The following is a 55,398-nucleotide window of genomic DNA, read 5'->3' as shown; positions in this document are numbered from 1 at the left end:
TTCTGTTGTCTCTTTTTGACAGAGAAACCAAGAGGTGACTGATCTTGAAGAAAACTTTGTACCCCTGATATCTCCTGTGTACACACTTCATGTGAAGGTGGCTGGGTGCAAGTGGATGACTAGGCAGTGTGTCTGGGAGTTTTCCATGCATATCTCCACAATCTAAACTTCAGCATTATGAAAGAAGCCTCATCTACAAAAGCTATGTGGCAACATGGCTCACAAGAGAATAAAAGGAGATGGCCCTCTTAGTCTGTAGAGAGCATGTTGTAGAGAGCAAAGTCTTCAATGAACTTACTTGCCAGACGTTTTATCTTTTATCTGGCTGCTGGCTCTCCTCAACACTGCAGGGTTTGTAGCATAGCTGTCATGGTCTGCTGCTGTGATAGATGGCAGCAGTGGATCTTTGTGCCTCTGTGCTTAGATAACCACTTGAGAACGTGGATAGGAAGGAGGTTGTGCCTGCCCTGTATATGTGTGCAGCAGGAGTCCTGACCTTGCTGTGACTGGCTGGATGAGCAGGACCAGGAAGGAGAAACTTGAAATGAAAGCTGCTGCAACTAGAGCTGAGGGATCCTGCACAATGTATAGGGGAAGGGTTTGAAGGACATTGATGGTGTGGTCCCTGCAGTTTCTGCTTCTGAATGAAGTCCTAATTGTAGTGTCCGTAGTTTTTAAGGCCTTGCCTTCAGTGCTCACAGTGATGGTAGGTGTAAAGGAAGTGCTGAATGTGTATGCAGGAGCAATTGTGGTCTCTGTGTGCACGTGCTGGGCATTTTATGAACTTCAGATTAAATAAAAACGGGTTGGCCAGTTCTCTTTTCCTGGATATGTATTTATTGTTTAAAAGTTAAGCCTGTGAACTCTCCTTCTACAAAGTGGGTAGAAATTGGTGGATTGCAATCAATATTGAAACCTTTGCAGTTAAGAAACACCTTGTGGATAGAAATCCAGCAGCTAACCTATTTTTAGAAACTGGGAGAATTCAGACATGCTAACTGGTGTTGAAACAGCTAAAGAATGTGTTTCCTCAGAACAGGCAGCCCTGGTTCTCATTTGCTTCTTGCTGGACTCTTCTGTCAGATGTGATATGTGCTGGTGGTTCTCTGGTTGTTTGTCTGTCTTAATATGTAGAGGTATTGCATTTCTCCCCTCCATTATTCTGCCAAGGAAATGCTAATAAATCCTCTTTTGCAGGACTTTTTTGGCTGCCTGTGGCACCCAAACTACTGCCCTGGTATGTGTATTCTTGTGTTCTGGATTTAGTACCAGTGTCACACATGAGGAATGGTGGCTGAGGGAAATCAAGTTACATGCTTAGATTCATAGAATGTTCTGAGTTGGAAGAGACCCACAATGGTCATCAAAGTCCAGCTCCTGGCCCTGCACAGGACAGCCTCAGTCAGATAAGCAGCCTATTGAAGTACTGAAGCCCCAAACATTTTCTGTTTGTCAGCCATGTGATCATTTTGTGGTATTTTGGCTTGATGGAGGGAAAAACTGGTGCCATGCAGGAAGCCTGTGGGCTGTCTTCTGGAGAAAGCTTTCAAAGGTAGCTGACCATTCTTATATATTCTGAAAAACAGCTTTTTAGCAGAAATATTTGTTGAACAAAACAAAACACCAGAGTAAATGGGTTTTCTTGCAGAAGTGGTATCTTAGTAGGTTTAAAAAAAAAATAATTCCATGCTGAGAGAAATAGTCATTGACTATGGCGTCAGTTCCTGAGAAAGCTACCTCCCAAAAGCCAAGTTATGGGCTGGCTGCTTGCTATCAATTCTCTGCTTCAGTAAACTGCTATCATATTTTCTGTCTTCCTCTAAGTCTTCTGAAGTGATGCTATATCCAGAGCAAATAGTTACATGACTCCTGGGCCATCCAGCATGGATCTGAGTGTGTTTGAAGGGCTGGGACTGGTGAAGGCCTTTGGCTGGAACATGTCACTGAGACCTTGTAATTCTTACCAAGGGATGATGTCAAATGGGGTTATACATCTGTAAGGGTGATGTCTGATGGGGGTGCAAATCTACAGAGGCACTTGACTTTAATGCCATTTGCTGAGTATCTTTTCTTTGAGTTGTGCAGAACAGCTCTGACTTTCCATCTGACACCGACAATTTAATCATTGTCCAAAAGAGACATGCTCTGTGCATCTCACTAGAGGTGAATTGATGGTAGTTGTTTTTCTATTTAAAATAGCCTCTGCACACAGCTGTGCACCTAGGAAGCTGGAGAATCACTTTGAGGAGTACCTGTAACATTTTGTCTTTGCAAGAATGATTAATCATAAATGAAACTGAAGCTGGGCTTTACTTCTCCACATTGTTTGGGTACCTGCTAATAACTCCCATAATTGCTGATGTTTCTCAGGGTTAAAAATGGGTATGGAACCTATCAGAAGCTGTAAAAGGAAAGGGACTCTACCTTACTGGAAGGTAAGATCTGAATCTCTCCAACTCTGCAGCAGCTCTGATCCATCTCAATTTACTGGCCTCAGCCCAAGAAGCAGTTTGTTCTTTTCTGCATAACACAGTATTGTCAGGCTGCCCAGAACTTGAAGGTATAACTTTTCACTTAAAAAAAAAAAAATAAATTTGCAAGCCTCCTCAGCAGCTGAAGTTAGCCAGTATGTGTCTCCTTAAACTGAAATGGAGCATCTTTGAGCTGGAGGGTGGCCTGTGGTGAAGGCACATTTTTGGGCATTTCCTTTGTAGGGCTAAGGATTGGACTTGATGCTCCTTGTAGGTCCCTTTCGACTCAGGATATTCTGTTGAGAAGTGTTACTTCTGTATAGCTTGCTCTGCTGTCTGCTTTTGCTTTTTAGCAAAATTTTATTGTCTTGATGTGTAGGAAAAATAAAGACAATATATTAGCACAATAATTGCCATACCAGTGCAGCCTGTTGCTCCAAAGAAAGGTTTTCTGATTTAAGGCCCAGTGCTGTCTCTCAAGGATGTACAGCTGTGTTTCCCCTTCATTAGATTAGTGCACACATAAAGAAAATGTTAAAAGAGCCCCTATTACTACAAATCACTGTGTCCAGACACCAGCAGTTATTAAATTCACCTTTCTGCTATCTACTGCCCTAGAGTTGCTGGCCTGTCACATGACAAAAGGAAGTTGCTCTTTCCTTCTCCTGTTGACTTTAGGGAACTTGCTGTAACTTCTCAGTCCCTTGCTTGTCTTAGAGGCATCCAGAGGGAAAAAAAAAAAATCTCACTTTCTGATACTCAAAGCTAGAAACTTCTTTACTCTCTTAGTCTGTATGAGGTAAAAATACGAAAGATTTTCACCCTTGTTTTTCATTCTATCTCTTCATGGCAGGTCACTGCTGTCAGATCTTTGCGGTTTTGTGCGGTACAGTGGCAGGGGCACTGGATCATCTTTACATGGGAGCTCTGTGGCTTTTCATTCCACATTTATAGAGTGAGGCCAGAGGGCCCAGAATAATTTTTACCCTTTGTGCAACAAAATATGAGGAAAAATTTTCCCTCTCCTGGTTATGAGTAATATTTCCTTCTTGGTGCTATGTATGGAATGGCATCTATAGCATTAATGCTTCTCTTCTGCAATGCAGTGTTGTGTTCAAAAGTTAGAGCTTCGGTGAGATGGAGGCATTATCTGCTGCTCTCTTCTCCTTAATGTCACTCTGAGATGGGACATGCCCTGTCTGGGACCAAAAGGTTGGTGAAAGCCAGGGTGAGAGAAAGTAACAAATCATGGAGTTTGCTGACTCATCTATTGATCAACTGTGACTTTTATCAGGGACCTGCATCTCTGATTTCTCTAATACTGAATGCAGCCTGTGAACCTGCATCTCCTCTCTTTAAGATGCTCTGCAAGTGCCTCTGGCTGTATAAAGCTTAGTGAGCCCATGTCCCGTGGTGTCACCTAGCCTGTTGCACATCCCAGATTTCTGATCAGGAAAGGATTGCATGCCTGCACTCTGTCTCTTCTGAACAACTGCATTGGGAAGGGCTGACATCCAACAATTACAGCATCAAAATCTATTCACATATGATGGCAAGGGTTAAATCAGGAGCAGACACCTCAGCATCTATGGCATACATGCCATACAGCATGTACATGTCTGTTTTGGTTATAGGATATCCCAAAACCTCAGATGGGATCCTTCTCTAAATTCTAATCCTGGAGGGGAGGCAGGATGCAGTAAAGAACAGTATCATGTTAAACTGCTTCCCCACGGGCATTACAAAAGACAGGTTCTTTTGGAGAACTGTGTGTATCTGTGCAGGGGAGAAAAGGTTTCAAGAGAGGAACAAGGACATAGGGAACCAGATGAAAAAGCTTGCTGCGGGAGTACTGAGCAGGAGATGAACATGGACCTGAGCTGTGTCATACTCCTATGTGTCTGTGTTGGGGCCAAGAAGGAGCTGGTACCTAAGAGGCAGGGCAGAGGCTGTTCTTGCCACCTCTCCAAGATACAGCAAAGGATGAAGGCAGGCAGAATTTTCTGCTTTAACTTTGATCAGCAATGGCCCTTTAAGGCAGAGCAAGGCGTGCAGTATGGACACTGCCCAGTCCAAAGCCAGCAGACACGTGAACTCTCCCCAGGTGGGCAGTGCCAGGCTGGCACAGCGAGGCCTCCTCACCCTTCCTGAAGACAGAGGGAGTCTGATTGAACTTGCTGGCTCCCACTCACTCTGCCCCAATTTTCCTCAGGACAAATGAGAAGAACCTGTCTCCAAGCGCAAGATTTTGGGAATATGTGTCAGAGATGCCTGTAAAACATCCGTCTTGCCCTAATTTCTGCATGGAGTGCTGCAATGTCGAGTGAAATAACCTTCCAAGCTGGCTCTGGTGCAGAGGTATTTTGGCTTATGTTATTGCTGAGAGCTTTCTTTCTGATGAGCTCTTTCTGCCTCTCTGTGTTTCTGATGTCTGACTCTCTTCGCTCTTCTTTTTCCCTTGGGCTGGGATGTGTGCTGCTGGCAATGCATCAGGAAGTAATACGCAATGAGAAAACTCTCATCATCTGTGCATCAGGGAGAGAATTACTGACTGAGTGCTGAGCAGTCAAGTTATTGATTCAAACCAAAGCCCAGTCTCTCTGTCTGCTGGGCTGGTTATATCCTGCTGGTTCATTGCATTTAATCGGATTCCCTGAGCTGCCACGCAGAGGGGGCGAGTTAGAACCAGATCCATCTATAATGTTCGCTTCAAAATCCAGTTCTGTGTCCCCTTCTCCGTCCATGGAACAGGCAGATTCGGATGCTCTGGACATCAGCACCAAAGTGCAGCTGTACGGTGTGCTCTGGAAGAGACCCTTTGGGAGGCAGTCAGCCAAATGGTCCAGGAGGTAAGCCACAGTTGCTGGGGGATGCTCTGGTGAAACACAAAGCCTAAGGGTTCTGGGATAAGTTAAGACCTGGGTGCTTGACTCTTCAAGTGCAGCCAGCCAGGCAGAGGCAAGGGGTAAAACTTGGGGTGTAGCTTCCTTGATGTTCTGAGTCTGCTTTACACACGTGGCACCCCATTGTGCTCTCTTCTTTCTGTCCAGACCTAGTGCTATGTGCACTATTCCAGGGTGGGAATAGAGACTAGCTGCCTCCCCTGGGTAATTATGATAGTTTCACGAAAGGGGAAGAGTCAGCTCATGTATTTTGCCCCTAAACTGCCTGACCTTTTTGTTTTAGCACTCAAAGCTCTTTGGGTGCTAGCTGGCAGGGCTGAGCTGACTGTGTGTGGGTCTGTATGTGTGTGTGTGTGGTCTGCAGGGCTGTGTGGGCCAGCTCCAGTACTGCTCTGCTGCCTGACAGTGACAGCGTGCTTGCAACAGCACACGCAGACTCTTCCCTGGGGAGAAGGTGGCTCTGAATTCTCTCCCATCTGGTGTTAGGGAGCTGTAAGCTGCTGTGTGTTATCTATCAGCAGCCAGGAAGTTTGGAGCTGGAAAGCATTTGCTATAACCTTTAACCAAGGACAGGAGTATGTTCTATAATACTGAAGTGGTAGGTCGGTTTTAAGTTTATAGAGTTGGTGCAGTTTCTTTAAGCAAATCACTAAATCTCTGGCACTTGCCTTTTGTGGGTAAGTACCTTTGCTGCAGTCTGCAGTGTAGGTACAAACAATCTATTTCTAAAGCCAGCTTTCCCAGCTTTGCTCTCTGTAGTAACCGTACTGCTGCCCTGTCTGTGAAGATGGCATAGCCTGAAAAAACACACTGCTTAGGAAGCAGTTTTGTGTTTGTAGCAGTCTTTGACCTGTGTGTTGGTTTTATTCCCTCCTATGCCAAGAACAATCTGTTTTCACCCAGAAAAGAATTTGTGCTGATGCTCCCTACTCAGCTCCCAAATATTGATAAATAAATGAATTATGTCTGGAAACGAATGTGATTGTGTTACAGTAAAGAAGTGGACAGAATAACAGAGGGGAAGGTAATTTGCCATGGAGGAGGCATTCTTAAAAGGCTCTCCCTAATAAAAATTTCTTGCAGGCAAATGGCCCATCTCTGCTCTCTCTGTCATTATTTATTTAGTGCTGCTCTATTCCTAGAAGTCACCCCCATCTTTGGCAAGTGGTAAATATTTTAGTGATAGCAGCTGGGAACAGAAGGGGAGCTGACTGTGGGGCAGGGATGATATAGAAGATTAGTTGCAAGCACAGCAGCTGAGGGTCCTGGGGGACCAGACACAGGTCAGTCAGAGCTGAACATGAAATCTGAAGGGTTTGTAAGGAAGTGAGTTCTGGGGTAAAAAGACTTGAATAACAGGAACAGTGTGTTGTTGATTTGTTTGTTTTATCATGGGAGAGACTTTCTTTAAAATATAATAACCTTGCATGTTATTATAACGAATCATTATGGGGAGATAAGGAGCAATTCATTCATTTCCCCCTCTTTTCCCCCCTGCCCAGCAGCACATAGCTGGTCAAGTACATTTTTTTATGAAAAGGAGAAGAGATGTTTCCCACTCCAGTTAAATTAAGAAAAAAAAATTGACTATTGGTTGATGTCATTGAGGATCTGGTCTCTGATAAATGTGGGTTTTGTCTTGAAATCTTGGACAACACTACTAGTCCCACTCCCAAGGAAAGTCTTTTCAAGATATGGGAGATAAAACAGTGTTTCAGGGGAGGATTGATCTCATGAGGCCATCAGCCATGAGGATGGGTCTGTGTGGGACATACATGATATTTACTGGCTTGATCCCATTCATTTGGCTGTAGCAGCAATTTTCTGGAGAAACTGAGAAGCAACAGCTTAAGAGAAGAATGGAATCTGACTAGATAGCAGACCAAGGAAAAAGTGTCCGAGCATGGTGTCCAGTACTTTGGTGATGGAAGTCCCAGGTTTTGGAATTTTACAGCAGTAGAAGTTATTCAGGGAGGGATAGCAGAGCATTGTTTTAGTCAGGGCTAGATCTGATGGCACCTGGGGAGACAGCTAAACTTGACCCGAGGCAGCTGCCTGGAGCATTTTCACTCCTTTCTTTAGCCCATGCAATGTTCTGCTCTGAAGCCCAAATATTTGTGTGCTGCCTCAGGTACTGTCTGAGAGTGGGCTGGATGCTTCTGGCACTGGACCAGTGTAGCTGTGTTTATCTGCTAGGGCTGACATCTGAGCATGCTGCCTTTCAGAAACTGATTTTTGAAGTGCCATTAGCAGCATCCTAATGCCTATCACTTAAAGAAAGGGAGTTCTATTCCTAATGTCAATTTTCTTTCCCTGTAAAGTAATATCCTTCCAACAGAGAAACAACTGTTTGCTGAGCTTACTGGTGCTTTTGACCAGTCTAAGCTTGGGTCACTGCTGGAGTGGTTTTGGAAAAATCATATTCTCAGTCCCTGACTAATGGTCGTCCTCTTCAGAACAGCTGCACCCCATTCTTCCTTCCAATGCATAACAAGTAATTTAGTCTCTCCTACTACAAAAGTTTTACTGCTAATGGCACCAGCCTGCCACAGAGGCTGGAGTGAAATGCATAATCTGTGTACCCACCCTGGATACAGCATGAATAGGGTGCTGTAGCTTTCCAGGAAGGAAGTGGCATGTCCTTCTTTACTATGAATAATCCCAGTCCCATATAGAAATGTCAGGCTCTAAACTGTCACCATCCATGGCTGAGACTTTGGGGTTCAATGGGACAGTGCCAGGAAGGGGCTTCTGCTTGTTGGACAATTGAGCATCAGAAAAGCAAGGTGAAGCACAAGAAATTAAAAATGGGAGAGAACAAAGCTCAAAATATGCCTTTATCTCTCTACAGATCCATCAGAGATGACAGGCTGGAAGGAGGGAAGCACAGCACAGTTTAGAGAGACTTTTTTGTCTTTTCTTGAACCAGTCCTGTCTGTGGCATTGCGAAGCAGGCACGTAACCTTGTTTTCCACAGTGGCTACTAACAGCCACTGAGTGTGGTCACAGGACAGATGGAAAAGGCAATTGTTTAGGACAGCTTTCTGCCCAGAAACCCCCTGGGAACCCCCAGCTGCAGAGCAGCGTGCGTGTGCAGCACAGGGCAGCAGGAGAGGGGCTGCGAGAGCGCTTCCCTGTCGCCCTTGGAATCTCCCTGTTGTCACTGGCAGGAAGCATCCACCGCTTCCCACTCCCTTCGGGGAAGAGTGAGGGGCAGGGACTGCGGGTTCTGATCGTTGTGCTGATACAGATCATTTGCCCATCGGTTCCCCGAGCTGTCCCCAGGGATAGAGTACTGGGCTGATCCAGTAAATGGGGTTTGCTGCCTGTGCTCCTGGCCCAGAGAAACACCATCGGAATAAAGGACCAGGGAGACTGCTGCAGTTTTATAGTGTAACTACTTCATCTGGGCCAGTGTCATGTCAAAAACTTGTACAAAGATTAGCTAATTAATTTCATTTGCCCTCTGTGATACAAAGAGAGCACCTATTCCACAGAGATCAGGTATCTCAATTTGTCCAGTGTAGAGCTGTTGTTTCTGCTTTACATCCAAATCACTCAAATTGTTACCATTTCTCTACTATTCCAGTTTAATTACACTGTGGTTTCAGTGGTTCCTGAGTGCAGGATCCAGCAGCAGGGATGGGTGACCAGAGCAGCTGACCACATGAATGGCTCTTGTGTTACCTCTGCCAGCCTGTCTCACCTCTCATAATTTTGCTGCTGTTCTCCAAAGTTTTGAACTCTGCTCTGTTTTTAAATTGCTTCTTTTTTGGGTTCTTGTTTGTATTCAAAATCTTCCCCTGCCTTTACAGCACTCCCTTTTCTCTTGCTGCCACATCTGTGCCTAATTCAGACACATGTTCAGTGTCTCCAATCCCCCAGTCACAGTCCTAGACACACCTAGCTGGGTGTCTCTCCCCATTCTCCCTTGGCCATCCCTTTCTGCTCTTCCTCACACTGGCTCCTGCTTTAGTCTCCAACCTGCTCTTGAGTCTTGTAACTCTCTCCTCTATTCTTTTACTTCATCCCTCTTTTCACCATGCTGCATCAATTGTCCCTGGATTGTTATATGGAGACTTTGTCCTGAAGGTCATTTAAAGTGACAGTCTTGGTTGCTCAGGCGTTGCTTTCCAGGTAAGGATAGATGAGGGAATATGATCTGAGCATAAATACATTATGTGCACAAGCTATCCAGATTTTCAGTGTTTTTCCTTAATTACTTGCAGTGGGATTTTGTTATTATTTTTTTTTTAACTCTTATTTTGTATATTTTCACCCCAAATCCCCATATTTTCTCTCCACATCTGTGAGGTCAGGGATCTAAAAGTTCATTTATCTGTGAGAGACACATCAATTTTCAGAGATTTGTGCTATGTTTTGTTCTTATTTTTGCTTTGATTTTGGTTTCCATTGGAGCATAATCTACAACATGAGGATTATCAGCACTGGGCAATAAAAAATACGTAACAAACTAGCCCCTGGCTTTAACTGGAGGTTAACATTTAGACTGAAAAATCACACAGAATTAAAGATCAGTATCTTTACCTGTCTGGCAAATGTTCTTTGAGGTTACTCAGACTGAAAAGAGTGCTGGAAGTGATGAGTAGACTTTCCCTGCTTCATGTGGTGTGTTGACTTTTGGCATCTCTAGATCCATACTTGTGCCCACAGTATCTGGTTCCCCCGACTCACTGGACTGAGCACAGGCCAATGGGCAGGCAGGTTTGTTCTTTTAAGATGTTATTTCTGCATTTAATGTGCAGGTAAGGCAACATTTCTCTCTAAAAAATGAAGTCCTTCTTGAACTAAACATAGAATTGGAGACAACAGAAAGGCGCAGCTACTCTGAGGAAAACTTTCTTACAGAGTTTGGTTTCTGTTTCCATGGCATTTGGCAATTTCATCTGTCTTGCCAGAGCCACAGCAGAAGAGCAAGAGACAGAAGCTGATGGAAGCAATAAAGTTTTCACCCAAATAAAATAATAACAGTTCTTATTATTAATTATATATTATTTTATTATGACTATGATAATTCTCTGCCAGCTTCAGCATTTTTCTTTAGCTTTTGGAACTAAACTGGTACCAGATTGCTGTGCTCATCTGTACTGAAAGCAGGACTTGGCTGCATCTGACAACCCACCCCCTTCAGGAGAGGACAGGGAGGGGATGGGCACTTGAAGACATTAGAATTGTCCTTGTGGATCAGCCCCCTCTGCCTGTAACTTGTTACTTAAGGTGGCTTCAAGGAAAGGTGCAGGAATGCCTAGGCTGCACAAGTGGGCAGCACTGCCTGTAGAAGTCTCCTCTTGCTCCCTCCCAGAAACGGGAGGGTTTCTTGAGAATGTTCTTGATATTCACAGAAATGCCTTATCCTTTCCAGTTTCCTCATGATCTCTTGTCCTCAGGACCACACGAAAGTGATTTACAAAGCTGTATTTTGTGACATGTAAAGAGGCATTTTAAAATATTTTTCACCTTCTTGCCTTTCACTTTCTTCCCAAATCCCTCTTTCTCATGTCAGAAAATATGTATAGAACAGAACAATACATTTTATTTGACATTTACTTTTTTGAGACCTCCCTACTACACTTGTCCCCATTTTTTTTTTCAGCTGCTTTTCATAATTTTTGAGTGCTGCAGAGATTCAGACCAAATTGAAACTAAATCAGGTATCTCTGCACTGTACCACTGACTGCAGATCATGTGCAACCTCAATTTTTGAAGAGAGGAGGGACTCTCCCAGGGGCATTTCAAAAATCCAAATAGGTTAAAGGTGGCACTCCTTTAATCATAATTTTGAGGACACACTCCATTAAGTTAGAGGCTTGGTTTAGAGAAGCTGTGATATCTTGTGACTACTACACAATGATCACCAGGGCATAACCTAAGGCTAAGTGAGCAGAACAAGGCATATTTTAATGTTACACATATGAGAAAAGAAATACTCAATTTCCTTTGTAGTTGGGAAGGTCAGTGATAGGAGAGTTTGCCAGGTGCTCTGCTTAAAAATATCTCTCAAGTTTATTTCTGCTTCTGAGTGCTTTGGTGGCCAATTTTTCCCTCAAGAGTCACTTGGGGATGGTAGGCTGTGATTCTCTGCTAGAGTGGAAGCACTTCCCTTCTGGCTTACTGTGAAATGGGAGGGAAGAGGGTGGCAGGCAGCATATTGCAAAATAAGCATTTAGTTGGTCTTAGCCCATGCAAGAGACCCTTGAATAAAAGAGCAGCTCTCTGTCAATAGGTTGACTTCAACACACGAGCCAGAGAGGGCACACACAGAGATGCCAAAAGTGTGTGCTCCTGTCCTGGGCAGTGTGCTGTCCCAGTGCCCTGTGAGCACCTGTGCTGTGGTGTGCCCTCTGCTCTGGTGTGTGCCTGCTGGGCTGAACAAACACCAATAATTTGGCACTTGCTGTTAAGCACCAGCTCTTGGCTGTGGGCAGAAGGGAGACACCTCACCTTAGTCTTAGGAGTAGTAAACTCTCCTGCTCGGAAAGCAGCTTTAGTTAGGTGGAGATTTTCTTGTGCTGTGAACCACAACCTCCATTTCACCAGAATGTGTTTCCCTTCTCTGTCTGAAAGGTTCTTCATCATTAAGGAAAGCTTCCTGCTGTACTATGCTGAGAGTGAGAAGAAGAGTTTTGAAAGCAATAAATACTTCAATATCCATCCCAAGGTGAGCAGTGTTTGCACAAGAAGGGAGTTATTCTGTTTTTAGCATTCCTTCCCCCTTTCTCCATGGGCCCAGCATGTGATGAAGAGGTAAATCCCAGACATCTCACAGGTCCAGGGAAGCCTCAGAAGAGAGAGAATCATGTTAGTACCTTTTCAGGATATTTAATGATTCAACAGGCATACGACTTCTATTTTTTTTTCACCTGATAGTAGACGTACTCCCTTGTTTTCATCATGTAGTCAACTAATTCTGTGGCTATAAAAATACTGTTGGCAAAGCCAGTGGTGGGGCTAAGAGCTCCATTTTCCCCTTGTTCCTAACCTGTACTTGCACTTGTCAGCAGCTGGGTAGCCCACCTGCCCTCAGCACTGAGTGGCCTCTGGAGCTCTGCTGCTCGGAGCTCCACAGGGGGACTCTGTGCTCTGAGCCTGCTTTTGTCCCCTGTACTTTCTGGGGGCTGATGTAGCACATGAGCTTCCAAAGGTGCTGATTTCACCCATCCTGGTTAGGGCTTGCCAGCTGCCTGTGTGCCCCACACAGCACAGGTGGGGTTTTGGCTGCTGCCAGTGGCTGTAATGAATGCACAGCCTCTCTTGTGATCCCACACTAAATCTGCAATGTTGGGAGATCACTTGCTTCTTGATGAGAAACAGTTTCTTCTTCCATGTTCTAGCTAACAGCTTTTCCTCCGTGCTGAGGGCAGGACTGCCATCTTTACCCCCTTCCAGATACTGGCTGAGGGTTTTCTGGTGGTAATGAGAGTCCCTCTACTTTTCAGGAGCTGTGTGTATTGCCTCTCCTAGGGTAGCCAAGGCAGGGCAGTGGCCAACAAAGTGACTGAGGGTGAAAGTTCAGTTCCTGGTTGGTTGATAGTTATACTTGTTTTCTCTGACTGATCAGAGTGCTCTGGTTTCTCTCCAGGGTGTTATACCCCTGGGAGGCTGCATTGTGGAGCCCAAGGAAGAGGCCAACATGCCTTACGCCATAAAGATCTCTCATGAAGACTTCCATGTAAGTACATTTCTTTTCTTCTGAACAGCTCCAAACACCACAGAACAGCTTAATGCTGATGAGCAGAGCTGGACTGGCAGTCTTTTCCCTCCCCTCCAAGGTATGCCTATCCTCCCTGGACAGACCATCCTGAGAGTAAGGGTGACTTACCATCCCAAGTCCCCTCAAGGCTCTGCTGCTGCTTTGACAACCAACAAGGAAACTTGCACTTTCTGACACCAGGGTTTACGATACTAGCAGACCAGTAGACAGATTCTCAGGAGCCCTAGAGCTCATGTTGTCCTATCAGTATTATTCCTGCTGTGACTGCTGTGTGCACACTTCCCAACATGTGGTTTGGCCTAGGTTGTACTTTCTCCTGTGTGATGCTTCTTGTGGAGGTGGAAGACTGTGGTGGGCTCTCCTCCCACCACAGCTACATCCAGTTCATGCCATGAGTGCACAGAGGTGCATAAGGCACCAGCCTCTCTAATCTGGGTTTTTTTCCCCTCCCCTCCCCTCTTCCAGGGTAACATTGTTCTAGCAGCCGAATCAGAGTTTGAGCAGGCTCAGTGGCTGGAGATGCTACAGGAGTCTGGAAAAGTGTAAGCTTCTTTCTATTCCTTATTTGCTTTGATCTGCTCTGTAGATGTGTAAAGGATAAAGAGGAAGAAGGCTGACTAGCAGGGCTATGGTGAGTCAGACAAGCTCCTCGAGAACTTCTGAGAACCCCTGAGAGCTTCATTTGCCTCCTGGACCCATCCTTTCTCTGAAGGGGAATGCTCCAAAACTGCAAAGCTGTCCACCTTGTTGTGCGGTGTGTGTGCGGTGTGTGTGCAGCATGGCTCTCTGCTCACCACCCCAGGCTGTCATCTGCCAAGTGCTGATACACTGATCCATCTGCCACCCCTCTCTCGTGCCTCAGAGAAGTGGCACCTGGGTCTGAAGGGGACCCCTCCTGATGCATTTTGTGTGGGAAGCAAGGTTTGCAGTCCTGACAGAAGTGGGCGTCAGACAACCTCTCCATATGAATTTGGGGTAAAGTAAGAGCAGAACAAGCAAGACATGAAGCTAGTGGGCAGCTGCTCCTGTGGCTCTATGTCCTGCTATGAGCAGGGGCCTCACCAGCACAGTACTGATCAATAACAGTAGTTGTAATGCAGTTGTGTCTCTGTGCATTCCTGTGGGGTGTGTGTTCCTTCTGCCCGCATCTGCGGGTGCTCAGGCCATGCAGCAGCAGGATTCGGCCTCTCAAAACAGTTTAATTGTGAAATGTGGAGGCCTAAATCCCAGGAGAGGCAGTGTTAACAAAGCATTTCCAGCCCACCTGCAGGGGTGAGAGGGTTTGGTTGCTGTATGCATTCAGTACTGGTTGACACTCTGCTGAGAATGCTGGACAGAGATTTGCAGTTTATTCGACTCCAGCTCTGCAGTTCCCCAGCACCAGGAGCCTGACAGTGCAATGAGCAGCTGTCCTGCAAAACCAGAGCAGGCTCCTTCTAAATCTCAGCAGATGCAGGAAGAGATAACACTTAAACAGGGATTTGACTTTCCCAAATGAGATACAGAGACTTCCTGGGTCTGTAGGGCAGAGCCTACCATTCAGTTATAAGGCTTAAAGCAATGAGCATTTTGCTCTGCCCTTCCTGGCTGCATTACAACATGTGTGGTCTCTTGTCACTGTAGGGAAAAAAGCTGTTTAACTTGTAATATCAGTGTGTGCATGTATGTGTACATGCTAAGGCAATATCTCCATTAATTTCAATGTTGTGGGGCTCAGAATGCCAATTTGTAATTAATGGGGAACCTAATGTTATGGTGGATCAAGCCCAGCTGCTCCCATACAGCAGACCACCTGCACCTAGTTGAAAATCCACCTGAGACACCTTTCCTCCCCTCTCTGCTTCTGTTCCTGCTTCAGAGAGTGGTGCAGCTCCTGTGCCAGTCTGCATGTAGCTGATGCATCTGCTGATGATAGCCTGCATGGGAAGAAAAGCACAGATTATGTGATTTAACAGGGTCAGGCTGGGGGCTAAACAGCAGTTCAGAAAGGCAAGCATGGGCCAATAAATTGATCTGCAGTGACTAGAAAAGCTAAAAGAATACAGTTGAATTATTCTAGGCGATCTGTTGTAATGTTCTTTTGTTCCTAGATGGAGGTTGTACTGCCGGTGGCACTGCAGCACTTAGCTGGGGTCATCCTGCTGTTTTCATTGTTATTTAAATCTGACCAAAATAAAACCAAACCCAACCCCAACAGAAAACCAAAAACAAACAACTTCTAAGAAAAAAAAAAGCCCAACCCCAAAACAAACTCCATAGACTGAGATATGGAAATAGGCGAAGCAGGAAAAACAAATCCAGGCTGGGAAGTACTCTCTGTCCTTGGTTTCAATTTTGTCCACTGCCTCCTTCCATCTGGGGTAGGTCATGTGTATGTGCCTGCACAACTGGTTATTACCCTTACCATCACAGTCTGCTTGGTTATCCCTTCAGTTCTTCTCTCCTTTCCAAGCCTCCTGCCCTGACAGGCAAATGGCTTATTCAGTGCAGAGGGAAACTGATGGTCTCCCCACACTTCCAAAGTGCAGTGGCTTGGACGTGTCACACCTGCCAGCTTGTGAAAGCTTTTTGGAAATGCATAAAGCCTTGAATCCCAGACTGCCAGGCTCTCTTCCCACCCAGAGGCCTTTGCTGCTGCCAGTGGGCGAGAGGGGCACACATAACCTCTCTCTGTCCACAGCAGCATTCCCTGAACTGGTAGAAAGTAAACTTGGTGGGCAATGCGGGAGAAAAAAAAGTAACAGAGTACTTATGTCCTGCAGACCATAAAGTCCTAAGTGTCTCAAAAAATTGGCTGTAGGTACTCCCAGGAAAGGTAAAATGTAGCCAAAGCTAAAGAGATACCCCAGTGCTGCAGAAGGACTGGAACAGACAGTGATTGAGATGTGCATGTGATGGAGACACTCTACAGCTTTGGGGTTGTTGTTTTTCTCATGCAGGGGCTTTCAACTTGTCCCATGAGCCTTCCTGGCCCTGTGCTTTTCAATACTTTAAGCAATATGTAGCCTTTTCTGATGAAAACTGACTTGGCAAGAAATACAAAATAAAAGAAGCCCTTGCTTGCCCCTCAGCTGAAGTCATAGCCTGGTACCTCCCTGTAGCTGAGGTTATGCCAGCACTGGTGCCACCATTTGGAGGGATAAAAGCTTAAATGCTACACAGTGATACCAGTGGTTGTAGTAACCTTTGAGTAACAGACAGGGAAATATCTTGTTAGTCTGGGGAAGGGAGGGAGCGCTGAAAAGGTGAGTCTATAAACAGACACCTTAAAGGCAAGAGATGTTTTGAAACACTCCATGTAACCATATGATAAACTCTGTCATTTCCCCCACTCCCATCTTGACCTGTTTGTTTCTCTGGGATCAGATTTGCCCTGTAACAGCAGATGTTAGTGAGAAAACACATTCACACCCACATGTTCTCACTCAAGATGAAGATGTCTACCTGTGGGCAAAACAGCACCTTTTAAATTAGTGTTCTAATTTCCTGTCTACTTTAGAAATAGCCTCATTAGCTGACAAACACATATATCTGCAAAGAGCTTGGGCTGCTGGAGCTGTGAGCTGCCTGGTCCCTGGGGTGGTGTGTGTTTAATCTATTTGTCTGGCTTTTAGAAGAGACAAAATACAGATTGCCTTGAAATAAGAGATTGTAGCATTTTGGAAACTGTTAATTTGGCAATTTCAAATTGTTCACAAAGAGGCCCTGTACAGTAAGCTTTACAGATATTTAATATTTAGAAGATCCCTTAGGATTTAACAAATATGGCAGAATTTCTGGGCAACAATTGCTGTTCCTGTATGCACATCTATATAAACAGACTGGAATTAATTTTATGCATGTTTTAATGTTACACATTTTATATATGCAGATTTTTTTCTTATGAAACATTAAGAGAAGGAAGCAGCAAACTCCATTTCTGGTTCTATTTTTGGTTTTTTTGTGTCCTTGTCCTTGGTGTTTAATATCTGTATTAAAGCCTAGCTTGTCAGCTCAATAAGTAATGTGTATCTGCTCCACAGGCCCTTTTTATAGCTTTGCTTCATAAAGTGTTGAAGAGACCTTGAGATCCTCTGGCCAGTGGTCCTACAATAACATAAGGAGCTCTTTGAATATGCCTGCTTCCTTTAACATTCCCTACTTGCCAGCATCTTGTCTGGCTTTTATCTCTGGTTCTCCATTGTCAGGAAAAAGCACTTGACTTCAGTGTAGGGCCAGACACCAAGTCCTAGTGGCTTACAACTTTAGCAGAGGAGGGGTTGATTGGTTCCAGGATGGATGATGGATACCAAAAAGACTAAAGGTACAAGGCCACGGGAAGGATTCAATAAGTGGTTGAAGTCTGAAGGGGAAGAGTGACTCTTAACAGCAAAATAATGGAAAGGCTGCAGAAGACAATGTTGCTGGCAGTGGAAAGTTACTAGAGATAACAGCTAAAATCTTGTTCTAAACTCTGTAATTTTAAGGGTTCCAGATATACCCTGTTGCAGTTGGAGGCTGTGGATGTGCTGGATTGGTCTGGAGAATCCTCAAAATTAAGCTCAGTATAGAAATCTCCAAAACACTGGAAAAAAACATTTGAATAGCTGTGAGGTGTTGACATACAGCCCATGTATTTTTTAAAAAAATATTACTGAATGCCAGAGGAATTTCTCCAATTAATTTGTGGAGAAAACTTTGAGAGAATCATGGTCACACCTGATGAGAGTCTGCATGTTTGAATTCCTTGGTAGTTTACTAGGCTGAGTCCCCTGTCCTAGTCTGTGGGACCCTCAGGTCTCTCACGTTGCCTGCTTTGTGTCTGCTCTCCCTAGGACCTGGAAGAATGCCCAGCTAGGAGAAGCCATGATCGAGAGCCTGGAAGCTCAAGGACTACAGCTGGCCAAGGAGAAGCAGGAATATTTAGGTAGGACACTCTGACTTTGAAAAACCATAAAGGCTAAGATAGAAATTTTGTTTTTCCTGGTGTTGTCAGTGTGGTCAAGCTAAGCAGATACAGCTTTTCTCTGGATGAAGCTTTTGAGTAGTCAGCAGCTGAAATTCAGGTCTGAAGGGAGGCAAAACATGCAAAAGTTAAGGTGGGATCTGGACATCTGTGTGGAGTGTGAAGGAGGAATATGCTCTGCCCAACATGCTGCAGTCTTCCATGGCTCATGTGTACCAACATTTCCTACCCCTGAGAGGTCTGGATGTGCTGGTTTCAGCTGCTCACAGGCAAACAGACAATACCTTTGTCTCCCTGAATCAGACAGGACTGATACTTCTGAGGTTGGTCACAGCTTTTCATACATGAGTTTTCTTCACCTAGCTGCCGATTTTTTGGTCTTACTCTACTTGAGTACTACTCTACTCTTTGTGTTTGCTCACACTGCTCACATTAGAAGTGGGAGCATTTACATACATTGTTTGAGGTATCTCATGGCAGTGGCTAATTTGTCAATGCTCTCTCTGTAGACACTGGAGAAAGAACAGTTACTCCAGATGAATGTAAAATAATTTAGGTACGAAGAGAGGCAGATATGTAATCCAATCCCCTGTTTAGGATCCAGCCTCTGCGTGGCCTGATACCTTGGATGCTCTGACTGCCTTGGGAGGTCCAGTTATCTCTTCCCCACATTGCCTATCGAATAGCTCTTCTAGCCCAGATGCCCCCTAAGTTACAGTATTCCCAAGGTCTAAGAGACCTTCTGACCTCAGGACTGTGAGTCACAAGTGTGGGCCCAGTGACTTATCTGGAGAGTTATCTGTTTTAAATTAGATAGCAGGAATTCGGGTGCTTCAGGTCAGTGATGCCTTGTGCAGGGGCTCGTGGTATCCTTATCATGAAGCCACTGGAGGAATCTTAAGGAGCTTTTTGTATTTCTGCATCCACACTGATCAGGGCTGATCTCAGGATATGGCCTCACATGTAACAGTGATCATAACTCAAGTATCAAGGCGTGTTTAATCTGTCCAGCTGAGCACCATTCACATGTGTGAGGTGATGGATGGGCTCGTACACGACACAGGCAGGGAGAAGTGGTTTCACAGCTGACAAAGGAATAACAGGGGATGCTGAGAGGAGGGCCTGAAGGGACAGAAACAGGAGGAAAATTAGAAACAGGGAAGTTTTGTCAAAACATTATTTTGCAACCACCAGAGCAAACTAAAGGGCTTAAAAGCCTAAAGAGGTCTTTAGTATGATAAATAAAAAGGTGGTGGAGGAATAGAGGAATACACATTCTATGGCAAACAGGAGATAAAAAATATAATATATATATTTCACTGGGTTCTTTGGTCCATGACAAGAACATTCAGAGCTGGTCAATTGTCACAGCTGGGTAGTTTCTTTTGACAAGAACTGTCTATTTCTATATAAGTGCTAAGGCTTCTGCCTCATTAGCCTTACCTTCAATGATCTGTGTCCATCCTACAGTTAAGCTTTGAGGTCAGGCACTGTTCCTGGAAGCAGGTCAAGGTTCTTTGGAGGAGCACTGCTCTGAGGAATTTCTTGAATCCACACTGAGTTACCATCCACCCTAGATCCACAGCTGGGGTCCAGGTTTCACAGTCAGACGTGGACTTTACAGAAGCCCATCAAGTGCAGGGTTTGGGTCCTCCCAGGAGGGGCAGAAGGAAGGTGGGACAGCCTCTGTGTAGTTAAAGTGCATCTATGCTGGGTCCTGGCCAGGAGGAAGAGGGACAATGTGTGGGAAAGGCAGTCAGCAGTGGTGCTCAGCAGAGCTTTGATAATGTAACACTATTTCTCTGGCACCAGGAGCCCTGCTCTGGGCAGGAGGCAGAGGTCTGCATTCCTCTTAGAAGTGGTAATCTGGGCAGTAGCAGTAACATTTTCAGGTCCTCAGTACCAGGGAAGCCAGTAGCAGCTCACTTACCTGACATGAGGAAGACAGAAGTGCTACAGCCAGCCTGCCCCAGCTCTTGTGGCTTCCAGGAGGCAGAGCTGAGAGCTGAACCCAAGGCTTGACCATGAGGAGCATTTCTGCCCAGGTTCCTGTAAGCATGGCTGAGAGCTGCCACAGCAGAGCCTCTGAGCTCGGAGCTAGCACAGCAGTGGTGTGCACCAGGCTGCAATGTGAGGAGCAGAGCACAGCCAGATACACACAAAGGAATAGGGAATGCTGCATTTTCAAGCTTCAAAAAGTTAGTGTTTCTTGTTTGTAAATATCCTGAGGATATAAAGTACTTTTCTCTGCGCTTGGACTTTTTTTTGTGTGCTTGCAGATAAACTAATGGAAGAAACAGAAGAGCTATGTCTGCAGAGGGAGCAAAAAGAGGTGAGTTCATCACAAACCAATTTCCTTCAACTGCCATGTGGCTGGGATGGGAAGTCTGGACTTGTTGATTTGAAGGCATGTCAGTGTTCAGGGAGTGAGGCTTGTGGATGCACAAGTTTCCAGACAGCCTCTGGGTCCTGTGGATGAAGAGAGGAATAAGACCTGTGCCATGAAATGGGTCATGGAGGTATACACCTGCTCCCTTTCACTGTTAATTTCCATGCAGCAGGTTTGTCATTTTGACTCCAGGAGGACCAGTGTGAAAAAGGAGGTTCACTCTCTTAATAAATTATAAAAAGTTTAATAAAAACAAAAAGACAATTAGGAGACAAAGAAAATAAAGCAAAGGGTTAAAATGGCCATGTGCTCTGGCGCATCGCCAGGAACACACACCTGATATCTTTGGAACACCCTTTTTATCCCCTCCTGCTGTGAGGGTTTAATGCATATTCAAACTTTTCTAAGAAGTGTTCTTCATGGTCACTCCCTGGTTCTGCCTTTTTAGAGCATGCTCTATATATTTTTATTTCTTCTGATCATCATTTTATTTGGGCTGGATTTCCTTTCTCTGCAAGCAGTCAGTGCTGATAACAGTCTGGGCTTCCTTGTCCTGCTGCTGATAACAGCTTGGGCCCCACTGTCTTTGCCCTCTGGGGTTATCTTGCTTTGTGCAGAGGGGCATAGCTCTAACGTTCAGAATTCTTCTACACCTAAAACTTGCTAACAAGAGAAAAAGTACAGACATAGCCAAAAAGCATATAACATAGAGTATTCATCCTAATACTTGTGAAAGCCAATATCACAACATGGACTTATAACACCAGGAAGGAAGATCAAATGAAATTCATTTGATTCACTGGATTGAATTGCACAATTTTTATTTGGCAGATTCAAGAAGATTGTGACAATTAAGATCCATCCCCACAGTTAGAAAGCAGGTAAACAAACATTGTTCTAGCATAGAGATACTGTTGTGAGAAACAAGGAGCACAAAAATCAGTGTGCTTTGTTCTTTGGACACAACAGAGATGGGGAGAATAAAAAATGCTGCACTAAGGAAAAATCAAGAGAGCACTCCCTTAGATGTGACTATTACACCTTAATTTACCTTAGAATAGAATGGGTTGGGTTGGAAGGGACCTTGAAGATCATCTTGTTCCAACCCCCCTATCATGGGCAGGGAGGATATCTTCCACTAGGCCAGGTTCCTTTATCAAGTTTATAATTGCTTTTCAAACTATTCCTAACTTATAATTGCTTAATATAATAAAAGTAGCACATCCTTATATTTACTGATCCAAATCTATACCAATTTTTATAGCACCACCACACAGCCATGGCAAGATAGCTGTGCACATGGATTGTCCTATTACTCTGTTGGAAGGTCTGCATGGACATGGACCAACCACCATGTCACAATATTGCAAAGTGCCTCATGCTCTTTTCCGGTTAATCCAAAATTACTGCCTCTCCCTAGAAAAAGATGGCAATAGTGACCAAGGCTTCTCAGGCCTGTGTTTTTCTTGCATACATTTCTGGAGAGCTGAAATCTAGAAGCGGCTTGGACACTTGCTTAGGGCTAAGCTCCTTTTGCCTTTGCAGAGAGACACCTTCCTCTGGTGAGGTAGCCTTGCTGCACAGCCCACAACCACAGGGACGGAAATGACCTTGTCTGAAGACCTTGGAAATCTCTGCTCTCCCAAAGCCATGCACAGTAACTCCATTGCCCACAAAGAGCAGATGGGGCTGGGTTAGTTTGAAGGAGTTTGGTGCTGTGAAGGATTGAATGCAGGGCTTGCTGAACTGTGGTTTGACTCTCTGGGAGTCTGAAGGCTTCAGAGCAGTGTGTTGGAGCTTGAGCAGAGCTTGAGCTGCATACCTGCACCATGGAACAAGAGTCTTACTATGAATTTATGCAGTGCCAGCACTGTTTTGTGACTGGCATGGGCCTGTAGCAGGAGTTCTGCACAGCAGCTATGGCTGCAAGGGGACCTGACCAGGAGAGGGACCCTTGTTGAGTTTTGGTCCTGTCTTTTTCCATCTGCACTAGGTCTCGGTGCAACTGCTTCCTCTAGACTGGGGGAAGAGACTCTTTCACTGTGTGAAGGACAGCTTGTGGTATTTGGTGCTCTCTGAGCACGGTTTTATCAGCACAAAGATAATGACAGGATGATTAAACTATGCAAAGCTGTAACTGAATGGTTTGTGCTTTCCTGCCCCAGTGGGGGTGAGAAGAAAGGCTGAGATGACAGAAATATCACACTTCAGGCACAGAAATTCTGGGGCTGCTGCATTCTGAGGCTGTCTGGCTTTCCTGTATCTGCACATATGGGTGCCTGAAAATGGTACATACAAATGAGTCCAGCATCCCCAGGGAGTTTTGGACTTTCTGTGTATATGTGGCTGAGCTGACCTGTGCAGGGAGCATGTCTGAGATTTCCAGGTGCTTGGTAACCTAGCTCGGACTTTTGGATGTCTGAAAATCCTCAGCCAACCTCAAATCCTTCTAATTGCCCCTGGACAAAAGTGTGGTGGAATCAGACATCCTGTAGCTCTACACTTGGGCTAAATGCCATGTTAAAAGTCACAGGTATTTTTAATATGGATGCCTCTCCTAACTTCTCTTTTGGAGCAGGAACTTGAGCGTCTGAACCAGATCCTGGAAGCAGAGAAGCAGCGTTTTGAAGAGGTGGTGCGGGAGCTGCGGCTGGAGCAGGAGGAGATCAGACGGTACAGCAGCAGGGCAGGAAAGGACACAACGCCCACACTGGGAAAAAGTGGTGGTGAATCAAAACAGTCTGTAAAATCCACCTATTTTGTGCATGTAGGAAGGGGATGCTGCATTGACCAAAACAGGAATGGTTGTGGGCTCTCTACCTGCATTTGCTGTTGGTTGTGACCAATAGAATACAGCTTAGCTTCGTTTTGCACTCAGCAATTCAATGTCAAAGTGCTGGGACACAAGCAACCCCCAGATTAGTTGGGGTAGCATGACAACGGACAGGTGCAAGAGAAGATTTCAGAGAGGCACTTAGTTCAATTGACTGAGCAGCTGTGTGGGGTCCAGACACCTGGATCTGGTTTTCCTCCATCAGCTGAATGACAATGGATGTTGGTTGCCTCACCAAGATTAATTTTGTAATTTTTAAAGTTAACTATGCAAAATATGAGCAGCAAATGTACTTAGACAGAGAAGGATCCAAGTGCTTTGCTCTGAGTGTTGAAAGGGCATTTTTTGTTATTGCTCTTTATATTTTTTTCTTTTTTTTCTCCCTAAGTAACATCTCAGAAAAGCCAGTGTGGTTTTACAAACCATTTTTGTTCTCATAGGCTCTGCTTGGATGTGATTGCCCTGCCTGAGCTCTTTGAGTTGCAGCCATGGCTCTGCCCTTGCTGGAGAAGCACAGTGAAGTTGGGTTGGGTTTGATGATTAGGAGGCACAGTGTAGTTCCTGGACATGTGTCCAAGGCAGGGTGTGATGCTTCCTGGCAAACTCCTGGCTCTCCAGGACTGGCTGTACCAACTGATGGCTGCAGGTCCTGCTCCAGGAGACCCACAGCCCGCACAGCTGGGCACGGTCTCTGGGGCTATTGTTCCCCTGCAATAGCTGTCACCCTTTTTGCTTCTTTAGGGAGCTGGAGCTCACAGCCCGCTCCCTTAAAGGAGTGGAGGAAGAAAAGAAAGAGTTGCGAAGCCTGACACAGTCCTTACAGAACACCCTAGAGGTGAGTGACCACTCTTCCACTCTTCCCCTCTGAGTGACAGCATTTTGGCCTGAAAGTAATGTTATCCCATGGAATGAGTCCAGCATCTGCTAATGCCAGAGCTGAAGTGGTGTACAGATGAACAGGTTCATTTGGTAGTTGATAGGAACACCAAATTCCCTTGAAGAAAAGGATGAGAAATGACACAAAGCACTACTGAGCCAAGATTTTCTCAGCAGTACCAGGTAGTATGGTGGTAGGACAATAACCATAATAGTTGTGGTTTAGGAAGCTTAGGTAGGGAAGAGTAGGGAGAGAATTTTCACCAGATGGGTAGGCAGGCAGTTGGAAAGGCTGAGGAACCTTCATTGTGGACTGTTTTCAGACTGTAAAGAGCCACAGCTGACCATATCCTGCTGTGCTGACAGGCTGGCTCTGAACAGCAGGCTGGACAAGAGCCTACTGGAAGGTCCTTTCCAGCCAACATAACTGCAAGTCTGTGATGAGCTTTTTTTTTTTCTTGACTGCACCTCCCTACCTTCTGGTGGAATTTGAAGCAGCATAGGGGTGTTCTTTGTTCACAGAAAGGAGCATGATTCCCAAGGAAATCATGTACCACATGGGAATCTAGGAAACAGAGTCTCGATGTATTAAAATCTTTCCTTAATGGTGGATTTGTGGAAAGTGTCTTTTCTAAATGTATATTGTTTGTGAAATTTCCACAGAGTTGGCATTCTGAAGCTGCAAGGTCATCTCTAATGTTTGTGTCAGATCCTGCATGTTTGTCCAAACATCTCTCGCTTTGAGATTTTCTCCTTGCCCACAGTTATGAAAAAAAGAACTGGAAAGTTATGGAAGCCTAATTGCACACTGAACCCTTAGAGGCAAACAGCATGATGTGTCCTATTGCCTGCAGTTAGAAGCCCCACAGAGGGGGCACTTCCCGTTCCCACTAAGGAGCAGGGAAGGCAGGGAAGCACAAGGTTCCAGTCCCTGGGCTGTCCTTACTAGCATATCACATCAAAGGGCCCTGCTGGTTCACCCTTTGTGGCAAAGGCTATGGTGGAGGCTTGCTCCCTGTGAAGCAGGTATGAAATGAAACCCAAATTTTGTTATTCCTGTGTTTAACCAGGATGAGGCATGTGGATGTAAGGATGGAGGCACTCAGTCAGGAAGGACCAGGCAGGAACACGAGCAGAAATGTTAGACTTGGCTGATACTCACAATCTCTGTCCTTCTTCAAGGAGCTCTCCCTGGAAAAACAACAAATGCTGGAGATGCTGGAAGAAAATGAGAGCCAGATCCCACCTTCAACCAGCCCCAGCAAAGAGCAAAGCCCCATCTGGGGTCTGCACTGCAGCCTGCGACAGATTGAAGAGAAGATGCAGCAACTTCTGCAGGAGAAACTCTTGGCAGAGAAAAGGTGAAGTGGGGAAAGAGGACTCTTCTGCTCAGGCTTAGTGGTGCCAAATGAAGTGAGTGTCTGCTGGCTTGCTTTTTTGGTTGCCAGCACCAGACAAGTCTGGAAGTTTGTCTGGTTCCAGTGGCAGGAGTTCAGGTCACAAACCCTTCAAAGGAGACAGAGTGAGGCAGGGCAGCTCCCAGTTGGGCCTGCTCCTTTCAAACCAGGCCTTAGGCATGTGAAGGTGCTCATGGCCTGTCCATAAGGAGTGTTTGGTGCTCCTGGGCCTCATCTGGGAGTTGAGAGTGTTCTATTCAAGAGCTGTCCACCTGGCTTTCTCCAGCAATGCCTGTGTCATTGGAATGGAGCACACAGTGCTCCTGTTAGCATATCTTTGCTCTGGGCAGTCGGAGTTGAGCATGCAGCATCATGATACTGAGCTCCTTTTCTTCCTGTGAGTTGTGTGGGGGTGGGAATGGTCATCTCTCTTTGCTGTGCCATGCACCAGGATGAAGGAGAATGAGGAGCGGTCTCGAGCACTGGAGGAGGAGCGGGAGTTTTACTCTTCCCAGTCGCAAGCGCTGCAGAACTCGCTCTCGGAGCTGACTGCAGAGAAACAGCAGGCAGAGAGAGACCTCAAGGTATCCCCTGCATATGTCACATATTGCTGTCCCTGGGCTCAGAGTGCTTCCATTTTCTCTTTCAGTTCATCCAAGCCAAACTCTTGGTTTTATTTAGTTTTCATACTGTGGTCATAAATCTTCATTAGCTGTGCTTCATATTGCCAGGTGTATCCTGGCCTGCATCCAAAGCCGAGTGGCAGGCAGGGTGAGGGAGGTGATTCTGTCCCTGTGCTCCACTCTGGTGAGACCCCACCTGCAGTGCTGCATCCAGCTCTGGAAGGACATGGACCTGTTGGAGTGAGCCCAGAGGAGGACCACCAAGGTGCTCAGAGGGCTGGAGCACCTCTCCTGTGAAGACAGGCTGAAAGACCTGGGGCTGTTTGGCCTAGGGAAGAGAAGGCTCTGAGAAGGAAACCTTATTGTACTTCCAGTGCCTAAAGGTGTCTACAAGAGAGCTGGAGAGGGAATTTTTACACGGACATGTAGTCATAGGACAGGTGGGATTGACTTCAAACTGAAAGAGGAGAGGTTTAGATTAGGTATTAGAATGAAATTCTTTATTGTGAGGGTGGTGAGGCATTGAAACAATGCTCAGAGAAGCTGTGGATATTCCATCCCTGGAAGTGTTCAGGACTGGGTTGGATGGAGCTCTGAGAAACCTGTCTAGTGAAAATTATCCCTTCCCATGGCTGAGGGGTTGGAATGAGATGATTTTTTTTAGGTCTCTTCCTACCCAAGGCACTATGATATAGTAACATATGAAATTGCCATCTTGCCACCAAATTACTATCTTTGTAGTACTACTATTTATTTTTGTATCCTGAAACCTGATTAATGCATTAAGTATAAGTCTTTTAATTTGCTACTGTGAAAGCATAATCTATAGATAGAGGGAAGAAAAAAAAAAGTAAAAGAGGGCACAACCTCTTTTGTGTAGACACAACCAAGGATAAAGATGATTTCAAAGAAATGCTAATATGGATGTTGCAGAACTGAGTAGACATCTTCCCTCCTCACTTGTGCTTAGAAAATCAACCTTAAGACTTTTAAATCTTCAGTAAACTCTGCAAGAACTTGGCTTCAAAAGCAGAGGAATTCAGCTGAGGGATCAGCTCTCCTTTGTAACAGACAATACATTAATCTGGTAAAAGGCAACTGGACAAAGTATGGTATTTTATTTAAATCTAAATAATGTAAAGGTTATGTTAATAATTGGCTGTTTGGCACTCAACCTCCTTATATAAGTATTTTGTCAAAAAAAAACCCTGAGTTACTATTTTCCCTGCACCTCCAGTATTTTCTTATCCTGTAACCTTCTACTTGGCCAGACTAAAGCTAAGTTGACCAAACTGTGTAGTCTTTCTCATTTGCTAAACTAGTACTGTGTTTCTAACTTCTCTTGTGTTTTGCTTCTGAAACTAAGCACTGTACATCCCTTTGTGGGAACTGACTTCCTTTATCTCAAGTCTGTCTCAGCTGGATTGATGTCCTTCTGTTCCTGCTCAGCTGCAAGTACTTGCATTAGCACAAATTCATGTGTTGAAATACCATCTCTGATTCCATATGGTTTATGGAATGGGAGGAAAACTGTGAAAAATGAAGTCAGAGTAAAGGAGAATTACTATAATAGTCTGGACTTGAAATTCTGTCTGAAGACACAAGCAACAACTTTATGCTGCCTTGTAACATTTCTAAGGACTTCCATCACTGTTATCTTTTCATTTTCATCCATGGCAAGTCCCTCACAGACCTTGTGAGTTACCAGGATGTTTACTGAGAAAGAAGCTGGTTTTCAGCAATTCTTGTTTTCTTCCTCAGGCTGAAGTGAAGGTTCGCATGGATCTGGAGAAGAGACTGAGAGAAGCTGAGGAAGCATTGCAGAGCTTGGAGCAAGGCTTAAATTCTCTGAATTGCAACAAGGAGAAAGAGAAGAAGATGAAAGCAGATGTCAGTAACTTGAGAAGTAAGTTAGTCATCCATCCTCTCTACTGATGAGCAAACTCAAGAGAGGAAGTATTTCTACCTATCTTCCTAGACACAAAAAACGGTTCCAAAGTAGCAAAGCTGCACATAAATGTGGTCTCCCAACTTCTTGTACCCCCACCACACCTCCCCTTTGAGGAGCCATAATGTGCTATGCAAGTAGTTGGTGTTTTGCTCTCAAAGGAGGTTGAAATTATTCCAGCCTCTCAAAGGAGCACGGAATTATTCCAGCCTTCTCTGTTGGGTGGAAGGCAAACCTAGAGATGAGCAAATGCTTTCCAAAATGTCAAACAGGGAAGCCGTGGCAGAGCTATAAAAACTGACTACTGGCTGGGTCTGAGTTATAAGGAGTCCTCTGATTCCCCTTAAGGCTTTATTTCTCAGCCTTAGTTACAGAAATATCACCAGTTCAAGGAGGCCCGTGGTTGCTGTAGCAACATGCTGGTGACCCAGAAGGTGGAATTTGGATCTTTACTCAGAGCTGAATCACAGCATCAGCCCAGCACTGCAGTGCATGGGTCAGGTGTAAGACTGGTGTTCTTCACAGGTTATCCCTGCTTCTTTGCCCTTTTTTTGGTTTGTTTGGGTTGGGTCTCTTGGAGGACATTACCCCCTGGCATTTGTCTGGATTCAGGCTTGGGAACTGCCATTAGCAGCTTCAGTTGAGTGAAATCTTGCTTGTTTTCCATGCTCAAGTTATAGTGCAGGGAGAAGCGTTTGTGAAGATGCTGTGTCTGTACAAAGCTTCATTTCAGTGAAAGGTGGATGTACTGGGCCAATACAGAAAAGTCAAAAACTCCTGCGGTATTCCGAGCACTGTTAGGTAAATAGGGATAAATAAATGTATAAATAGTTTTATATCTAGTCACATACTAATAATTTATATTTAAATAAAACAAGTACTATTCAGTTGTTTCTGCGTAAGATTTCTAAAGGGAGTAAAACAGGCATGGTTCTGACCTCCATTCCACTGGCTCAGAGCCATGGTAAGAAAACAGAGCTGAAGTGGATGTGTTGAGCTCAGCATTCAAGTAGAGCTTCACAGGGCATAAGTGAGTAACTGGTACTGAATGTCTCCTGATATTTCCAACCTTAGGTTTGAGGGGATGTTTTCTTCAAAGGAGTAAAAATGTACTGATGACCAGAGCACCAGAGAAAATAAAGGATGTTTCCTGTAACATTATTCCCAGCACAGGTTGCCTTAGTCCTTCCAAGTGGTTTCTGCAGCTCTGCCCTGCCCTTTATAGAAGAGTTTGGGCACATTGGCACACGATACCTTTGAACAGCAAAGGACCAACAACAGGCAAGACAGCAAGACTGGAATGGACTAGTGCTCAGACCAAAAGAGGGGAAATGAGCCAGGAAAAGCAGATCAAGACAGAATAACATCAGAGTTTGGACACGGGGCTTTTCTTAGAGCTCATAATATATGTAACTATGTGCTATTATTTGCTGTGCTGTTAAGAAATCCCTTACCATGTGTGGCCTGGACATGTGTGCCTGTGCTGGTGTTGCCAACATCTTTCTTTCCCAGTTAGACCTGACTGGTTTTAGAAGTCCTTCAAAGAAAGTACGATGAGCAAGGCTTTAGAGTTGAGAAGTTTTAACACAGTATCAAAGGCTTTTGGCAGTTGAATCATGAGCAATTGTGAAAACTACTGATGTGGAATGGAAGGCTGCAGTTCTTTCTAAATTTGAGAATGCATTTGTTGGGAACTGGAGATTTTTGTCCCTTTGAAAAGGAACATTTGAAAATGTTCTTTCTGATGACATTCTGAAGCTTTATGGATTGTTCAGGAAGGTCATCATTCTCTGGCTCAGCCCATCAACGAGTGCAGTCCCTTGTGACTGGTTCATTGCTTGGAGTGTCAGTCCCATCACTGTTACATTGGTGTTCTCTCCCCAGAGTTCTTTGAAGAGTGCATCCGCAACGCTGAGCTGGAGGCCAAGATGCCTGTGATCATGAAGAACTCTGTGTACATCCACAAGGCTGCCACTCGCCGCATAAAGAGCTGCCGCTTCCGCTGCCGGAGAACCAGCGCTTCATGGAACGACAGTAGGTATCGGGCAGCCTTCTGCTTCACATCCTGCAGGAGCAGATATGGGGCTGGCAGAGCAAGTAAAGTCTGCAGATGTTCTTTGTATTTCATGTTCCTCAGCTGTAGAATGGAGCCACAGTGCTACCTGAGGCTTCCCTTCCCAGAGAGCAGGCACTGAGCCTGTGCACTTATTGCCCTTTACTTCATATATGTTGAAAGCTAAACTTCTGTGATGGTCCTGGGTCCCTAAAGAAAATATGCTTTAAATATGACTTCATCAGAATGCCTAATCACAGACTGAGTTAGGCTCAGTCATGTTGGTCACATGGCTGGTGAGCTCTAGTTGAAGCTTTATCTTCAGTTTGTGTCCCTGATGGAGAGTGCTTACATTTCTATGCTGTTCTTATTTCAGTGAAACAGTCGCAGTCCTTCATCTTCTCGCATGCAGAAGCTGAAAACATTGAGGAGCTGAAAGAAGCAGCCAAAAGACTGAGCCGGGACCAGCGCTTTAGGAAAACCATCTATCAAATCATGAGGTCACAAAAGGATTCTGCTGCAGGGGACAAAAAGTGACTCTTCTTGGGAGGGGGCTGCTGAGATCAACCTGCCATTCCGCTCTGCAAAAGTTACAGCCTTGGGCACTAGGCCCAGAAGGGAGATGTGGTATTTGGTGGGGAAGGTGGGAGAGAGTTGTGTGTAGGCAATCCCTTCAGTTTTTGGCTTTGCTTTAGTTTGAGTGCTCCCTGCAGCCTGGCAGACCTTCTCTGCTGATCACTCCAGACCTGTTTGCTTCAGCTGCTTAAATTCAGCCGTGTTTTGCCAAGATGCCACAGTTGGTATAAAAGTGAACCAGAGACCGTAGCTTAGGAAGTGTCTCTCCTTTCCTTCCCTGTGTAGTCTGTCTGCCAAACACAAGTGCTTCTGAGGAAGCCTTTAGCAGCCTATGTCCCAGCTAGTGTAATCTCCTCAGCTGAGCACAGCTCACCCTGTTCTGCCTGATCCCCTTTAGGAGATGGCTCGCTGCACATCCTCAGTCAATCAGCACTTTGGTGGGGCACGTTTCCTGAAGGCTGCAGCAGTCCCAGCCTCCCGAGCATAGGCAAAAGTATCAAACACAGGGCCAAACTTTTTGTCTTGATGCTACATCATTTCAAGCAAACAGCAACAACACAAGGTGAAGACAACAGGGGGATGCTGTGGATTTGGGTCCAAGGAGGATCAAGTACAGAGAAAAGCTTATAGGCAACTCAACGGCATCGATGCAAGCTTGAGAGAGGGTTCTGTTGTGTTCATGGTGGGCAGAACATTCCAGGGCCACCTATGCACATTTTTTGCACTGGGATGTCTAGCTGTGTCAGAACAGGGGAATATGTGCAAGGAAAGGTGGTAGCTATTGGCTATCTATTCCTCAGTGTGAAGAAGCCTTTGTCTCAGTTTTGATGGCTTCCTCAATACCTCTGTAAAATGATTTTGAGGGCAGGAGGGTGAGGACTGTCCAGCAACAAAACCCATTACCACTTCAGGCAGGCTGTCAGGGCTGTGGAAGAGGAGTACAGGAGAGGAGTCACTTTGTTGTGGAGCCCCTTGCAGCCTCTCCCACCTATTTTAAGGAAGAAGTTGGCTAATAATTACCTGTGCTGTAGAAAAAGCACTGCCTGGTGCATACAGAGCACAGGATAAGCACATTCTGTTTTCTCCTGCATATTAATTGGGAAATAAAGAAAGAGACAATACAAAGGTGAATAAAGTTAGCAGCAGAAATACGGCTAGGGGGTGGTAAAGTGCAGATTTACTGTACCTTTCATGGCATCAGGACCCCTGGGTATTTTGTATGTCCAGTGACACACAGATAGTTGCTTTGCTACTGTCCCATTCAGACTGTGGCAGTGTCCGCTCACAGCCTTTGGCTTCTGGCCACCTACATAATTCCCTACCAACTGAGTGTTGTTCCTAGGGAGAAGTCAAAAATGAGGCTGGGAAGCAAACCTTGGCTTACCAGCCAGAGGAGAGGGGTTAATGCTGGGTGGAGGAGCATCCTGTGATGGAGTGATCCTCCTGGATGGAATCCCTGTAGTGTGACCAGAGGAAAAGCTTTGAAAGCACAGCCTGTACTTCCCATTTCAGTCAGTTGCTGACTAGTATCCTTCTGCCAGGCATTTGGGAGGGTTAATCCAATCAGAAGATCCATCTCTGAAGGCTGATATTTTTGTGATAACAGGTGATATGGTAGGAGAAGATAGTTTCCATCCTTCCTTAGCATACCAAATCCTTCTGTGGTTTACCTACTTGTGTTTATATGCTAGAAAGCCACAAATGAATTCTTGCTCCTACAAGGCTGAAGGGCTGTGATAAAACAATACAGAAATTATTTTTTTTTTCCTTTATGCTGTTTCCAAACCATCTCTAGCTATTTTCCAGTTACAAGGTCTCTATTAGGTGATGCTGGAAGGGACAGAATAGAGGTTAGCTAGGGAATGCATCTGTAATGCAGGCAGTTAGGAAAATCACCCTGTGGCCTGTGAACACAGCATTTTTGTTCTATTACCATCAAAGCCACAATATCTGACTCTTCAAAAGTATTGTATGCAGGAGGTAGCCACATCAGGTCTTCCTTTACTGTTCATATTGACAGCAATAAGTAAATAAAAGTTATGCTGACACTAGAATGAATTCCTGTGTGTTCTTGATGCACTGTCACCAAAATTATGTTAAATTGTCTTTGCAGGAGTTCAAACAAATCATTGTGACACTCTCATTTACTTCCAGGGCAGTTCCTCTGCTTCACTGAGTTGTTGAGTTACATACTTAACATCACCTCTCAGAAGGACTGGCTGTATGTAAAAGCTTTCACCCTTGCTATCCACTTCCACTTTTGAATTGTGTATAAAGTTAAAGCAGAATGTATCACATCTGAAGTAGAAAGCTCCCACTTGCTTACCTGCAGTCAGTGAAGAGCTCTCTGTGTAACCAGCGAGATGTGCCCTGAGCCACCTGTGAGGAGGTGCTTTCCATCAGTCATTCCCTGCTGCACAGGAATCTACTACCCTGTAATCTCCCTGGCAGAGTCAGCACAGAGCTGTCTGTGCACCACAGCATCTTAATTAAGTGACTGTCTCCTTCCAAAGGACACAGAAATTACTGATTTCAATGTTCTGTGCGTATTTTTAACGCAATGCAGTAACCGGAAGATGGCTTAGGGAGCAACTCAGCTCTGTTCAAATAACCACCACCGGTAATCCTAGATTGCTTTCTTCTGCTGAGAAAACTGGGAATGAGGTAATAACTTCCTCCAATGAGAGAAGTTCACTTTTTCTCTTGTGTCTGAGGATAGAAGAAAATATAGGATGGTTTACACTTTTAGATTTCACTTCAGGAGTTGCAGAAGAGCTAGACTGGCCCTGAAAAGCCTGTGGCAATTCTTCACCATCTCCACCTTCTTGGTAACACCTGGGAACTTCCTTTCCCTCTGAAGGCATTCCTTGTTGTTCCTGTCAGAAACACTGTCAAATGTGAAGCCTGCTGATTCTCCTCTGCATTGTCTTGGGTACTTTTTCACAGTGTGAAGGATGGCTCCTGTTAAAGGTTCAGTTAACAGATTTAAGGGTTAATGTCATCCTTCCTGTAAGATGCACAGGCTGTTTCATTCCCCAGTAGAAGAAGAGTGGTTCCTGGTGAAGTGCCTGCTCCCCCAAGGCTTTGCTTGCTCTTGCACAGAAGTAAATGTCAGAGAAAGGAAGGCAGTCCAAGCCCTGCTGCCCCCAGTCTGTGCTGCTTCTAAAGCAGAGAAAGTGGATAAGAAATGGAAATTGCCCTTGGGGTCAGAAGTCAGTAATAAAGGATAAATGGTTGCTGGTGTGTGTTGTGCATTGCTATGTGTGGCACTCAAGTGACATAGCCTAGTAGCATTTTCAGCAACAAAGTATGGGGTTTTTTTAGCTCCAGATAGGAGGCGGGCTTTCTGCTTAGGACTCAGTGTAATATTAGTGTATCTCTATGGAAATAAGATGATAGATTTCCATAGGAATAGTCTGTTTTGAATCTTTTCAGTGCAGTCACTTTTTGTGGTTATTAGAGGGACAGAAGCTGGCTCATGTTGTATTTGGTAAAGAGAGGTTTGCTCCCAGGAAAGTGGCCCATGCTCTGAAAGTCTTGTCCAGGGCAGGGGCTTGCCTAGACACTTGGTGCACCTTGGTGCTAGTGTCCCTGTGAAGGATGCATTAATTCTGGCATCTTCTTCCTCATGCACAAGGACAACTCTGCAGTTTTTCACCCAGTCTGTGTACAGTTTTTATCCACCTAGTCCAAGCATGGCTTTGAATGGGTGAAATGACCAAGCCAGAGGAATTGTTATAGTGAGTCACCTGAGAGCTGGGTCTGCGGTGGCCTGTTGTGGTGACAGTCACCATGAGTTCAGCCACTATGTGAGGCTTGTTAAACAACCTGCAGTGCATTTCTGTGCACTAAGATAACGTCCCTTGTTCTGTGTTAAGTAACACTTCTTACTGTAAGCTTAACTCTATAGCCAAAATGCAGACAGATCCAACTGAATTTTCAGTCAGGTCTGTGAGTCCTTCCTGCTCTCTGCAGGATACACTGTAGTGCTTGAACCAACATATACAGATTCTGGGGGTTTTTCCAGTGTTGGCAGATCTGGCACTTGAGAGGAAGAAAAATTATAAATGCCATTTTGTGGGGGTAACAAAGGCACCTTTTGCTAACTCAGAGGTGTTGCAATAAATAACTCAGCAGGGTCATGTGCTTTTATTTTGCTGTATCCTGAAAAGTGCAAACTTTGCATTTCTTAAAATACTAAGTGAACTCTGCTTACCCTTGAGTTCTTCTTGACTGCACCCCTGCCTCAGACCTCTCTGTGGAAATCACCCAAGAGTGGTGGAATATGTCCTCTCCTAGAGCTGCTCTTCTAATTGGTTTCCTCATCATTAATTCTGGGGTGGGAGAGAGCTCCCTGTTCTTCCACACATCAGTGGCTGCCCACAGGGGATGCAGCCCCTGCCTCTGCAACATGAGGAAAAAAGGTTCTGTTTTTTGTTGTGGGGGTTTTAATCTAAGTTATGCAAAAGAGGAATTAATATTTTTGACATCTCCATGTTAATAAGGGGGTTTGAAAACAAGCTGTTTGTGGTGGGTGTGAGAAAACTGACTCCCTGCAACAGAATTAGGCCCTGTTCAAAAGAGATTCTGGTGCTCAGCCTTGATGGAGTAAGGCTGGAGGCTTGTGTCAGTCACTGCTGAAAGCACAGCCATGACCAGGGCGATAGCATGTTCAGCAGAACTCTGTCTTTGGGGAAATTAACAGAGCATTCAAGGTCCCTGCGTGGCAGAGATGGGCTGTGCTTTTAGGTGCACTAATCTTACCAGCAATAAAAACAACACGGCAAGAAGGTGAGATTGCTGTGGCTTTTGTAGCAAAGTAGAGGAGCAGGCTTTTAATGCAAAGATTGCCAGAGAGTGATTGGATCGTAACTTGCTTGGGAGTAGCCACTGTTTTAATTTCTCCTTTCCTTCCCTGATTTTGCCAAAGGCACAGCACATGCTTGTTGTGGGCAAGAGGAAGGTGAGGAGGCTTCAAGAGGCAGGAGATTGAAAGGTAGGAGTGCAGCAGGTGTGACTAAAAGCTGGAGCACTGTCAATAGTCAGCACATCAAAAACAAAGTGTGTGCTATGGCAAGCACATTTCAATAACCTGAAGACAGCTGTCTGATTTCCCAGCAAGCAAAAAGCTTACTGAATCCAACCAAGGAGTCCAGCCCCAAGTGCTCAGAGAAAAGGAGTCTGCAGCTAAGGCCCTTCTTCCCTCTCCCCAGTTGGCGTGAGGCATGCCCTGTGATGCAGGAATATGATCCCTGTGATTCAGGGATATCCTTACAGTTATTCTTTTTGGGTATCTGTGTTTACACAGAAGCTGCTCAGGGGAGCTGAAAAGGTGCTGGAAAAGTTTTGGGTATCTAAACACGGGCTGGAAGAGATTGGAAAATCCTGTAACTCTCAAAGGATTTGTATGTTCAGAGACTCCTCTAGCCTGGAGCAGCAGCCCTCTAGATCTCTCTCTGATCAAGTGTGTCGTACTTCAGAGCGATGCTGCAACCCATGAAGGGATGTGGGGAATGTCAGTGAAGGCTGCTTTTCTTTCTGCTTCTTCTTCTTCTCCTAAATTTCTCTTGCAGTGATTTCCTCCTTACTCAAATACAGATCAAGTGTGGTTTAATGTGAAACTTTTTTTAGATTAAGAGAAAGAATGTGCAGGCAGAGCTGTATTTCCTGCCTGTGTAGGGGGAACATGGGCTCCAAAATGAGGACAGAAAATTCTCAGCCATTCAAAAGTATCACAGATGGTTAAATAATTGTACTTATCACATATATCAAGCTTGGATAAGGGGGAGTAGTGTGATACACTGTATTTGAAGCTTGAAGCCTTGCAGTAAGGGAAAATTAATTTGTTTGGAGAAGGAAATATTTTAGTCCTTTGCCCTGGCTGATGCTGAAGGAACTAGAAGAGAACATGCACACTTAGCCCACTTTTGGCAAGTGGCAGGCTCCTGGTGCTGACATGGAATTAGTTTTGATGGCTACTTGCTACACAGAAAATCCCTCCAGCTGTGACAAATTGCTGCTGAGTTGTAGCCTTGCTCAGAAACAGTGGTGCTGGTTGTGGATCCAGGGAGCACCCTCAGACCTGGATGCCCCAAAGGATGTGCATTATACCGCTCCTGACACGCTCACAGCCCCTCCACATCATGGGAGCCTTTGGCTTCCCCTTGCAAGTGGGCACGAGCTCTGCTGCCACCCGGGAACAGGGAGCCCCACTGCCACAGCTTGAGCTGCTCCTGCCACCTCAGGCCTGTTGGATTCCAGCATGCTCAGGCAGTCCTTGGCACCAAGATTTCAGCAGCAGAACGCAAGGAAACAATTTAGTGAGCCAGCCTTAGGAAAGGCTACTGGGAACAGGGTGGGAGCTGTTCTATTCCCTTCCTGAAGGAAGAAGAGCATCTCCTGATCCTGGCCCCCACAGTGCTCTGCTATAAGCACCTGGTTCAGCTCCTAAGTGCAGCCTGGCTGTCAGGGGAGCTCTATCTGCTTCATTCCCAGACCAGGGAAGCACAGAAGGGCAAGAGAGAACAGTCACTTTCCAGGTGAATGGGAAAGAACAGTCCTAGCAGAGAAGCAGAGTAGCTGTTGTGGGTAAAACCCTCCAGAGGAATGAAGTGTCCTGAGGACAGGAGGGAACAGACCTGAAATATTCATCTGGGCCTTGCTTCTGGTGCACTGCCCATAGCCAGAGTTTCCATCCTGTCTGTACTTGAAGAGCATCACCAAGCTAGCAAACAAATGCTGCTTTACACAGTGAGTATACACCCTTTCCCATCTATCCAGCTCTCCCTCACTTTGAACGGGATTGCAAGCTGGCTGTTCCTCACCTTCCCCTCCAGGCTGCTCCCTCAGCTTTCTGTTTATTCTTCTTTGCCTAGCTGCAAAGGTGGTGGTGGAAATCAGCCTCACCCTGGTGGGGTTTGCAGCACCCAGGAACAGTGGGAGGACAGTTCTGCCATGGGGGAGATGGGGGGGGTGGGCTGCTCTTCTTGGAGTGCAAAGGAGGTGAGACACGCCCTCATAGCTGCTCATGATTTTTTCATAACACTGGCCTCCTGTCTGGAGATATTATTCATCCTGCTCTGAAGTCTTTCTGACTTGAGCATTTCATGCAGAAAATGCACAGCGATGGACAGTGAACACCCCGGGCTCTTAACCAAGCACCTTCCCTCCCTGCTTCACAGCCCACCTCACATGTGGGTACAGAGCTGGGCAGGGTGGTGCTGGGTGTCCCCTCATCTTGGACATGCTGCATGAGCCATTTTGGAGTCTTTGTGCCAGGTCCTGAACCAGTATGTTTCACAGGGGTGAGAGATAGGCACAGGAACCAGTCTCCTCCACTGGATCTTCAATCAGAAGAGTTTGTCATCTATTCAAAGAAATATTTCATAATCAGTTTTTTAAAAAAGATTATTTTTATTGTTTTCCCTGAAAATAATTTGTCCACAAGTAATTTCTGTTTTTGACTCAGAGGCAGAGAGTAGACCAAAAAGTTTTACCTAGAGGTGAAGCCTGGTGTGCTTTGTAACTGAGGGTGATCCTGGAGGCTGTGTCTCTGCTGTAGCTGCAGTGCCAGAGAAAGCCGTGCATGGGCAAACAGCCCTGGCAAGGACAGCAGCCTGTTAATCCTGCATTAGAGACACGTCTGTGCCTCCACTCCGCAGCTGCCAGGTCAACTGTGGCCTCAGCTTTTCCAAGTCTTCCAGCAACCTGCTGAAGACAGGTAGCTGAGCACCTTCCCTGCTGCCCTGGGTGAGGCTCGGTGGTGGCAGCTCTCTGATCACGGCTGGGCACGCAGCTCCCGCGCTGGGGAAATGGGCAGGCAGCCTGTCCCAGAGCAGGGGCTGGGGCATGAGGCTCGGGGATAATGTGGTTTCTCAAGCTAAGCACATAGAAAGCCTGATGTGCCCTTTTCCTTGCTGCTGCTTTTCCCTGGAAAAACAGTCTCAAATCACAAGGGCTATAAAACTAGTGCATTTCCCAGCTCTAGCACCACGTAAATAAGTCAGGTCAGATGGGTGGTGTGTCAGAAATTTCCTCAATGTTCTCTTATCTGCATGATTTAACAGACTGCAGCTATATCCTAAGAGCCCTGGAAAGACATCCCTCTTACATGCACCAGGGATGTTTTAAGTATCTCTGAATGTCACTGAGGAAAAACAAGCATCTGTTTCCTTGGAGGAAATGGTATGTGTGTCCTAGACAATGGGTTCATGGGGAAAATGGAGGGATGGAGCTGCTGACTTCTTGTAGCTGCAGTGCAGCAAGGGAGAGGTGTTGTTATAAAGAAAGACTTCCTGGTTTAAGGCTCTGAATTAATTTGAATTGTTTTGCAGAATAATGGGCTTGCACTTATTACTGCTGTAATGCGATAGCTAGAGAATATAGCCAAGGAGCTGTAGCTGCCTCTGCAGCAGGAGACATCAATTATGGAAGAAGGAGGCTGTGCTGTATAAGGTCAGAAGACAGTAGGACAGACTGGACTATATTCAGATTTTTCACTGCCTGTCCGTGTGAGGTTTGCCATGGCAGGGTGTGAGTTCCCAAGGTAATGTGATTTTCTAAGGAGAAATGGGTCATAATTTGCCATCCCCACAGCCCTGATACCACAGCCTGCCATGTTGTGGATGCTAGTTACAGTAGTAAAGCCATGACTTCAGCTCACTTTCTGGAGGCTGTGTGTGGAGAAATGTGAATTGTACAGAAGTGGGATGTGGGTACTCATCTTTAGATAGACAGCTGTGCCAAAGACAAATCAGATTTTACTTTATAGAATCTCCTTTCTCCCTTAATCTTCAGAGATTTATTGAAAACAGCCTCTAATCTCTTCTGCTTGCCACAGACAAGTACATTTAACTTCTTTATCACAGGGTGAGTTTTAGTGCCATTCTTAATCTATAGGGGAAAAGGCTTGGGAACAGGATCTGTGGCATGTCATCTCTGCCATACACCAGGGATTTCCCCACCGGCATTAACTGCTGCCTGGACCAACACATTCCTACAGACCCTCCAGGAGGTATTCAGGAGCAGCAGCTGGCTGGGGAGCATGTGGGCTAGCAGGCTTGGCTGTGCACTGAGAGCCAGAATGCAGAGGAGTTCCCAAGGGAAACCTGGCAAAGCCAGCTGGCACTGCCAGAGCAAGGGGAAGGAGAAGAACCAGGGTGCTTGGTGGGAGGGAGCCCATCTCACACAGCAGGCAGGATCTGGTACCACTAACGGGGAGAAGAAGGAAAGCAGTTGCTGTCCCAGGCCCTTAGACTCACCACTGGAGTGGCTAAATTTAATTACATATATTTTCCAAGAGCTATTTGTATCTAAACATATATGGACCATTTTGGGGGGAAGATTAATTGCTATCCAGGCTAGATACTGTAATATTTGGAGGCTGAAGGTTGATGAATCCTCTGGAAGTGATTTTGGTGGTTTTGACCACCACTGTTTTTGGTGGCCATGCTGTCATCTGGAGCATGGTAGAAATCATGATTAAAGTCTGCTTATAGGGAGGAGCTGAAACTGAATTAAATGGAAAACTAGTAAGTAGAGGCGTCAGGCTGGAGCTCCATGGGAGGAGAAAGCAGCTCATGCCATTCCCCAGCTGACCTGGTGAACCTGTGCAGCCATTTCCCTTTCTGGGGAGCACCTTGTAGCTGGGTCAGATCAAGCTCTGGGTTGTGTAGCCAGCTGCATTTCACAGCTGCTCCATCCCTGTGGAGAGAACACAAGACAGGTAGGGCAGTGCTTGATTTCCATGTGGTTAAAAGGGGTCCTTTCCCTCACATGCTCTAGAAGACAGATGTGGTTTTTCTGAAGGGATTGTGCAGCTTTCTGCTATGGACAAAATGATATTGAGGCTTGGATTGTGCTTTCTGCAGGTCCTGGGAGTGCAGGGACAGTGGCCATGGGAGAGACACTGGAGAGGGCCCTTGGCAGACCATAAGGCAGATGGTTCTCAGTGCATGTCCCCCTCTCTCTGCTCTTGAGAGTCACTTAATGGAGGAATTTTTTTTCCAAATTAAGAACTATACAGAAAATACATAATGTCAGATTTCCCCACAGGCACAGAGAAATGCAGGTGGGAAAGTGAGGGGAGCCGAGGAGCAGTAGTTGAGTGGAAAATCTAAAGCTTTATTAGTGCTCTGTTTTCCACAGACCTTTATTTGCACCTATCTCATCCAGGCCCTTGCAGGGCAGGCAGGTTACTTACTCTGTCTGTCAGTCCTGCCTGTCTCTGCTGTGCCTTAGCTGTTAGGATGGAGGCAGGTGTATGGAAAGGGCTCTGATTTCTGTGCCCTGTCCCAGGAGCATGAACACCATGCACATAACCTCAGTGAGCTCTTTGGAGGATCGACCAGGCTTTACAGAGACAGACACCTCAGAGACAACCAGACCCTTCCTATTCTAAACTCAAGTAATAAAAAACTTTTTTTATTTTTGATTTATAGCTGAAGAACAGTGAAATTTGCTAAGCTGTGTTAATCTTGCGCTTTAGGGTGGGAGCTGCTTCTCCCACATTCCACACCAGCACTGCAGGAAGCATCTCCTGGTGGGAAGATGGAGAAGAGCAGTGCCCCTGGCTGCAGTGTGGTCCTTGCTGTTCACAGGTAAAGCACACAGACTTGGCAGGGTGTGAATATTTCACAGATAAATGGTAACAAATACGGCCTTCAGGGAGCAGCTGGACTGCAAAAGGCAAGATGTGCTGAGGGAGGTGAGATATCATTTGACTGCTTAACTGCTTTTGAAAGGCACAACAAGGAACATTTAGCACATGTGTAATTTCAACCAGAGTCTTCAGGACCTAGACTCTTGTAGAGATGAGGATTCCTTCTCTGGAGTTCCTGTCATGTATGTGTCTATGAGGAAGTCACTCGGAGAGCTGCAAGCTATTTGTATTACCCAGCTTCTGGTAGAGAGCCTCATCCTCTCAGCCTTTTTCTGTAATCTTAGTTTACACCTTCCCCTTCTATGGAAAGGTGCTGCTGTTGGCTGGCAGCAGGCAGGAGACCGTGGCTTGTCCTGCCTGGCTCTGTGCAGAGGGTCCTGAGGCACTCACAGCAGTGCTGTGGGAGCTGATGCCCTGTGCTAGTGCCTAGTAAGAACCTCGCTTTGTAGCTCTCTATGTCAGGAGTTCTCCTTGCTGTTTTACAGTGGCAGCAGACCTGGGCTCTCTATATTTCAATCTCAAATGAAAAACTTTTCCCCCCATTGGAGTGAGCTGCCCTCCCACAGCCCATGGCTGTGCAGTGACCGGAGGAGCTGGCAGGCCCTGCAGCTCTGCCCTAACAGGCCAGCTCACATGGAAATAGGACTTCCCACCTTCTGCTGAAATTGATGTGTAGAATCTATGTCCTCTGTATTTCTAGGTATGTTTCCCCCAAGGTCACTTCTCTTTTGGCCCAGTCTTAGTGCTCAGTTAGTTCTTCAGTCTCTTTAGTACACGGTGCCAAAAACATCCATCCATCAAAACCTCTTGCTCTCAGAGGGCCAAGTTTGGAATAAGGGGTGTTTAAAAGAGGGGGATGTATGTACCCAAAACTGAATACTATTTTTGTTGTTTATCTTCCCCTGACACCAAGTGACATTTTGGGGCAGGTAAGAAGAGTCATGCTGCACTTCCATAGCATCTTAGCAGCATTACTTCCCCAGAAACAGCAATAAAACTGTGGCCTGTGGGCTTGCAATGACAGTTCAGCTCCTCATTTTGTTCCAAGCCCTGGCTGCGTTATCTGTCAGGAAGATAATTCCTTGACCTTGTGGTCAGGGGATGAGTGCTTTGCTTAGTGATTAAGCCACTGCAGTAGATAACATGCTGAGTTTAATCCCTTTGGTAGCTGGTCCTGGAGGGGGGCAGGAGGGGCTGCAAAAAACACAGTGGCTTGCAATAGGTCTGGAGACCTCAGAAACAGTGGCAACAGTGCAAAAACTGTGGCTGTATGTGCCCATCCTCCTAAGTTAATTTGGTGTCAGACTGGAAAACAAGCAGCCTATCTAGGGCACTATTTTGTCAAGTGATAGAGCCATATGGTGCAAAAACCCCACAGTCGTCTGAGAGCTTAGGCATGTCAGAAATCAGGGAGTCCTTTTGCGTACTGATCCTGTCTGCTAGCAGGCATATAGAAAAAGAAGGTTTATAATTATTTTTCCCTGTCGATGGGGGAAGGGACTCCTGAACAAACAACTAATCCTGCTGATTTGAACTGGGAAAGAATGAGATACAACCTCTCCTGCTGCTTCAAAGCTGTGGCTGGGATATGGCTGTGAAGCATGCTGGTAGACTGGAAAGCCCCACAAGCCAGCCTTATTCCAAGAAGTGCAGCAAATGCATCAGAGCATGGGTGCATGGCCAGCTTTCAGGTTGTACAAACTGAGGGCTGAAGCCCACTCTTACAGTGGTATTTAAGGTTCTGTCTGCAAGTGAAATCAGGGAGAGCTTTGACTGACAGGGTCTCATCTAGGAGGTTTCAACCCCACAGCCAGATTTCTGTCCCCTGATTTTTGCTTTGATTGTTTCTTGTCCCTGCCAGAGAAGAAGATGGAGACATGAGCCCACATCCAGGTTCCCAGCAGTGAGGCACTATCATTCTTGAGGGAAGACCCTTGGGTTTTTTGAGCAACCCTCTCTTCCCAGGCTGTCACTGCTTAGTTAAGGATTATGATTCCCCTTTAATCTGTTTTTTCCCTTTCACAAGGTCTCTGCTCTTTGGAAACAGCCCCAGCCTCAGATTACCTCTCTGGCTGTGGTGCCACCTCTGTTGGACACAGGAACATGCTTGCCCTTGGGAAATTGACCTTGGCAGGCAGGAACCAATCCCGGTCTGGTGGCTGAATCGAAATGGTTGCTTACAGATACAGGCGGGTATGGATCTGCTCTTTGCAAAACACTGCCAGCCAGCAGTGCAGCTCCCTAACGAGAACTGGGCTGTGGGCATGCTGTGGGTCTCTACCAAACCCTGGCAGTTTGATATTAAATTTGTTCTTTGGGGAAAAAACATTATCAACTTAAAAAGAAAAATAGAAGAAAATTAAACAAAACACCCAAACCCAACCAACCAACCAACAAAAACAAAACAAAACCCCAGAAACGTAAATAAACCCCCAAAAACACCCAACTAAAAACCACCAACACCTGCCTCCCCCCACCAAAAAAACCCCAAAACCCTATAATTAAAAGTCTTTCATAGAAAAATGCTTCTTCATCCTGTTGTCTTGAGATACATACCTCTTCTTAGCTCATCCTCCTTGTCCTAGCACTGACTCATGGTAAAATCTTTTCTCTGCCAGCCCAGATTCAAATACTAGAAGAGGTGCTCCTCATCACCCTCTGCTTCACGGGAGAACCCTGGGCACACTTGGCTGCTGCCCTAGAGCCCAAAGGGAGTAGTTTAGCTCGGGCTCCTTCCTAACATTGTGGGGTGCTGTCTGACAGATGTCTGGAGCAGCACCCATGCAGGCCTGGGGCAGAGGAAGCCACGGTGCTGGGTGCCCCAGAAGGTATTTCTCTGCTGCTGCAATGGAGGAGCCTTCAACAGGAAGGAGACCTAAAAAAATTCACAATTCATCATGACTTTCTTGTAGGCTCACAGTCTTATTTTCATTATGTTATACATTTGTTTAAGTCCTGCATGTGCTTATCCCAGGCTTCTCTTTTCCGTCCTTACTCCCACCATGCATTCAGGACATGTTTCTTTGCTGTAGTGGTATGAGAGCCATCATAGCTGGAGATGTCTAGAACACGTTTTCTACAATTTTCCACTCTGGCCAAACATAAGGGCACTGTTTTCTTTGTTGGAAAACATTATTCCTTTCTTACCTGAGGCCCTAAGTACTTTCCACCATTCTTCATTCCCTGAAGGTGCCTAAATTGTGTGAAGCTGCTTGGCCATATACATCTGCTGCATGAGACATATAAAAACCATGTCTCCTACAATTTTAAGTGTATTATTTAAATAACTCATTTTGTTATTTCTTTCTTCTTCAGACATTCCTTCATTTCCTCTGGAGAGTAATTTTGTGCCTCCGGTTTCCCCATGGGAAAACTTACGCTAAAATTATTCTCTGTACATCTGATATATCAACTCCCTGGCCAGCCTTGCCTGCCTGCAGGACACCTCCCTGTACCTGAGGACACTGCAGTGTGTTGCCATGGAGAGGACTCAGGCAGCATTACTGGGTCAGCAGGTACTGTACAGCACGGGAGTTTATACAGCACTGGCTGTGTAAGAAGGATGGAAAGGGCCCTGTGGGTTCCAGGAGACTGCAGAAATTCCCCTGGTAGCTTACAGTAATTTTTCTGTGCATTTGGGGACTCGCAGGCTGTGAGTGAATCACGTGGCATCTATGTTATGGTACAGTGTCTTTGCAGGGAGGGATCTGCAGCTTCCCAGAGATGGCAGGAGCTGCAAGAAATCTCCAGAGTAGCACAGTGCAGTCTGATCAGACACTTAGAGCAGACAGGGTGTGAACATCATTGCCTTCAGGAATCTCTAATTTTTTTTTGATGGAACCATAAGTAAAATGCATTGAAATACCCAATTCTGCAAACAGATTGTGCAGGTTTTTTAAGAAATTGTAAGAATCACAGAAAACTTCTGTTACAAGACAGAGTGCCTTCTGTCTGGAAAATATTAGGACTCACAGCACCCATGAGATGTAAGTTAGAGTGACAGCTACCATGAAAAGGGATATGGAATATATCTACAGCTAACCTAAGATGAAAGGTGTTCTAATGTTGCATAAAGGCCTGAAGCTCTCAGCTTGCCTACCTGCCTACCATTTTCTGAGAGCAGACAGGTCACCTCTGGTTTTCTGAAACAATCCTCCCTGGCTTTACTTCCTCTTGAGCAACAGAAGGTGAAACTGATAACAGAAAAAGCAACATCATGGCTTATAGCTGTTACAACATGTCTGAAATCCCTGCCAGGATGGGTCATGCAGACCTGTATGAGCTAGATATGAATTTACCAGGAGAGTAGAGTTCAGGTCATAAGGAGAAGCTGGTGATAGTGGGGATAGAACGGATGTAGCTCTGGATGCCAGCCTTTCCCCAAAGCCCCTGTGCATGATGTGGTGATGATTGCAGAAAGGAAAGCTTCCCTCTCAGGCAAGAAGTGTTGAGCACTGGCCTAAGCGGGGAGGGCAACAGCTGAGCACTTCCTCTGGGGCTATTAATGCTTGCCCTTTCATGGAACTGGGAAAGCAGTGCAGGGGAAGTAAATTAGCTGGTGTTTGACAATTACAAATAAAACAGTAACATCACTTTGCTATGCCACAACAGCCCAGTTTTTCTGTAGGTTTTCCATCTACACCACCCAAAGCCCAAATTCAGACAGTTCCTATAGTTGCTCGTGCACAGACATGCCCCAGTTTAAGGAAGAGCAGAGCAAATTAGTTTTCTTGAAGCCTCTGCAGACAAGTGGAGATTTGGCTGCATCCTATGGTTAGCTCCCCAGCTATCTAGCTGCAGGCAATGGGAGCAGAAGCCTCAGGATCAAACTAGGAAACAAGGACAGCTTGACAGCTTGAGGTGGAAGCTGAAAATGGTGCAGAGGCTCCTAGAATGTCTGGATGAGGGTTGCTGAAATTCCCTGATGAGAACAAACTACCACTCTTCCATCAGGGCTCATGTCAGGTGTGGACCAAGTGCACCCAGGATGGCTGTGTAGTGGTCCCTCTACAGTGAAAATAGTGCCTGCTCACGGACCTCACTGTTTCCTTGAAACAGCAGAAATAGCTGTTGCTGGGAGGTAAACATGAAGCCTGTCTTGTCAGCATGTAGAGGAGACAGGTGTGTAAGCAGCAACGCTTGTGAACAGAGTGGTCCCCTCCCAGGGTCTAATAAATTGCACGCAACCTGGCATTTAACAAAACTTTCACTTGCTGGCTTAATATGGCTTTTTTCAGGAGGGAAAGAAAAATGGCTTTCAGCTTTACCAACACATGTGCTTTGTGCTCCCTTCCTCATTTGTTTTCCTGTCTCTTATAAATCATTAAATAATTGTCAAAAATAGCACAGCTTATTTTGGAGGTGATTAAAAGAGAGACTAAATTATCACCATCACTCTCCTACAAACCAAAACATTCCCACTAGCACCCAACAGACAAAGAGCCAAATCTCTTACTCCCCACTGTTTACCTTAGTGTCTGACAAGGTACTTCTGTGCCAGCTGCTCTTCCCCTCAGCTGCACTCAGCTGCTTAAGCAGACACTGCTTTGTAAACACCCAGGAACACAGTGTCCAGCACCAGGGTATTGACAAATTTGTCACCCAGTCTAAAAATATCAACTGATATGTGGCCCTCCCATCCCATTGCCTCGGTACTGCTCAGGCAGGAGGAAATTTCCACCAAGCTCTTGAAAGCGTAAGCTCTGCCAAGCCACTGTGATTTACATAAATAATGAAAAGTTTAATATATCTAGACTGTATTCACTCCTGGAATAACTGCTGGCCCTAGAGAGGTAACTAATGGGATGAACTGGGCCCTGTAGGTTTAGGCCCTGTGCTGAAAGGAAGTGTTATTGTATGCTGTCATACATAGAGATCTAAGTGATTCTAGCTAGCCAGGATGGTATAAGGATACTCAGTCCATGTTTACTCATTCATTTAACATTTCCATCTGTAGCTCCTGCCCATTTCTGCTAATGCACCTTCCTCTCACCCTGCCCCTGTCCAGGGCTCCCAGTGCAGCTTTATTTAACCTTCAGGCCCCCCATTTAAAAGTGTTTCAGGGTTTGGGGGCAATGGCCAGAGGTGGTGGCTGGTGCCTTAAAACCTTTATCCTCCATGAAGCAGCAGCTGCAGATCAGGAGTCAGGAGAGCTGCCACAGCAGGGGCACAGGGATATCCCTCCACTGCAACCAGGAGAGGGTAATTAGAGGACTACATGAGGATTAGGGAGGATGTGAGTGAGAGGAGGCCAACATGGCCCAGGGCAAATCACATCAGTTCTTTCTGCTTCAGTTTGCTTATACTTAGGCTGGGGGCAATAACCAGTTTACCTCACAGACAGGTCTCGAGATTAGATGCAGAGCGCTGTGTAAAGCACATAAGAACAAAATAGCACTGGCAGTTTGGTTTTGTAATACAGGATAATTCTTTCTGTCAGAGTGGTTTTGTAATGCAGAGGATTCCTTGCTGAATGGCAGGGATGCAGGAGATGTGTGCAAAGTTACCAGAGGAAGACTTGGCTCCCCTCAGATTAAAATCTTACAATAACAAGGTAATGTTTCACAGTAAAGATGCATGCTCAAATAATGGGCTAAGGACAAAGTCAGACCTAGAACCAATTTTTTTTTCATATGCTAGTGTTAAGAGGCATGTGGGATGTGGGGCATATTCCATTATGAAGGCTCTGAAGACTGGCCTCCCCAGAGTGCCGGATGCTCTCCATGAAAGGAGAATCTGTTTCCCGGTATCTTGTGTTGGAAGAGTTTTGCAATTTTTTATCTTGTTACAAGTGTTTTCTCTTCAAACCACCACCTAGGAATATCTCACCAAAAAGGAGGGCAGAACTGCTGCCTGCCTAGAAACCAGAAGCATTATGATTTTCTTACTGTGCCTCTTTAGAGTGGGTGCTACTTACTGGCCAAGGACTTGTGGGGCTGTACTGCCCCAAGCAGTTGTATTAGGGCTCTGTCAGCTCCCACAGCATCCCTGTACTGTGCTGGAAAGTAGGTATCTCAGGACTGATTTCCAGAAGGACTGGGCTAAGCCAGTGTCTTCCTCTTCTTTGCCTACAGCAGCCTTCTTTTCCAACTATGCAGGCTAAATCAAATCCTAACCAACTATATTCCCTGGGAGCTTGACTCAGCAAAGCATTAGAGCTTACATTTGATTGCTTTGAAGGAGGCCTGTGTGATCTGAGATCACAGAGCACCTCCCAGAGCACCTCTGCTCTCCTGGATGTAGTGGCTGCTCCACTAAACAGCAGCACAGTCCCAGGTCCACAGAGCAGAACTGTGTGTGAAGAAACAGTTACCATCCATAATTTGCGGCATCTAACTAGCTTTGTATCTCATCCTTACATCTCCCTGAATCTTCTTTAGAACAAAACCAAAAAAGCAAAAAAAACCCAAAAAACAAACAAACAAACAAAAAACCAGCATTTCAACTATTACATTTTTGTCTTTACCAGCAGAAGAATGCCCACATCTGAAAGCAAGTCTTTCTTTGATGCAACAACTGCAGCAATGAGAAGCTGTCCTCAGGTAGGATATGATAAGCCTGGCTGTGTATTGCAAATTCTGTTTCCCACACCTCCCTTTCCAGCCTTGGCTTAATAATGACATGTAAATCAAACTAAATCCCCTCTCAAACCTGTGAGCACAGCATATTCAGCATTTGTGTAGCAAACAGAATTCCCCTGGCATCAGGAGATATTTTAGCACAGAATGAGTCTGGAGCTCCATATGCATCCTAAGAGGAAAATAGTAGGTGTAACCAAGGTAAGAAATCTAATCCTCACATCCTTCATATTCATGTGGTGAAAGAACTTAGTATAAACTTGCTTAAAATTTACCTTGTAAAATATTAAGTAGTGGTGGTGCAGCTGCTCCTCCTAATAGCTTTTATACGTATCTGCCAAATTCAGCCTTGACAGAGAGAGTGTTTTAGTGATGAATTTTGTGTGAAGAGGAAGCATGCAGATAAGACTGTTGGAACTCTCTCTGGCACTGAAGGGCTCCGGTTTCAGTGCAGATGCCATTAAAAACTAGACAATCCACATAAACAAGAGTTTCTGAACATACAATATGTGTTCCATTGTGTTGCAAAATTCCTCCAGAGCTCAGCCAAAAGAAACTGCTCCTTAGTCAGTTCTTTTCCTCCATGTTGATTGCTTTGATTTTCAGTTCTCCCCTAACCTGCAGACCAACAGCAAAAACACCAAATAAGCCCCATCTAAAAGGGACATACTTTTTACGTGTGACCCAGAGTTTAATTTCTGTTCCTACAGAAATCCAGCAGAATTCCTTCCCAAATAAACAGAAGCAAAAGCAGAACCAAGAAATACCTCTCATGCCTCCACCCAGACTACTGACTTAAATTTTCCATGCTGCAATTTTAAACTCATAAACTCCACTGAATTTCATGGACTTTGGACGTAAACCACTACAGAAATAAAAAATATCCATACACAGTTTAATGTCTTTTGAAAAAAAAATATTTTTTTCTCAGATTGCACATTCAAAACTTGAGCTGTACACTGCACAGTATAGGAACACTAGTTTGCCAATCCAATTACCATCATGTAGGTTTGTGTTGATTAGTTCAGCTGTAGCCCCAAGGTGTCAAACTCAGTCAGCAGCAAGAGATGGACCCCAGGTGTAATTACAGTCAGTGGCCAAGACATGTCTCCAGGGCTGCAGTGTATTCTCCGTCTGGAAATGCCCTTGTCACAGGGAGGTTTGGACAGTCTTCAGGTACACTGCAGTAGAGCTTTAGGGAAAACATGCTGCTCCAGCTAGAGGCTGCCTGCTCATTCACCCACCACCATCTGCCTTCCTTCTACCGTTTCCCAGCTCTCCCCATTTTCCCTCTGCTAAATGAACCAAGCAGTGAATTTCAATCACAGTGCAACGACACAGGAAGCAAAAACCCTTAAATCCATGCTGGCAGGCTTTCTCTGCAGCCCCAAAGGCTACAAACCAGATCAAACATTGGCTGTGCTGGAGTCACTGCAGGTTTTATCCCAACTCTAGTGCTGTCAAGGAGCAAGGGCGGTCTTGCACTGGCTGGATTTGGGCCACTGGCCATCTCTTTTGTAGGTCTTTGCAGCTACAAGGGCACACATAGATCACTGCAGCATAGACAACATGTGGAGAAGTCTGTGTTTTTTCAAGGATCTTGTCCAGTGTTAGAGCAGGATTCATTTCGCTGTTCTAATTGCTGCTTTGAGGACGAGGGTGAGAGGATAGCCTCCCTGCTGGAAACAGTAATTCAGCTGTCCTTTCCACAGCTACCAGATTTGGGTGTTAATGCTTTTCACCAAAGGATGTTTTACTTTAATAACCACTCAAATAAATAAATACATAAATAAATAAATATAACTTTGTGCTTTATAAGCAACATTTGTCCAAAGTCTTTGAAGTGCTTTGCTAAGCCAAGTCTTACTATTTCCTTTGAGTCCCAGCAACCCCAAGAGCCCAACTCCACTTCCCTTTGTGCCAATAGGAGCAAGTCCAGTCTCTGAAGACTTGCCTGGCATTACACAGTGAGCCAACGACTGACAGAGCAAACATTGCTCAGGTGCCCTAATTCCTACTTTCATGCTGCTTGCCCTTAACACCACCAATTGTACTACGTCTCAAAGACCAAGTCCTATAAAAATAATAAAAAAAAATACCTACTTCTTAATTTTCAACACTGTTCGTGTAATGTCTCTGGCCTTGCAGGGCACCAAGGTGCATTTGGTCTATTGTTACTGTTCATTCAACATCTTCTTTAAAGCCTTCTAGGAGGGCTCTGATCTGCTGTTACCTCCTGGGAAATTCTGGTAAGCAATCTATGCATGCGAGACTGCATATCTGTGCCATATGTCAACCCTCTTCTGGCTGTCTCTTCTACTGTGTTATACGTCAGAGACATCTGCAAAGAAACAAAACCCTGTCTTTTCTTGCTGCTTCTCCTCTGTGCTCCAGGTCTGGCTGCTACCACCAGAGCAACCCAATACAGCATCACGGATGGTGGAGCAGAGAGCTGATGCTCAGAGCCAGAAAAAAACCAAAGTGCCTGCTTTGGATGTGTGCTTGCAACTCCAATTCAACAAAGAGTAAACGTGGAAACCTGGAGCAGAACACTGTTGTACTTGAATGCTGTGCGCAGGGCACAGGTAGGCTTTTCACATTTCTGTGTATTTAATTGTAGAAGGACTCAGTTCCCTCTAAACAGCGTTAACTCTTATAAAAAAGACATGATCCTCCTCTAAGAGAATCTGTAATGTACCTTATTTTGTGCATCTACTCTTTCTTGTGCTCTATATAAGAATACAACTCTTAGCACCAGCGGACAGAAAAATGCTGCCCTGCTCAGCAGATGATAGGAGCTGGACGAATGTCTCATTGTATGCAGCTCATGAGAACTATAAGGTTGGAAGGGAACTCTGGAGAACATCTGGTCCAACCTCCTGCTCAAGGTAGGGCAAATTAGATAAGGTGGCTGAGGGTCTTCTTAAATTTTGAGAATTCCTGTTGGTGGTGATTTCCATTTACAAGTGACCTCTGTATGTCCCCTCAAAGTCCAGATTCCATAGGTTCATTCATTTTCATCTTAATGAACAAGTGGCTTGTGTGGGTGCTTGTCAGTTTGTGGACCGTCCACAAATTTCTCTCCTTTCCTCCATCCTCCAAAAGAAAAGAAGGAATTCTACAGATGTTTTGTAAGAGAAACTTGGAAAGGAGAAGGAGAGTTGAGGATACCTGGGAGGGGTAACAGTTACAAACAGCATAAATGGAATTTTGTTTGTGAGCACTTTCAGACAGCTTCAGCCCAGCTCTGATCATGATGTCTACTTGCATGGCCTTGATCTGTGCTTTCCCTAGCTTGGTACTAGCAGCAGCCAAGGGGCACCCAAGGGTGTATGGCATTCTGTACTCCAGCCTTCCTCACCTTCAGCTCAGCATGGGAGTGCAGCAGCTTTGAAAATGCAGTCCAGTAACTTAAGCCGAATTACCCGTCACTCCAGGCAGAATCAGCTTGGGTGGTTTTGGTTCTTATTCAGCAGGCTCTAGAAGTCAGCAACCTCTGTTCGCATTTCCAGCTGGAGAGTGCAGCTGTAGTCACCTCTGGTAAAGACCATCAATCAGTAACTCAGAGGCTTCAAGCAGACTTTGCAGCTCTCTCCAAAAAAAATTCATGTGCTTGCAGGGTGGAGGACACAAAAACTTGGTCCCTCTCTGTAAAGATGACTGAGATTGGTCTTTAAAACGCACCCAGAACGAAAAACGTATTTAAAACAGTATGTGAAATAGCTGCCACATTTTTGTGCGGTACCCTGCTCCCCCAAAATACCAAATTAGAGTGGGTGTTGGTTTTCGTTCTTTTATCAATGCTCATGCCGAGGAGCTTTCTGTCACATCATGATGGACAACCAGTGGTGCATCCTTACTCATCCATGACAAGATCTTTCATTTCTTACTAAGGTGAGCATGCAGTTCTGCTTCAAAGGCCATCTTGTCAAAGGTGCGCGTGTTCGTCTCCTCCCGCACCTTTTCCCGGACATGGAAGGATGCTCGAGCAACAGACCTGGCATTTTCTAAGACAGTCTTCTTCTCCTTGAAGATCTGCTCACTTCTCTCCAGCTTCCTCTCTATAGAGAGGAGTATTTCCCTGCGCCGTAAGTCCTCATACTGTTCCACCTTTTGCTTGTTCATCTTCTGCACTTTTTCCTTTTCCAGACGGCTCAAGACCACTTTGCGGGCTTTTTCTTGGACAGCCTCTTCAGCCACCTGGGCAGCATGCTGGAGCTTTCTCTCTCTCTCTCTAGCCAGTGCTTCCAAGTGCTCCCTCTGCTCTCTTTCCTTCCTCTCTGCTGCCAGTTTAGCTCTCTGGATCTGCATGTCCTCACGCCTGGCCTTCTCCCTCAGCTCCTGGTTCCTTTTCTCCACAAGCTGCTCATAGTTCTCCTGAGCCTTTGTCAAACTCATCTTCAGGGATGCCTTCAGCATTTCCTTCTCTTCTGCCTCTTGCTTGGCCAGTTCCTTCAGCAAGGCCTCATGCTTCAGCTTCTCTGCTTGGTTGAACAGTCTCTTTTCCTTCTGCAGCTGCACCTCCTTCTTCAGCCTCTTCTGTGCAGCTGTGGACAGCTTCTCCTGCAGGAGCTGCTCCTCTCGCTCCTGGTGCTCCTTCTTGACCTCTTCCTTCGCCTTCAGGTTGAGCTCTTGATGGAGCTTTTTCTGCTTGTCCTCCTTGATGGCCCTCTCCAGCCTCTCCCTCCGCAGCCGCTCCTGCTTCTCCGCTTGCTCCCGCCACCTCTCCTCACACACCAGGAGCTGCCTCTGTTTCATCAGGGCGGCTTCCTCCTGCTCCTGGTTCAGCCTCCCTCGCCGCTTCTCCACCTGGCTCTCCCACATCCGCTGTCCCTGCAGGAGGGCCCTCTGCTTCTCCTTCTCCTCCTGCTCCTTCCGCTGCTCAGCCAGGCGCCGCTGGCTGTCCCACTGCAGGTGGGCTGCCTGCCGCTGCTCCCGCAGGAGGTTGGCCTCCTGGTGCTTGGCGATCATCAGTGCCGCGATCTTCTTATCTCTCTCTGGCACCTCTGAGAGACCCTTCTTCCTCTTCACCTCCCTGACGATCCTCTCGACTCTCTGGGCAGTCTGTGGTGAGTGGCTGAGGTCGCCCAGGCTGAAGCTGCGCCCCAGCAGAGTCCCATTGGCGGCGGCCACCCCCCGACCCCGGCCGCACACCTTGCCCCCGCGCTCCCGCAGGCTCTCCCCGCTGTAGGACGAGGAAGCCCCCGACTCAGAGGAGGTCTTGCCCCAGCTACCCTCGCGGCGCTTCTGCAGCGAGTCCAGGGAGTGGCTCTTGCCTTTGGCACCCCTCGATGCCCGGGCCTTCCCCCCTCCATGGGTCCGGGGCCCTCCGGCAGCTGCGGCCGCAGCCCGGGAGGAGACGCGGGCGGCGGGCGAAGGCGGCAGGCTGCCGAGGGGCGCGAGGATCCGCCTCTTCTCCTCCCGGATAATCCTCTCCCGCTCCTCCCGGCACTGCTGCAGCTTGCGGCGGCGCTCCCGCTCGTAGGCCTCGTAGAGGCCGGCGGCCACCCGCATGGAGCGCCCGGGCGCCTCTCTCAGCAGGTCCCCCAGCGCCCGCGGCAGCAGCTCCACGGGCCGCACGGCGCAGCGGGCGCAGGCCTCCAGCGACCGCGGGCTGGTCAGCACGTACCGGCTGCCCTCCGCCGCCGCGCAGTCGAAGTTGTACAGGTCCAGGTGCAGCAGCGGCGACTGCTCTCCAGGACGGGCCGGCTCTCCCCCCGCTGCCCCCCCGGGTGCCGGGCAGGGCTGCGGGGGAGGCTCGGCCGGCGGCTCCACCATGGCTCGGCCTGCGGGGCAGAGAGCGGCGGCGGGTGAGCGGGCGGGCAGCGGGCGCGCAGACCCCTTTGTGTCCCCGGGCAGGGGCGGGAAGCGGCTGGGATGGGGCGGCGGGGTGTGCACCGGGGGTGCCTGGGCTGGGCTGTGCTTCCGCGGGAAGGGGGCAGGCTGCGGCAGGTGTTGGGCGCGGAGGGGCAGCGTCCGGGGCGGGGGGGCCCGGGGCGGGGAGCCGTGTTTGGGCGGTCGGGCACAGGGGCGTGGTGGTGGGGGCGTCTTTAGGACGGGCGGGTTGTGCGCCCTGGGGTGCGCCCGGGGGCGTTTGGGGTGACGGGGGTGTCCGGGGTGACGTGCGGGGCGTTCAGAGCGCTCCGGGAGGTTTGGGCACTGGGCGCAGAATCGTTCGGCAAGGAACGGGGGTGCTGGGAGCGCACGGTGTGTGTGTCTGGGCCGAGAGGGCGGTCTGGGCTGAGGGTGGCCGGGCTGTGAAAGAGGATGCTTTAGGTGCGCTGGGCTTGGCGGAGTGGCGGACGGGGGTGCCCGCGGGTGAACGGAGAAAGGGGTGCTGGGGGGTGTCAGGCAGGGCTGGCAGCGGGACCGACACCTACTCCCGGGCCGCCGCCCGCGGCGCAAGACGGAGCCC

General features: G+C 46.4%; 2 protein-coding genes and 1 long non-coding RNA gene across 3 annotated transcripts; 1 reads left to right on the top strand and 2 right to left on the bottom strand.

The window, feature by feature from the left end:
- Nucleotides 1-2,991: 2,991 nt before the first annotated feature.
- PLEKHD1 (pleckstrin homology and coiled-coil domain containing D1) lies at nt 2,992-32,800 on the top strand. The gene is made up of 13 exons (XM_015630465.3): nt 2,992-5,320; nt 11,960-12,053; nt 12,975-13,064; nt 13,572-13,648; nt 17,921-18,012; nt 20,331-20,383; nt 23,019-23,113; nt 24,015-24,108; nt 25,332-25,510; nt 25,998-26,130; nt 27,931-28,075; nt 30,002-30,151; nt 30,547-32,800. The coding sequence occupies exons 1-13, from the start codon at nt 5,172-5,174 to the stop codon at nt 30,705-30,707; spliced, it is 1,512 nt and encodes a 503-aa protein (XP_015485951.1). The 5' UTR covers nt 2,992-5,171; the 3' UTR covers nt 30,708-32,800.
- On the bottom strand, nt 18,762-20,248 carry LOC107205714. Its single transcript, XR_001522091.3, has 3 exons — nt 19,982-20,248; nt 19,495-19,768; nt 18,762-19,173 (listed from the first exon to the last, which is right to left on the bottom strand). It is a non-coding gene; the product is annotated as an uncharacterized LOC107205714 (long non-coding RNA).
- Nucleotides 32,801-49,639: 16,839 nt separating the features above from the next.
- On the bottom strand, nt 49,640-54,899 carry CCDC177 (coiled-coil domain containing 177). Its single transcript, XM_015630464.3, has one exon. The coding sequence runs from the start codon at nt 54,759-54,761 to the stop codon at nt 52,863-52,865; it is 1,899 nt and encodes a 632-aa protein (XP_015485950.1). The 5' UTR covers nt 54,762-54,899; the 3' UTR covers nt 49,640-52,862.
- Between the last annotated feature and the right edge of the window lie 499 nt (nt 54,900-55,398).

This window comes from Parus major, chromosome 5, assembly GCF_001522545.3.
Source record: "Parus major isolate Abel chromosome 5, Parus_major1.1, whole genome shotgun sequence".
Classification (NCBI taxonomy): Eukaryota; Metazoa; Chordata; class Aves; order Passeriformes; family Paridae; genus Parus; species Parus major.
Note: the sequence above shows the minus strand (reverse complement) of the source record. Positions and strands in the feature narration are given on the sequence as shown.

Coding starts and splice junctions, on each gene's coding strand:
- PLEKHD1 (XM_015630465.3), top strand. CDS start 5,172: ATGTTCGCTTCAAAATCCAGTTCTGTGTCCCCTTCTCCGTCCATGGAA. Junction 13,065..13,571: donor TCTCTCATGAAGACTTCCAT/GTAAGTACATTT, acceptor CCCCTCTTCCAG/GGTAACATTGTTCTAGCAGC. Junction 26,131..27,930: donor AGGCAGAGAGAGACCTCAAG/GTATCCCCTGCA, acceptor TTTCTTCCTCAG/GCTGAAGTGAAGGTTCGCAT.
- CCDC177 (XM_015630464.3), bottom strand. CDS start 54,761: ATGGTGGAGCCGCCGGCCGAGCCTCCCCCGCAGCCCTGCCCGGCACCC.